Consider the following 60087-nt stretch of genomic DNA (forward strand, 5'->3'; position numbering starts at 1 on the left):
GATAAAAGTAAGAGAATTTCTTAATTCAGACAAGCTTGGAAGACAGATTGTTAAAAACTTCATTGAGAACAATGAAACATTTGCAACGCACGAAGAAATGAAAAAATTGTTCAGTTAAAAAATCCAGCTTTGACTATAAACTAGGTCACCTTTTCCTCTTTGAAAGGGTGATCTTTTTTTCTATATTTCGTCTTGAATATTCTCAGTATTTAGAATTATTTTCGAAAAGCTTGTTTTCGAGATTTTGTTGAGTTAAAGAGAAAAAATAAGCGCGTCAAATCAAGATTTTGTCAACGCACCCGAACGCATTGCAAGCGATGAGGCTCTTGATTACTGAATTAGGTCACAGGCATTAATGTTATTGTCTCTCGTTCTGCAACTCAAATGGAATGGCTTTCGATGTGATTTTATGTATTTTTTTCATAATCAAGCCAACTTTCTTTACTTTATTATAAAGTACCAGCAATGAGTTTTTAATCATTAAAACGTAGTATTGTTCTGTATGTGTACCGTAATCCGCATTCTTTTTGTACAAATGATGTAATGTTTTCAATAAAGTCATTTATTAAATCACATATTTAAGTATTCACATTTATTGTACCCACACTTATTCCACACTTTTTTGCCCAATAATTAGTGTGGTTTTCTACTTACAATTAACCACACTTAGGCCCTAAGTGGAGAGGCACACCTTCATTTGGGTTTGCCCCAAAGTGAACTAGTCCACTTATAAGTAGGTACCCACACTTTTTAGTGGGGACTTTCATTTCCACACTTGTAAGTGGAGTAAAATTTTTTCTGTGTGGAGAAAGGCTGTTTTCAAATAATCGCATAAAAACGGTGTGAAATGCCGTCTAGGAACATCCGCAACCTTCCAAGTTCAGGAAACTCCCTTGCGCCTTGTCTTGGGTATAACCAGTTACACAGTGAAAGGAAAACCCTGGAGCTATTATCCTCGGCTATTTGTAGAAACACTATTTTTACGGAACTTATGAATGGATTTACGTCATTTTAACCTGCGTTAGGAAATTTTCCGATCTTTATTCCTTTTCTCGGTTGGATACCTATCTATTAAAATATAAACTGAAATTCATGTAACGAAATGAAACATTTGCTGGCAATGGAAAAAGTTACAATTCAAAGATTTCGAACCATTTCAATGACCTTAAATAATGTTCTTTCACTCTGTCCCGCTTAACGTGGTGTTTCACAGTTCCTGGAAGAGTTTCTATGAACGCTTTTTTATGTATATTCCTTGATGATTTCTATAATTAATTGATTTGATGATTTCTTTAATTATAGGGAAAGAATTCCCCCCCCCCCTCGGCCCCTCCCCGTCTGCCAAGTAGAAAAAAAAAATGATGTAAACAGTGAAAGGCCACAAGTACGTAGTCCAGTGATGAACGTTTGACTGTGTAACATACGCCAACTGTTAAAATCTGTCAATATAATCAATAAAGTAGTTGAGGCACATTAGTCACTCTGATGGCTGTCAGTGTTGCAGGGAATAGTGTTCCCCATTCTTTGTTTTCCCAAGGTAGGGAGTAGAATCATTATTTTTTCTAGTAGACCTAGCCTAATATAGATTCATTCTTATTTCCAAGAGTGCATATGAAAGACAATTTTTTTTGTGAATGCCCCATTATGGTCTAGCGGCTCAGCAAACAAATCTGGTTGGATGACGGAAAAGGATTTCGTGTTGTTCTTAGAACACTTCGTCAAACATATTCGCCCATCTGTAGATAAACCGGTTTTGTGGACAACCATGGGTTCCATTTGTCCGTGGAAGGACTTAATTACGCCAAAAAAAAATGGCATTATAATGCTTTCCTTCTCATAGACTTCAACCACTGTATTTATCAGTTTATGGCCCACTGAAAAATTATGGAAACGGAGCTATAGGAGCCTGGCTGAAGAAACATCCAGGCCATGCGTCATGTTCCAGGAATTGTAAAGAAGGCTCTTCCACGTACTGGCACACCCAAAAACATTATGGCTGGATTCGAAAAAGCAGGTGTGACCCTTACAATCGAAATATTCTCACCGAAGAGGACTTTGTTCCGTCAATGGTAACATATCGACCAAACCAAAACCAGACAAAACAATTTTAACCTTTGCTTTTGCCTCCTACTACGCTTGAAGAAATCGATGTAATCCCAATTGAAGAGAAGTAGGTGATTTAATAAATTCCGTTTTGGTTGAGCAAGGATAATCATCTCGAAGTAGGCTTACATCCGTATCATCACAAGCAACAACGGACGGATCAGTGTAACAGCATCAGTGTTCACGCATCAAATCTGTAAAACGCAACAATTATAGGCGAATAAATATGACGATAGAATAATATGGAAAAAATGCGAAAAAATGACACCAAACGATACGCTCCTTTGGCCAAGATTTAACTTCCTTCGACATTTCTCAAACAAGTCAAGTGTCAAAATCAGCGATTCAATCAGCCATATTCACACCGAGAAATAAAAATATAACAAACTCGAGACAAATCGTGGCCTTGACAACTTGCAATCATGTCCCATGACCCAAATGTTCAATAATGACAATTATTTTAGCGCTGATGTTAATAGGGGGAGACAAGCAGCAATGGACGTGGGCGCATTGTATTGGATAGCGTATTCACACACCGAAAGTCGCTAGCGAGTTCATCTAAAAAATGTATTACTCAATGGGTTGTTTCACAAAACAATTGAATGAACTACAGCGATTATATAACATGTGACGGACATAATTCTTCTAAATGACTTTGCCCAACAATTATGACGTCATTTTCAAGCATGCGATTGAGCTATCACATCACTCATCTTCAAAATGCAACGCCTATAACACGCAATAAAATTTATCAATTTATTTAGCACCTTTCGCCTGAATCGCTGACCTCGAAGACATTTCAGACGTCAAAGAAATTCTAGAAATCGACGTTTAATCGAATCATTTCCGAACTTTTAGATTTCAAAGGAATTGAACAGGAGAAAACCTTAAATAACTGTGCTCTATCACAGATTTCAATCGTGAGACGTTCATACTTTTTTTTACTCCTACTTTATTTCACCATACTTGTTTTTTTGTGCATACTTATTTTTTTACCTACTTAAAATCTGCCTACTAATCTTAAGAAATGAAAGCACTAATAAAAAAATGATGTGAGTAATATACTATTTGTATTGAAGTCACAATTAATTGTCACAAAATGAAATAATACGGAACATGGGTTTATCTCCCACTCTTCATATCCTACCTCTGGAAGAGTGCAATTCGATAAGTCACAGCATGAACAATAAAATCGAAAGGCTTGTGTTAAGCTCAAACGAATAGCTTAACAACGAAGGGTAAAAATATGTAGTAAGCATTTATCACAATTACTAGCATTAGAAAAGAATCAGTTGATGTTCAACATGTTGGTTAACTGCATTGGGCACTAGGTCACCATTGTCATCTGCTTGCCATAAGAAGCTTGTGTTAAACTCAAATAAAAAGCTCGAGAGTATAGTCTAATTATAATATAGTAACTTATCACAATTAAAAAGACTATACTTATATTGAAAATATACAGCGTTCGGTTGCTGTTTTTTGCTTCCCCAACGGTAGGAATGGATGGGTGTATATAGCAGGACGCCAGCGTCCTTTCATCTATTGGCCTCATAAAACTCTGTGGAAAACCCATCAAAATAGTTGTAAAAAGATTTTTTCCCCAATTCTTTTTTTGTACACATTTTTATCTCTTCTGTTGTTGTTGTTCCCCCCTTTAGTCTATTTACTGTGTTGGCTGAGAAATAAAAGGCCAAACTTATTTGGACGTGGTTGACTGAATCACGCATCAGCGATCATGCGCAGCACGACGATCAGCGAGCATCAGCACGACCCAGGGAGATCATAAAAAAAACATTACGGAATTCTCCCCCCTTCATCTTAGAATACGTAAGAGAGAGAGAGGGGGGTTACCATTTATAAAGGAACGCGGCCACCGCATATGTACACATAAATCCCCTTTTATAGGGTTATCCTAACCCTAAAAGTTCCTTTTTTTATACAACTTTTTTGATGTGTTTGTTTGATTCCGCAAGAATATATCAGACTCCCCTCCGCAACGTAAAAATTTTGTTTGATGAATCGCCCAACAGAGAAAGAAAAAAAATAAAAGCTTAAAGATGACGTGGAAAATTCATATATTTATTCATTACACTTGGCATTCGACTAATTCCGTCAACAACAGACAACAGGCCAGCACGAAATTGGCGAAAAAATTGTCAAAAGTTCGAATTCGATTGCCTTAGAGAAACACCTGTTATTTATAGACAGCATTCTTGAGCAGCATTCGTGAGAACCAAAGAGTTTCCCTCCCCCCCCCCCCAAAAAAAAAAACAAAACAAAACAAAAACAAACAAACAAACAAACTAAACGTGAACGGCAACATGTTTTCGGTGTCCGTTCTGACTGCACACGCACAACAGAAAAAGGGGTTTGAAAGTGGAAAATGTCGTTTTGGAAAAATGCAACCAAAAACATGAATAAACTCTCAATCGTAAAACCAACCAAAAATGTTTTACAACGACCTGCTCGGCAGCTCATTTTCTTGGCCAGTTGCTGGACTACCATTTCGGGTGTGACTGGTGTAATAGGAGGTGGAATGCTGTCGACGCAGATGGGTGGCTGCCACCAAGCTGCAAACCGGCAGCAAGGCAGCTCTCCCCACCTGGAAAGTGTCGGCGTCACATCACTATTGTTGTTGTTGTCCTTATTCTTTTGAATGGGAATAGAGGCTCTAGCGCTCGTCAACATTTTCCATTTTCACTGGACTACTTTGATGTGCGACGATGAATGCGGCAGAGATGCAAATATGGCCGCCCGACATCTTCGTAAGTTACGAAATACAATTTTTTTTCTTTCTTTTTCATTGCGTAATCTTGTTAGATTTGTAAGGATAAAAACAAAAGACCTTAAAAAAGCTCTGGAAACTCCCCTTTTAAGTAAGGTATCTCACCCTTTCTTTCGTACAAATTTGAAAAATAAAAAGGGGAATTTTCCTTGCGCATTCCTTGGACTTTTTGTTTTCTTTTTCTATTTTTCTCTAATCGTTTTTTAAATATAGGAGTAACGGACCCGTCGTTCTAGCCCTCTATATTGTAAATAAATTTTAAGTTGATACTGAAATTAAACTGAATTTTTTAATCAAAAAAAGAATAAAACTGCATATCGGTGCAATAAACCAAGAAGTGCGGCATCAATCACAACGAATCTTGACAGGAAAGAATTGCGGTTCCTTAGTCAATTATTAGGCCTACATTGATAAGCGATAGTATAGTTATTAATTATCTACATCTCTTCATCGAAAACCACACTGACTCATTCTAGAATTAGACATTTAGTTGTCATTGATTTCTGATTCCTCTCGTCTTTATTTCTAATTAACAGCTACTCTCCTGCAGTTTTAGAACAGTATCATGAAGAAATTGATGCCATGAGACAATACTCCGAGACATACAAGAATATAAATACCTAAACATCCTAGCCACTTGTTGATTTTCAGAACGGTCTCAGCTTTTTATCGACTCTAGACTATATTTCACCCCCAAAACAAGGCCCAGAATGCCGCAAATTCCAATGAGGAGGTGACACAAAAGATTCCTGGGGCTGCCCGCTGCCTGATCGATGCCGTGAAACTGGACTTCGTTTAATTGATGCGATACCATCGTCAGCAAACGAATAACGTTACTCCATCAGACGCTACGTAAATACTTAACCAAGTGATTTGACTATGCCGATTTGAGGGCCTACATATTTATGCAAGAATAAATCTACTGGCAAATGATTGTATCAAGGAAAGAAATGTTCCTCCATCTGGCTGGCGGGCGAAGCTGACTGTGGTAAATACGACACCACATCTGGCTAACTAATCATCATACTGTTCCCATTGTGGCTTGCGTTTGACAGGAAAAACCATATCCATATATGTTCCATATCCTTTAGCATCTAATTATAGTGATGTAACTACTATAGTCTAAATTTCTGAATCGGAAGAAAAAACATCAGCTAAAACATATCAGCTAATTCTGAAAACCATTACTTTGGACTTTTTTTATCATTAAGTCTAGGGTCCTTTGCTAGAATTTTTTAAAAACAAATTTCTTTTCAAAAGCTTTTTTTCACCTGGAAACTCCCCTTTTATGTAACGTTTTTTTGCCTTCCTTTTATGCAAATAATAATAAAATAAAGATCCCCATGTCTACATTTCTTTTTCTCTCATTTTTGGTTTGTTTTTCTATTTTTCTCTAATCGTTTATTTTTCTTTTTTCATTTTGGGGGGTTAGCGGCGCTTAGCGCCCTACATATATTGTAAATAGATTAAAGTTAATACGCGGATAGCTTTCTAAATGAATGACATTTCACAACCATGTGAAGAGGGTTTATTTATTCTTAAGTAATAAATATAAAAACAATTTCACTCTCAAAAACTAGGTCTGTGGTTGGGTTAATCTCGGTTAATCTTTTAGTCGCGTTCCCATGTACTGCCATCGTCACCAGCCGATTCATTTTACACTGTTATTCAATTACAACAATTAATTTATCAGCAAACTGATTTGACTACAATGACTTGACATAGCTTTACAAACAAATACGGCCTACGGACAAATAAATGAAACAACGAAAGACATTTATGCCCACGGCGAGCGAGTTCAATCTAGTAATTAATTGGCAAATTTCAAAATACTTTGCAAAAACCCCAAAAATGTTATTGCGAATAATCCTGACGGCTTCTTCTTTGAATTATTTTATTATTTTACTTTGGGAGTATTGCACCCTTTGGCCTTGTCATTACAAATAAATTCAAGTTAATACCGGTACTCAAATTGGAACCAAATCGTTTTTTAAAAGAATATAAAAGTCGATACCTGTTTCGATGCAATAGGCAAACCAGGCAAACAACAACACCATCAATCATGATGAAGCCCAGACAGCTGCAAATCCCAATGAGGAGATTGCGCAAAAGATAGCTGTCGCTGCCTGACAAATGTGGCAGTTTTGGGAATTCAACGAATCCACCTCGAGGAATACCGGGACGTAATTTGAAGTCGGTAATGAGAGAATTACATCTGAGGAATCACTTTCTTCATTAGTTATTGGCATTTCTTTCTTCAAAGCTGCGGGTGTTAATTTATAGACGAATTTGTGAATTTTGCGTCACCTTTTCAATCTCTATTAAGTATTAAGTACCGTCACTGTCACAAATTAGGTTAGGTCTCTATATCTTTTCCCATGAATAATTCGTTTCATTTTTCATGTTGCACCGCCAGGACTGTTGATTTTCCGTTGCGTTCCGTTTGGGAAGGGCGACTTTTCACATGATGTGGGAGGTGAAAGCAAAGTGCGGTCACTTTAAGTCAACCACCCATGTACGGCCAGTGCCTTTGAGCTTTAAGCCTTTAATGAAAAGATGATCTGGGGCTCAACTGGTGGGTCTCTTGGTCCTTCTCCGACGTAAAGCTATTCGGTGCTGATAGGAAAACAGTTGGACGAGTCGATTTTGCTGACATTTTGGGTAATTGCAAAGGAAACGGATTTCGCCATCCGTGGAGACAACCATCTTAAACCAAAAACAAACAAAAAAAAAAGAATTTTCAAGATTGGAATGATTCTTTTGCGACCCAACCATTACGTACATTCTATTACGTACCAGTACTTAACCTCCTAGAACAGCTCCTCTGGTCTGATTGACCCATCACGGACACAAGGAATGTGACAACGACTCCAATTGCAATTGCGGCGGCCGCATTCCCATGTAATTGGTGTGACGCCATCGTCACCAGCCGATTCACTTGACACTAGTCTACTGAATTACCAATTATTCGACAAAGCTTGATAAGTATTCAGACAAATAAATGGATCAGCGAAAGAAATTGACCTCTGTCGTGGCGTGCCAGTTGACTATGGGAAATACTAAATCTTGCTGTTTTGTCTTCAGATTGTTGCATTTGCGGCTTGCATTTAACAGGAAATACGTGATACATCGGATTCTTATACCTTTTTAACATTGATAAGCAGCTACTTTTTAATAAGAAAAAAAAAACATTGGCCAATTCTGGAATTACTGGAATTACTGGAATCATTCATTTTGTTAACATCGATTTCTCGGGTCTATTATTACAACAATTTTATTAACTTCAAAATCCAAACATTATCAATAATCCTGATAGCTAAATTTCCTCCAAGCTGATTGCGGCTGATTGTTTAACAGCTTCTTCATCTTCACGTATAGGGCGACTCCTTTAAAAGTAGAATGGAAGTTACGTGAGACGTTGAACCGAATCATTGTCCCCACTCTTTTTGCTGTTTCTGCGTTCCAGCGATCGACTCCTCTAAGATGCAAATTACTGATCGTACATGTACAATTAAAAACAAAACTAGACAGTTTCACTGGTACAATCACACACGCTGGGGTTGTAAAAAAACGGCGCAATTATATCCGTGTGTCAGAGACAAATCGGGCCATTAAAAGAGCCGGCTCGCTGCGGGACCAAGACCATTTAGAAAATTAGTTTAATGACCCCTCCCTCTGTACTGTAAAGCCTTCTCTCTCTTTCTCTTTCTCTCTGTCTCTATTGTCTCTTTTCACTTTCAAGAGCGGACGATATATTACATCATTGTAACAAATCCGCCAGGGCCAGCGCCTATACAAGTGTGGGAGAATATTATGCGCGACGAATTCAAATTGCCGACGAAATTGACCAATGGGAAACCCGTCAAGACTCCGCCGAAATCGTCCGCTGCTCTCGGCAACGACGTCTACTCGTCGCCGTACGAAGTCCGCGTCCGCCCGCCCGCCTCCGACGTTCGTTGCTCCGCCGGCTACTCCATCCGCTGACAGCAACCAGCAGTCAGAGCCAAACGAACCTTCATCGGTTAATTCCGATAAAGATTCTTCATCTTCTAAAATGACAATCATCCGTTTCGTTCGTTCACTACCCAAAACGACGAATCAAAATGAACCGTTGCCGCTTCTCTCTGAACAGGACGCCGAGATGTTGAGTCGGTTGGTTGTCTAAATCGTTATATTCCGGTTCCAATCATTGTCAAATAATAATTTTTTTTTCTAAATATTTGCTTGAAAAAACTAATTATTGCAAAAAAACGACAACATTCTACGTTACTCTGGTTGATGAGTATCGTGGCAAATTATGTTGACATTGGTATCTAGTCAAATCTGTTTGAATTTTTGTTTTGTTACTTTTGTTTTCCTTTTGTTTCTTCTTTAATTATCAATGGTTTGGAATTGCATTGTGAACATTCCAGCTGTGTTTATTTTTACATAGACCTTGGACTTCCTGTAACATTTCATATCAATCCACTCCAGAGGCTTTTCATAATTATGTGTCCCCTATACAGTATGGTCCAAAAAAATCCGAACAACCTAAAAGCCACCTATCAGTCATGCGGGAACTATGTTAGGCTTTTTGGTCCTAATTTTGGGGGCTAAGAACAAAGCGAAAGGTGGGAAAGAAGAAAAAGGAGTAATAGGCTCATTTAGCCACCGGTCATGCCTTTCCCCCCAAAAAAAATCATGAATGAAACCAGACAGGCTGGCTCATGCAAGTCAATTTTGAGCGAACGTCGTGACGTCAATGAAATCATTCGCGATTATTAATCATTTCCTATTATTTTCCTATCATTTAATTAAAGAAGTAATGAAAAACGACAATTTGATTGTCAATTAAACAAGATTCCATTTTTTGGAGATGCCGTGATTTGAACTCGGGACCAAAGGTTCTTGTCTTCGCTTTGTTCCTAGCCCCCCAAAATTAGGACCAAAAGTGAAACATAGTTTCCCGCAATGTGGGTAGGTGGCTTTCAAAAAAAAATCGGTGTTCGGATTTTTTTGGACCATACTGTACATAATAACAGGCTATTACTCGTGTATGTAAACGAGACATTTTCATATTCGACGTTATTTTTGCGCTTTCGTTCTTCTGTGACTACAATGTTCAAGCTGTCGGTTAACTTCTGCATTTGGCACTAGATCACCATGGTCAACTGATATTCAAAAAACAAATTGTGTTAAGATCATATTAATAGCTCAAAGCAAATGATATGCCTAATTAATATATAGTAACTAGTCGTCACAATTACCATCACTGGGAAAATGAGGTGTGAGTTGGATCAACTGACTACCAGCATAATCCAGCTGCTTGTCAACTGCTTCCTTTAGCACAAAATTAGCACCATCATCACCTGTTACATATAAAAAGCTTATGTTAAATCAAAAAGCATAGGTTTTTTATAATAGTCAAAAATGAATACCATCAACAGTATGGTGTAGTTTACTTATGAGCTGACTGTGATGTTTTGGCTGCTTGTCAACATCGTCACCATTGATTCCTATTTTAGGAACAAATTTCAATTAACAGTTTTAGGTTTTGAAACAAACAGGATTTTTTAATTAATACTTACTTGAATCAAGAATTTTTGACCTTTCAGCAACTCTTGCTGCCTTGCTGCTGATTTTGTCCGTGCACTTTGGTTTCTTGTTGTATAAAGCTTGCTGTGCAATTGAATCTAAACATGAATAGACAAAATCAGTGCTGCCTTATTATGGAGATTCGTTAGTTGTTTCTGAGCAGCAATCATCATTCTTATTGTTTTTCGTTTCAGACTTCTAACTTTAACTACCTCATCCACAGTAAAATGAAATAATGAAATCAGCATCACTCGTTTCAGTTTATTCCAGCTTTACAAGAACATTTTGTTCAAGATCAAGAAATATTTCAGACGAATCCACATCAATTTCATAATTAAAACATCTTCTACGCGTGTGTTCAAATTACCACCGAGAGAAAAAATGGACTTGTCAGCAAACATTTCTTTGAACAACAGTTCTTTTAAAACTACCAGGTCAGGTATTAAAGGATTGTAAATGGGTAGTACAATTTTTTCTACATGGACAGGCTCTGTCAATGATTTGAATTTAATCAAGAGTTCTCTTGACCTTCTATGACTCTACAATATCTGACGTGCAGAGCGTTAAAGCAAGGTAAAATGATGAGAGGACAGTGACGCTGAAAATGAGAACAGATGGGTTATTTTGGTTTAGTGGTACAAATTCCCGTACGAAACGGCAAGATGATTTTTAGCTTAATTACAGCTATCCATTTAGGGGGGTAAAGCTAGCTGCTTCTAGGTTACAATTTTTAAAAAACAGCATGGAATTTCAGGGTTAGATTAAACTTAACATTAGCAGGGGAAAAAAGCTGGCCGTTTAGCAGCTATAGGACAGCTATGATTTATTAGCCTACTAAATACAAGCAAACCTTAAGCTAGTATATTCTTCCTATTTGATACTTAGAATTACCTAGTATATTCTTCCTATTGCATACCTATAATTAGTCACATACAAAAATGAGTTCAAATTTCTTTGTATTTGACGACGAGATTAAAATGCAAAGACTACGTTATACAGCATGACAAAAATGGAGTTTAACAGCAAACATATTGCTAAGTTGACGAGGGAAACAATAAGGCGCATAACTGGCAGTTTGTAGAGGGATGTAACAGCAAACATATTGCTAAGTTGGAGGGAAACAATAAGGCACATAACTGGCAGCTTGTAGAGGGGTGTAACAGCAAACATATTGCTAAGTTGATGAGGGAAACAATAAGGCACATTAAATGGCAGCTTGTAGAGGGACTCCATCCCTCCTTCTACAAGCTGCAAAAGGAATAAGTACGCGACATTTTTTATTTTGCTACTAGTTCATCCACAGCAGATCCGTCGTCGTTTAACGCTTTTTTCACAGAGCTGTGCTCGGTGAGTAATTTTTGACTTATTAGAGGGTTAACCGTGGTAGCCGGAATTCTCATGTTGTGCTTGCTCTCCCAAAATTTCATGGTGAATTCTGTAAATAGATAGGAAATAATGAGAGATGAAATCATGTCGAATTAATTAAGTTTGTCATACGTATGACTGCATTTCTTGCATCGGCTGGAATAGCCGGCTTTGCTGGCAAATTTTTTTTAATAGGGTCGTTCATATCGCTCGGTGCTTTGCGACCAGATAGGGAGTGTGAAGCCATGAACGCCTTATCCCACAAAGCCTCCATTATAGTCGCCACCATCTTTCCTATTTCCCTGAAAAAAAAATGGGAAAATGAGAAAATGGGCTGAGAGAAATTTGTTAAATTACGTTTGAAATTACTTGGTCGTAGTTCCTGATTTTCCGTATGACATAGCCAATCTGAGCGCGCTGGGATTAATCATTATGTTGAAATCTTCATGAAGTTTCACCATTGAACGCAAAGAAGCTGCACTATTAGCAGCGTTTACTGCTACAGACTGACGGCTATTTGATGGCAAATTAGCCAGAGCGGTGTCCAGCAACAACACAGATTCCCTTAGAGCTATTTAAAATATAAAATCAAATTAAAATTTACAACCTTGAATAGATGTCAGTCTTAACCCTACTTTGTGCTAGTACTAATGGGTTATCATCACGTAAACTCTTTATAAGTTCGTCCTTTTCATGTAGTTTCCTTTCGTATTCAGCTTTCAGATGTTCGTAATCAATCAAGCTTTGATTCAACTGTTCTTTGAAAAAAGAATTTTCTTCCTCAATGTCTTGAAGGGAATTTGACTGTCCAATGATCTGAGCCTCCTGACTGTTTTCGTCATTGCAAGCATCCAGATGAGATGCTTCATTATTCAAAGATTGCAAGTCTTTCGAAAACTCCTTCATAAAAAAATAGAAATTAATGAATAAGTTTTTTTTTAAACCACGCGTTTTGCATTTACTTCTCTACTTGTAGTTCGTAAAGATGATGGCGTGTTACACCGAGATACTGGAGGAGTCAGAATAACTTCATTGCGATGAACGGCCGAGTGAACAGCACCATTACTTGAGGCACTGCCACCAATACAGCGATCCTGTACATATATACAAATCTTTACTCATGCATGCCAGTGATTATAAACACAGATTTAATAATTACTACATCAGTCCGGGGGATTTTGTTGTGGGTACGAGGAGGAGGAGATGGAGCCAGCCAATCTACTTCTTCATTACCAGAGTCTGATTCTTCGCTTTCAGATGATGGTAGAGCACTAACACCCAAATCACTGACTTCATCAGCTGTTGGTTTGATTGCTTGATCTTTGCTTCTTGATGGATTTGTTTTCGTTGTTTTTCTCTTGTTGTTATCTATGGGTTCTATGAATAAAAGATTAAGTATAGCAAACACTTTGCGAAAATAGAAATATTAAAAGAAACCTGAATTTGAAGTATTCCCAACTGTTGGAGGCAAAGACTTCTTGGCATATGAAACAGAAGCAACAGGTTTGGGGGCCACTTGGGATTTTGGAGTTGAGTGCAAGATTTTGATGGAGCGTGCAGATTTTGGTTTAGATTTAATCATTGCATCACGAGTTATTTCCAACACCTCCATGTCTTCTGTTAAAATGAAAAAACATTGGTTAGAAAGAGCATGCGATATAACATCAAGTTCAACAATACAACCACTTGAGAATGTAATTACATGCCCAGCTCTCAGTTCCAAATGGATCGATGGGTCTTCACCTGAAGCACTGTGCTTGGAAACCTAAACAAACATGATTTAATACAACTTTACGACATTTAGTTTAAATGTACCATTACTTTAAAGCAACATCAGTCTTCCCAGAAATGAACTCTTTGAGCATGCGAATCTTGTCTTCAAGGTTTGGAAGCGACACGAATGTTTTGGGAAAGGCTATGGAATCCATAGGCCCAATACCTAGCTCTGTTTTACCTTTTTTAAAGGAAACGAGAACGTAAATTGTGGGGTTTCCCATTTTTCCAATATTGTTAGGAAAACGATTCCTGATAAGTAAAAACTATAAAATACTTCACACGTCGAAAAAGAAAACGCGTCATAGAGACGAAAGTGAACTAGAATAATGGCAGCTGGAAATACCTGAGCGCCAAAAATTGAAAGCGTTGCCAGATTGTGTTTTCGATTATTTTTTAAATACCAGCAATAAATGGAGTAAAAATGAAATTACCGGAAAAAAATTGCAAATTAAAAGAAAACAATGACAATTTTCATTTGGAGATTTTAAATTTACTGTATTCAATCTGTTTCAACTGAATTGGGTAGGGCAGGTACAACGTAAGTTTCAGTAAGGCAATTACGAAATCCAATTACAGCTTTTTTCATGATATCACTTGCACTGAATGCAACAAGAGTCGATGACAAGCCAACGCATTTTGTAGACTGTCCAGGTAAATTACAAAAATGTAGGGATTCTAAACATTTTGGAGCGGGAGAATACTTTTCTTTAGAGATGGACCCCATGATTCGACCGAGTAAGAAAACGTCTCCCGTAGCATCATGAGCTTCCAAATTGAAGGAAACAATTTCTTCGATGATAAAGAACACATCATTTTTCATGTAAGCGCAATAGTTAATCCGTTTTGGTGAACGAGTGTAACTCGTAGTTGTGAATATTGCTTTCTTTCCAAAAAGAAGTCTTTTGTAAGAGTAATAGCTTTTGATGTTTAAAGGCGCCAGCTCACGTACGGAAGAGAAATAATTTTGAATCGCGGATTGGCATTCTTTGCTTGCTAATTTTTTCTTCGGAACTCCAAGAACTTTCAAATTAAAGACGGACGAGTCAATATCTAATGAACTGAGTAAATCATGGTGAGAAATGTTGAGAAAGTCTTTAAGCAGTACTGATTTGTTTTGCGGCAAGTTGTACTTTAACATTAGAGTAATTGCATCCGAACGTAAAGCTTTTTTCATGAGAAGATTTTTCACCATTTGCTCTGGTACGCACTGTGTCCCATTAGTCGATGACACCAAAACGCCATTGAACCACTCTGGAATGAAGGTCGACCAGCTCCAAATGCATCCCCAATTTAGCGTAGCACGAGCTAAATGCGTTATCAAGTGGAAATTGAAACGCATGTTTTGATGTCCATATAAAACTTCAGCTTCACGAACGAAGTGTTGAAAAAGGAAATCCACTTCTTGAACGAGGTTAACTGTTACCTCCTCTTGTAACAAAACTTGAATTCCATATGTGAGGCACAGAAAGTGATCGAAATACACCTTCGGCAGGAGGTCTTCAAGCGCTAAGAAGTAGTACAAAGCAAAAGCTCTGAAGTTGGATGCTTTCCACTGACCTATATCAGACAATGAGCTGGACGTCCGTGTTATCTCATAAGGTGGCTTCATTTGCTTCAGACGAGCATCTAAATTTTTTTTTTTTTTTCATCCAAGTACCAAGGTTGTTTAAAATATTTGGTCAAAGTCCATAAGTCCACCAGAAATTTAATTCCTCCTTGGCAGACACAATGCAGATAATCCGGTACTTGCGCCTCGACGTAATCAAAATCCAAAAGAGCCAAAAATGGAGAAGGGCCTTTAATTCCGTGGAGGCGTTTCCCGTTACCCAGAACAGTCTGTATGAAAATACAAATTCGATATAGGAATGTACATCTTGTAAATAACAGTATTAAATTGAAATACCATCAGATCACGTTCGTGCTGTTCAATAGTTCTCGGTGCAAAAGTAGGATTTGAGGTCAGATCGGGGTATACTCTTGTACTTCCACGGCCAATTTTAACCATCTCTCCTGCAAAGGAAAATAATGAAACAATTTTAGAAGATTTCAATCACGCACATATGACTGAATTCTTACCAGGATGAAGACAAAAATCGCATCCACACTCTCCTCGGAAAGTGGAACCATTTAGAAAAACACTGCGTGCCATGGAATCTGTTGTGAGAATTAATGGCTTCACCAAATAAGTTCGTTGATTGAACTGCACTCCTTTGGTCCCAAGCTGCTGGAGTTCCGATATTGAGGCTTCAAGGAAAGGTCCACTTGGGGGCTTTTTGTTACCGTACCATAAGGCGAATAAGAGAATATTTGATCTTCTTAACCAGTAAGGGAGTTCGTTAGGTACTCCCATAAATGCCCAAAAAGTAAATTTGCTTGTTTTGTGACACTCAGCTCCGTCTGTGTTAAGTTGCAGAGTGATGTAACTGATGAGCTCATCAGTGATTCTAACTTTGTCTCGATACAAGTCTCCAGTTTGAATATCTCCTCTTGTTTTCCCGTCACAGTGGTTCTGCTTATCATCAACCCTTTTAGCTGCGCCACTCTCCAACAAATACTGAATTTGTTGCTCGATAGATAGCACTAAAAAATAGCAATTTTTTGTTTCCTTGCTAAAGCGATGGCCACATGGCTGTGAAGCTAAAGGTACACCATCGGCACCAGTTTTCAGTACAGTATCGCAGTTTTTTTCATTGCATACAAAGATCTTCTTAGTTGGTTGTATAACCTTATCATATTTTTCTGCACACTTGGCTGCACTTGTCATTTCTTCGACAGTTGATCCAGTAAACAATTTCAGAATTCTCAGATGATCCTTGAACGCAGCATTAGATAGTCTATGTTTCAGTTTATATGCCAAGCAAACTAAAGCAAGGTAATTGCCACGATCACAGTCTTTCAGGCCTTCCAATAACATTCAATTTTATGGTATTAGAATGTGAGATATCAACAAATAATAAACTAATAACACATTTTACCATAAAAATGTAATCATCCATATCTTCTTCTTCGTAAGTGTTGTTTCCAAATAACTCGTCATCAGCATTGGAAGCCTCAATGTCAATGTCAGTGTCTCCAGTATTTCCACACGTATCATAAGGCAAGTCAATTACCTTACAATTAAACAAAATAATTTCATTATAGCAAAATCTTGCAAATAATTGATGTTACCTCAGGCGGCCGACTTTCCAACGGACTTATCAATTGTTGTAGCTGTTGAACTTCGTTTTCTGCAACATCACTGATAGACAATTCTATTTGTTCCTTCATATGTAGCTGCAGATCCAAATATGCTTCTTCAACTCCCCATTTTCGTTTTAAGTATCGAGAAGGTTCTTTCTCTTTAGGTGGCATTTGGACACTTGGATTTTTCCAACGAAAATGACAACCAAAATAAAGTAAAATTAACAATAGCAGCCAGTGCTTATTCCACTCCAAAATTTTGCTTTAATTAGCCTCCAACGTTGACACGTTGTAAGATAGGTGGCCATCAATTATGGCCAAATTTTCTATATACATAAAAATGTATGTTTATTCAAACAGAGGGCTCTGACTAAAAATTTTATTCGGTACCCTACGACTAGCTAAAAATAGCTTCATGCACAAAGGCTGGTCGCTACTAGCTACCCTTAGCTAAAACTTACTGCTGCGCAAATTAGATAAATTTTATAAGTCGAACGACTAGCTCGAAATAGCTTAACGTACATAGGCTGGTCGTTACTACCTACACATGGTAAAATTACTGCTGAACGCAAGCAGTCTAGTATCAACAGGTTTAAGCTAGCTGGTAGAAACGAGGCTGCTCCCGTTCAGCTGTAATGTAACTTAAAGAAAGATAAGTATGACCAACCTACGTACGTAAAGCTATTTTTTAGCTAGTCGTTCAGAGACCCAGCTAAACAATTCGTACGGGTTTTCCCCCTCAACGCAGAACCAACGTTGTTGCCCTAAACCACTTTTACAACAGTTATTTTTTTACAACAGTTTCCGATGGTAAATGTTTTAGGTTTTGTTACCGACTAAACGTTTTTAAATTTTCCGTAGTAGTGTTAATATTACCAGCAGTTAGAAATTTTGATTCAAAGCTTATCATTACCGCTTCGTAGACCTCTTTAATAGTTTAATACTAATAAATTGCTGGAGGGAATCTAAAAATGGGATCACATAACCAGTTTCAAATAATACCTCGTCGATAACATCTCCAGCAATGCCAGGATGCCTGCACACAACGTGAAAAGGGGATACATGGCTGTTTTCATGCTTCATGTGCTGGTAGAATGCAGCGAGGCTGGGGTTATCTATCCTTATAAACAAATTACAAATCGAACACTGCATAGAATTTGACATAACGATGAATGAAGTCATCAAGTGAAGTGTGTAATCAATTGCTGGTGTGTACTGTGTAGTCTGCTAGTCTCGTAGTCTGCTTCCTAATCAAAACCAAATAATAATGAGTATTTTTTACCAAGTCCACAAATCAATTCTTAGCTTATCAATCGATAACGGGAAAAAGTAGTTTTTCAAATTTAAGTATGAATAATTTAAGTAGTTTAGTAGTCAAACTACTGAACTGCAATATAACAAATAAAATAAGTATGATTAATTTAAGTAGTTTAGAAGTGTTAACTACTGGATTGCTATAATACTAATAAAATATTTAAAAAAATGAAAATTTGAAATAAGTAGGCATTTCAGAACTACTAATTTTTCTAAGTACTTAAATTTGGGTAAACTACTTTGTTTTCAACTTCATGTTCAAATTTAAATATTTTAACAATAATAAGTAGAAAGAATCACCATTCAGTAGGCAATATCCGAGTTAAGTAGGATAAATCACACTTTTCCTAAACTACTTATTAATACAGCAGTTTTAAACTACTGAAAAGGGCCAAATTAAGTAGTTTGCCGCTGCTGTGAAGACTGTAGAGAAAATTAAAAAAAGTTGTTAGATCAACAAAAGAATTCTACCAAGAGAACTGTACCGAAGAAAGCAAAATGAAAAAAAATGGACTAAGACTATTGGGCCTAACGTAGAAGATCAGGAATATTGATGTTTAGTTTGTCAAGAGCCCTATTTAAAGAGCAATTCGCCTTTGATTCAAATATTCAATGCAAAAAGTCATATGAATGGGCTCATTAGGATTGCGTGGACGAAGATTCTATCAAAGAACAGTTGTTTGGTGCGAGAACCATGAAGTCAAGAAGGAGTACCACCGACTGCAATAGAGCTTCGGGGACGATTGGGGCTACCTCGTGAGATGGAGTTGCGGAACACTGTCCCAATAAAAAAAACACGTAAAGCATAGGGAAATGGGGAGAAATTTCTCTTTTTAATATAGAAACTCAAGGTTAAATCATAATTAAATACCAAATTCTACTAAGAAAACAATTATTCAAGTTTATCTTTTATTTTTAATTAACAAACACATTTACATCCTTATTAGTTTTTGTGAATACGTCCGAGAAACGGATTTCACATGTAGATTGGGGACTACAGCAAGAACAGTGGAATTTTTCACAACATCTAATTTTGAACACTTAGTTGGTCTGGCTATCAACGATGGATTATTGTATTTGTCTTCCATTCTGTTAAATCTCCGATTACTTTTTCCTCTTGTCTTTTGCTCAGAATTAGTGTTTTCGTCAATTATATCAACTTCGATCAGCTCGTTGCTTGACCGCCTATTTGAAATGTTTTTTTTACCAACTGCCATTTCTTCTTTTCTAACCAAAGATCAGTTTTAGTTTTAGCAACGGCTTTGAAGCGCATTAATAAGTAGTCTACTTCTAAAAATTCCCTGGGATATCTAGTTGACAAGGATGATATTGTAAAAGAACTTGCACTGCTATATGGAAGAAAGAAACTTTCTCTTAGTGGCCTAGGAGAAGTAGCAAAAACCTATAAAAAAGTTAGAGCACGTCATACCAACCTTTCCAATAACTATTCTTTAAAAAAATAATCCTCCTATACAAAGCAAGCATTTTCATCACTTCTCATTAAAAAAGGTTTTCTGTTCAATTTAGAAAAAGGAATGATAAACAAGGAATCAAGAGTAATAAAAATACATTGATAACCGGCCATTTGTTGTCAGTCTTTTTATTGGTAAGGGAAAGCCACCAATTCTCAAATATTATCTAAAACCATATCTAGAAGAACTGATAGCTTTACAGAGTGAATGCCTTCAATTCGAAGAAATTTGTTATTCAATTGTGGTATCTTCCTTCGTGTGTGATGCACCTGCTAGAGCATTTCTTAAAGTTATTACTGGTCATACTGGATATTTTCTGTGTGACCGATGCGATCAGAAAGGCGTTTACGACTAATTTATCCTTGCATATACATTTTTTAATTGACTGATTTTTTTTTTGAGAACTGACGCCTCCTTTCGAGCAAAGTTACACATGCGGATTTCAAAACTAAAAACTTGTAATTATATTTGACCAGAAAACTTAATCTATGCTGAGCCAATCTCATTGTTTCATTATTGAATTCATTTAGTAGCTCCACTGTTGGATGAGTGCCTATTATCCGTATTAAAATGACTTTTTAGTACCTCCTCTCATATTTCGCTTGGCAAAAAATAGAACTTCTCGTAAAAGAATCATTTTAATTATGCAGAGCTTTCGTCAGAGATATTCTTCCAAAAAGCAAAAAGTCAAACCAATGACAGTTGTCGAACCACTCAAATTTCCTAAAGTTATTTTTTTTCGTGTTTAAGAGACAATGTTTGTGGTTGTTATATGATTTTATTCCTCTTCTTTTCAGGTAGGTTAAAAAGTAAAACAAATAAAGCTAGTAGTACAGCAAGCAAGCCTTCTAGTGCCACAATTGGAAATAGTACAACGAAAGGTTAGACCTTGATATAATTTTTTAACAATTCACTTAATGTTTTACACATAAATGTATTACTTTCAGTTGTGCCTACTACTCAAACTAAATCCCAAAGTAATAAAGGGAAAAACGTTGTCAAAAACGCTGTCTGCTTTTCCCACAATCAATGGTGTGTGTGCGAAATAAGTGATCTATGAAACTGTATTGAAAATATAGTCTCTTATTAGACAACATTGCTGAGAACCATGAATGTTTCAAAATCGTCAAAGTCCAATGCTGAATATCGTCAATCGTCTTCCGAATCGATAGTGACAGAAAAAGTGGAAGAGAGGATATTAGAATTACTTCACACACACCACACACCACATTCACACCAGAATTCAGCCTTATATAAAAATTACAAGCAAATGAAGAAGTTGAAAACAAAGATAGAGATAAAGATAGAGATTTGAAAAAGAAATTCGCAGGAATGGGTTTCACTATGTGGAAGAGCCCTACTTGTCATCCTAACCTGATGGAATCTTTATTTCACCAACCATAGGAACTGGCACGATTGAGATCAAGTGCCCTTTCACTTATAGATGTATGGCAGGCAGATGTAAGGCAGGATATTGAATAACCTAACTCTCCCTTGCAATTTAGTGAAGAAAATAAGCCGTACTACATGAATAAGGGACACGATTATTTTTATGAGGTAAACTTGTGGCTGTGTACTACGAAATATTACATCAGTTTTCTCTACTCTTCATTATACAATAGTACAATACTTCAGGTACAATTGCAGATGTACACAACGGGATTTCGCTTTGTCTTTTTCGTCTTATACAAAACTATTGAATCTCGAAAACGTTTCAGTTCCATACGACATAGATTTCATGGAGGGTTTTGCAATCCGGAAGGTCAAAGAGTATTTCCTCAACATTATCATGCCTTAGATCCTCGCTGGGTATTTCTGTAAAAATCATTATTATAAACTGCCCAAATTATTTCTGCAAACAATCCTGACATACCCTGTTATTGTCAAACACAAGAACCTATTATTGTTTCTGTTGTTTCATGTTCGAATTCAAATTGTAAGCGAAAAATATTTCATGTGAAATGCATGCGTGATCATTTTCCATCTTTAACCAAAATAACCAAATTATCGAGCTGTGATGCTTGTAAAAAGGAGGCTGGTTTTACACGAGCTTAGGAGAAGAGAAATAGAGAGAAGCGAGAGAAAGAGAACCAGGAAAATGCAGATTCTCGTCGAGCTACCCGAAGCCGAAGCCCCATTCGTGATATTTCTAATAATTGTTGCTGCATCTTATGTTACTCAAGAAAACTGTTTCACGTGAATTAACATACTAATTCATTCTTGTTTCCTGCTGTAAAAGAAACCAATACAATAAAGAAAAATAAGAGCAACGGTGCTGTTTATTTACTTTAAGGTGAAATTATTTTAGGCCAATTGGTAAATGGGACAGTAGATGGGCATGAGATGTACAATGCGCACGGAACCAAAACTATTTTATGAGCCACAGATTCACTGAAATTGACACAATCCGTCCATTCATCAATTAACAGGCATTGGTAATTCAATGGACTTTAAAGAATATAATAGCTTTGAGAAACAGCATCAATAACCCTCTCTACATGAACCCGCACTCTAGCTAGTTCTCTGAACCCCTTTACTTCAATGAAAATCAATTGATTAAGTTTTCCGAGAAATGAAGAAATTCCAAGTTCGGCATTCTGAAATCCAACAGCTTCGTGAACTGAAAAACCATGGTCAGCCAGTATCAATTGTCCCCAAAGTCAAGGTTCTCAAGTCATCCCGAATCTTCTACTATAAATTTATCACTTGACCTTCCACCATAACCTCTTGATATAAAAGAAATGTATCCTTGCGGAGCCATTCCTATCAAATACTTGGAAGTATTGTGGGACTTATAAATTGAATATCTGGATGTCTATTCTTTGACTTTCGTTGTTTTTCTTTTTTTTTAGTTTTTTTCAAGCATAAAAATTCATACAAGTCGTCGGTGATGAGCCGGCAACAAAAACATGTCGCGTCATTTGAAACACACGGTTCGTTGATACCAGGCGCTGGATACAGGAAACGAAGAGCGTATTGGATCTTTGCTGGAACTTGCACCCGATGATAAATCTTTTCAATATCTCCGTTAATGGGCAGCGAGAATTGGCGGAAGCGGAGAAGAACGGCTACCTGACTTCTTAATAAATCCAACATACGGACGATTTCACGACAGAGTTTAAAATTTTCTTGCACTTAACCAGAGGCACTAGATTTCAACCAATTAATAATAGGACGTAGTTGGCTTTCCAATTGTTGTTGGAACGCCAATTCAGTAATATTCATTCCCGGCGGCAGTAGATATGCTGTCAACAACACAATCTCCATGACCGATCTTGGAACCACTGGGCCCAATACAGGATTCATCAGGGTTGCGCCAAACTATCTACAACTTTGACGTGCCGGATTTCGAAATCAAATTCTTACAGGGCAAAAATCCATCTGGTAAACTTTCCACTGACTTCTTTTTTACCACAACCACCGAACAGTTGAGCTGTCCGTTTACACTGAGAACCGGCGACCATACTCGTAAGATTAAATTTCTTACGTCCATTTAGATGACAGCTACATGGGCTTAGTTATAGAGATGGTTCCTAAGGCTCGTTTTGGCGTCGACCTGGTTGAGTTAAACTCAACCATAAGGTTGACACCAAAATGGATTTTAGCTCAACTCAGTTGGTCGAAGTTGGACTAACCAAGTCCAGATTTTAGTTAACGCAAAAATTAATGTTGAGATGTAAGCCACGCCCTCCACTTCATCAATTTGGTAAAACGCATTTTTCCTTAAATCTGACAGCGATACTCTCTCAATTCGTTTGGTGTGTGCTGTCAATCTGATTTCTTTTTACGCTGCATGGAGATCTTAGTTTTATTCAATATTTGCTTTATTTAATATTTATTGCATCAGGTTAGTTTCTTTTGTCACTTATTTTCTTTTCTTAAAACTAATTTTTTTCCAATTTTTCTTATTCGCAAGTCATTCTGCGATTTTCTCTGGTTTTTCTTTGAGGGTTTGTGCGTATTGTTAATTGGATTGTTGGATCCTTCCTATAAGTGGTTGGTTTTACTGTAATATGTACACTAATCCTGTAATTGTTCCCTTCGTCATAGACTCTGTTGAAATTGTGTAGTTTTCAGTTCTATGATTCATACTACGTTCTTTGTTCTCGATCAGCCTTGCTTCTTAAGGTAGTTTCACCTAGTTTCAATTTCTATTTTGCTGTATCCTTATCATTCTTTTATCTTTATGTATTACACCTGAGGCGATATCTCCAAAGTGAAATGGATGCAAACAAATTGTTAGTTAATGCCTGTGTGTCTAAAATGTTAACGGAAAGTAGGCAAAGTTCTTCATCAGAAGAGTCCGCGAAGAGGAGGAAAACATTAAGAGAGCTGCATTAGGAAGCATTTTTCAAGAAACACACCCCAGACAAACTGGATACCTAAGATTTATTATGGAATACTCCAGTTGTGACTTTTGGAGACCTTTTAGAGTTAGTCGATACGTTTCATTACCTGTTAAGGTTTATGGAGCAAAATAATTTCAGATCAGAAACAACCTATTATGGAGGTTATGAACCTATGTCGAACCCAGAAGTTTCGTTAATCACACTGCAGTATCTCGGGAATCAAGGCGCGATTCGGTTGCTGGCTGACAAATTTGACAAAACCAAGTCCTCCATATGGAATGCAAAAGCGTGGGTATGCCAGTTTATTTTTGAATGTCAATCAAGTTTAACCAAATGGCCTATTGAAAGTGAAATGGCATATATTGCATCAAAGTTAAGGGGAAATGTGGCTTCCCTGGAGTAGTTGGGGCAATTGACAGTTGCCATATTCCTTTAAATCCTCCTTTGGCAGACCAAAAACCATATAGAAACTACAAAAAGTTCCATAGTTTTGTCATCATGGCTGTTTTTCTGTATGACGGAAACTTTTCCTACGTTTTTAGTGGATTTCCTGGCAGTTCCCACGATTGCTATGTATTTCATCGCAGTTCTCTTTAAAATAAGTTATCAAATCGTTGTTCTTCAATGTCCAATCCACATCAGCGATTCCATATCATTGTGGATTGGGCTTTTATAATCGAGCAGTGGTGTCTATCTCCGTATAAGAAAGGTCCTAATGGACTGACTCGCTCTCAAAGAACTTTCAATTTCAAATTGTCAGCTTCCGGAATGGTCGTGGAGCATTCGTGTGGGGAATTAAAAAATAGATTCAGAAGATGTCAAAATGTCGATACCAAAAAGAAAAAGCTGTAAATATTGTTGTAGCATCATGTGTATTGTATAACATCTGCATTCAGAAAGGCGACATTAATCGTGAAAGTTACGATCACATTCCCCTTCATTGCAATATAAATCCCAACCAATATGAGCAACGAGAAAACCACGATTCATCAACATTATTGGGCAAACAAAAACGTGAAAGAATCCGAAATTCATTGAATGCCGGAAATGTTACTGCATTTTCTCGTCGCCGAGTTAATTGATTTGTATACATTCATTGGCTGTCAACAATAAAATGGTCATAAACAAAAAGACTGAAACGGATTAATTTGTATTTCAGGTGTCCACACCTTTCACAAAAGCACTTTAAATCAATGAAGTAATGGAACGAGAATCTTTGTTAGGTGTTACATCACGTATTGTTATAACACAGATAATTTGAGCATAATTATGCTTTGCATTAAAAAGAGATGACGAGAAGGCAGTAAGGATTGTGCACCATTACGATCCTTCTCCAGCAGTTATTTTTAAATGACACTATCTTTTTCTTCCTTAGAAGATTCAGTGGTAGTTTTATCGCCTAAATCTTGCTAGGGAAGATGCTTTGTGTTATTCTTCTTTTTCTTCAAGTTTGTCTTACTTTCCTTCGTATGTTTTATATATCCATTGGAATCCTTGTTTTCCCTATAGTAATGAAATGGATTTTAATGTAATAACATTGTTTTTAAATTTATCACACTTCCATTTGTTAATTACTTGTTTCTCTTCATTTTAGGTTGTGTCACAGCCATTCGTAAAATTTCGAGAAGGTCCTTTGTTTGATCTATATTCTGTTCGTGACGTTTCTGTTTTAGAGTCTCATTTGTTGTCTTTCTGCCTTTCGTTTCTTCTCCATGTCTGTCAACAAATGAATCATTTTGTCGACATTTGACGCTTTAGGGTTTCTTTTTCGCTTTTAGGATCTTGGATCCACATGATTTTCATCGTAATCCTCCTCGTCACACTCATCATCAGAGAAATGGGTTCTATCAACAGACTCGCTGTCACTGTGATGAGATGTGGATGAGACAGTTTCTGATTTTCTACAATAAATGAATAGATTATCAATGCTTGCTCAAGAATTTTTTAGGATTAGAATTATAATACCCAATTTTTTAAGCTTTTTGCAATTGCTTTCAATGTCCATGCGTTTGGGATTTTGAGTATCCATTGTTGAATCGCCCACATATTGTGGGTGTACATTCTGAGCGGTACCTGTAATTGCAGTAAATGATGTCAGAATATTTACATTTATATTACATATAAACAACAATTTACATTTACATTATTATTGCAATGAAACTACTAAAAAAGTGATACCGGTCAGTCTTGTCTGCTCCTTCTTGCATGCCACTCGTCCTCTCCTGGCTGCGTCTTAGCTAGGCTTTGGGAAGACCGACCCACTAGCGGTGATCCCAACGCTGAGGCGTTACCATCAAAATCCCTCGCTGCTAAGGCTTTTTCTGCCTTCCTGACTGAAGTATGGAACAAGGAGTGGACCTCCTCTCCCAATGGCGCTACTACTCGACTGTTTTTCCCAGAAGTCACCTCCGCTGCCTTGCTCCTGCGCCATCGCTCCAATGCAGTGACGTTTCAGCTACTGTCCGGTCACTGCGCTCTCAACTCCCATCAGCATCGCTTTGGCTTCTCTGCCTCCCCTGCCTGTGCGTGCGGCCATTCTTTCGAATCCATCTCTCATTTTTTATTTGACTGTCCAAATTTCTCCCAGTTGCGTCAATCCCTATTTCTCACAACCTCTGCAAACGATCCCCGCTGGCCCCCAACGCTACGTTACGTTACGTCTACGTTTCCCACATGTATTCCTCTCTGGCATGCCCTGGTCGTTTTCATCACAAAATCCAAACGGCTCGTTTTAAAACAGGCCTAGAGTCTTTTAGCCATTATTCCGGGTCTTGTTTTACTTAAGGTGCTGCTGCCTGGCCACGATATCCATGATATCGTTCTGGCCCCAGGCTATCGGCTGCACTGTCATGACTAGGCGCCTGGCCTACCCTCTCCCCAAACGAGTCTGTCGTTTCTGGATGAGGCCGCTCGCTATCGCGTCTGTCGTCTTTTTTGTTTTGGTTTGGCAACCCTGCTGTGGTTAGGCTTTTTTCTCTTTCCGTTTCGTTTTATTTTCTTTCTCTTCGCCCATGCCCCCCCCCCCTCCCACTAACTTGTCCAATAGGCCGCACTCTAGGAACTGCCAAGAGGGCTCCTGTGTCTGTCAGTAGCTACACCGGCGGTCGCCAGCTGGCGGCCAGCAGGTTCAACCAAGCCGGGCAGGTCTCATCAAATGGCGACACAGGGTCCCCCCTCGAGGCCCGCACTAGAGCTGGCGGTAGGCCCAGTTTCCCCACGGTTATTTTTTGTCTGTTTTTATTCGCTTGTACACATAACCTTTCACTTGTAAATACTGTATATCTCCATCGGCGTGCAATACACTGGGCTACACTCGGAATCCGAGGTGCGCCCAATTTATAAAAAAAAAATACCTAAAATCTCCTGAATTTCATAAAAAATTTTGGGTTTCAAATCTAAGACATCTGCCCCTGATCCACTTTTTTCGACAAGTAGTGTACATCTTCAACATATTGCTCTATTTCTGTGAGCAAATGATACCGGGCTTATTGTCTGCTCGGCTTATCGTCTGCTCTTGTTTTATAACCATTTGTGTTCATTTCCTCCCCGATATTTTCCCAGATCACATTTTTTTTGCAAGTGCCATCACTTAGTTTATTCCATTTTCCTCTGACCAGTGCTGTAATGAAAGAAGTAACTAAAATAAGGGAAATAAATGAAATTATTTAAAAAAGGAACATTACTTAAGAAAAATCTGTTGGCTTCATCGTAATTTTTTGTGTGATTCGGTGATTGTGAAAAAAATTGATTCTGAGCCCGGTTGTGCACACATATTTGGCTTGATCATTACACTACCTGAAAAATCCTTTGCCATCTTGGCACGTACAAAAGAGAGTGATTCGGTTGGTCTAATTTTTGAATGAACCGCCTTTACTTTTTTTCTTCTGAAGCGCCTTCCCGGTTGAGTTCTTTTTTCAGGGATTAAATTAGCTCATCTAAAATAAACAATAAAAAATTGTGGTTAGAGTAGAAATAAGTTGAGCATGCGATCTGAATCCGAGGAATGTTCTACCAACATCTGATAATTTCCATATTTATCAAGCAGCCTTAAAATGGGCATCGTAGGAGATTCGACAGCCATAGGTGGTGGGACTTGAACTCGTGTCGCTACCACAAGCGTTTCAAGACAACGTTCTAAAAAAATTTTAAATGACGAATAAGAAAACTGTAATTGAAATTAGGCATCTTTACCAAGTAGGCGTCGGTAAGGGTCTATTAATATTTTAGTTTGAGTACGTTATAGTGATGCATATTCTGACGAACCACGTTTCATAGCAGCTAAACGACCATAAAAAGAGTTCTCGTTGGAACCACGCACCGAACGCTCCCAACATCCGCTAGAAAAGAAAACGAACCTAACCAAAGCTCATTTTAAGAATGAAACAGAAAAATGGTACGGTTAAATTTGTGCTGTAGGTTGAGTAATTCCTGTTAACACATATCCTGAAGAACCAAGTTTGATAGCATCAGTAGAAGATATAGTTTTATGGGAAGGGGCCTCATCTAAACTCTGAAATAAACGATTGGCAGTAGGCATATCGTCAAATCCTATAGTTAAAAAACTGAGCCACAAAAAGTAATAAATGGAATTGTCAAATTATTTCTAATTTAAGAAAACATGAGATGTCCTTACGATTAAAAAGTGGGTGCTAAAACGGTGGACAACTTCTGCTTTTGGTTGAGCAACTGTAGATGAGGCAATCATCGATAGATCATGCTTACTACCGTTAGTAATAATTTTGTTTGATGGACATCAGCCTTTTCTGAACCTTCCATTGAACGACTTAAAGTAGCTTTAGATCCACTATAAAATAGTGGGCCTACAAAAATCAACAAAATTAAACGATGGACGATTGAAAGTATCATCACATCAGCCAGAAAAAAATGGCAGAATCAAGAGAGGAAAATTAAATTACTTAATTATGAATTATAAAACAACTTCAAAACAAAGAAATAATACTAAGTGGAAGTTCATTGGGGCGTTCAATAGTAGAAATTATTGCCATCTGAGAAAGTTGACGACCAGCAATCAAGTGGCCATCAGAAACGTTGCGAGAAGCCATAGCATTATCGTACACGCAGCAGCTTAGAGAGAAATTGCACATTCAACGAAAAAGTTTCCTGTAATCTGTCACCTTTTTCGTTCGGTAATAAAATCAAAACATAAAATCTGAAAACAATTTGCGTATGTCTGTCAAAATTTCATCGAAATTTTTCCCATTTCCCTGAAGCTGTTCTGGAAATTGTACCCACCTTTACGTAATGAATTTTGAGAATATAATCAATGTCCAACAGCCGACGAATCGGATCAACCAAAAAACTCGATTTCCGCGACATTTGAACGACTATTGTATTAGTGGCCCCAAATAGTTAGCCTCCTGTGCCGCTTTTTACCCAGCAACAGTTGGCCATTGTTCATTACTTCTCATTTTCTCCGTTCGTTCAACCGTGAAGTGAAAGACAGGAGAAACAACGTCGGCTTGAGAGTTTGATATCATGCTGAAGCCTGGCTGGAACTAATCCGCTTAGCGGCGCTCTGCGGTGGTAGGGCAGTTTTATTTTTGTGTTTTCAACATTAGCAGAAGTGAGCTACTGTGGCAAAGTGTTATTGTATTTTCAACATCGGCTGAAGTGAATTTCTTTATGGGCCGAACGTGTTTCATTCCAAATTGTCGTACAGGATACAAGTCTCGTAAAGATGAAATAATTTTAGAAAAGTATTCATTGTTTTCAGTGCCAAAAGATGACAATTTGTTCAATATGTGGAAGACGGCCATTCCACGTTCAGATAGACCATTAGATAACAAGAGTTATGTTTGTGAAAGACACTTTCTTCCTCACGAAATACTTGATTATTGTGAAACATTTGTAGGTGTTGTAAAGAGATGTTGAAGAGATGTAAAGAAGTTACTCACTGAAGCGATTCCAAGTCAGTGGCCAGGTAATGTGTTTATTGTTGTTAGTGCGATTGTCTCATTTTCATGCTTTTACTTTTATCTAGAAGGTGAACTTGCACAGAAATTCACAGTGAACGCCACACCTGTTCCACCAATAACAAAAGGCACAAAGAGGAAAGGGAGGTCGACTCTCGTCAGAGGAAAGAAGTGCAAGATACATTTGGATTCTTTTCCCATCAAAGAAGATGAAAATGACACACAGCCACCTTTGCTTGAGCTAATTGAGGCTTAATCGTCACCTTATTCACTTCAATCTGACGACGATGACGAACCACCACCGTTTCTTGAGCTAGACAAAGTAGCATCGTCACCTAATTTATCAGTTTATTCGGACGGCGATTCCGCGACGCAACTTTCGCTTAGTGAGCTAATCGAGTCTTCATCGCCACCTAATTCTCTTCACGCTGACTACGATGACGCACAACCATCTTTGCCTGCTAAATTAAACGAAGCTTCACCAACACCCACTTCTTTTCATTCGGACGGCGTTGACGGGCCGTCACTTGCCATAGACCTGGACCATTCGTCTTTGTCATCTACGTCGTGTAGTGACGACAACCGTGTAGCCGAAGATGACGTCTCGCAAAGGGTGCAAATGGAAAACGATTCCGGTTCATGTTGTGCTGAGTGCATATCTGACTCTCCTTTTGTTGAGCCTTTGCCCGAGTGGATTGAGTTTCTTGACGCTTCGCGAAATCGTCCACACAGAGACAAACAAATCCTGTGTAAATTGGTGATGTTGGACGCTGTGCCAGTAGTTACTAAGTCGGTATCAATCGACTTTGACAGTCAAACATTTACTCGTTATTTCATGTCCAACATGTATGTTGGTGGAAACAACCCGTCTACTTTCAGTAACAAAGTGCAGTTACTCCAACTTTATTCTGAGTTCGAAAACCAAAGGCAGTGCCCCGGATTGCCTGATTTGAAGTATAGACAAGTTGGCGCTATGAAAACCGGAATCTTTAGTGATGGAACATGGCGTTCTAAAAAGTAATTTCTGTTATAAGTTAGGCCTTTATGAAGTTTTATAATTTTCAATCTTTACTTTATTACAGGTGCCTTTATCTGGAGGACAACAAAGAAGCCTGTAGATCTTGCAATGACTTCCGGAAAACCTTAAACCAACGAATTAGAAGAGAAGCCCTAAGAGCCAAACAAATGAAGAATAATTCGAAGAAAGTTTCAAAGGAGAACTACTGCTATCTATCACCGACGGAAATCAAGTTGAAACTTAAGAGACAACGCCAACAAATGTTTCTTCAAAAACAAAAAATTTCTCGACAGCGATTAAAGTTACAGGTATTTTTTTTATGTGACGTGAATGTATGACCAAAGATTATCGTTTTCTTTTTTTAAAGAATACGCTGAAAAAGTTAAGTTTCGCAGAGAGAAAGTCGCCATGATAGAGCAGCAGGCCATTCGAAACTATCTTAATAAGCTTAGCCCTGAGGTACATGCAAATCTTATTGACTCAAGTAATTCGCACATAGGATTTGAAAAAGTAATTGTTTTCTCTTTACAAACTAAAAGACCACACCCCCGACTATTCTAAAAATTTATTCGTGAATATTTAACAAAAAGTATTGTAGAGCGCACTATTTAATCACAAATACAGTAGTGTTTGCACCGATACCCACGTATTATTGTATTACGCCTTTTACCCTATAATAACAACACATCTTTATTACAGGCAAGGATGACCGTTAACACCATTATGGCCAAGGCCAAAGTAAAAAATAAGAAGTCGATGCGTTACGAAGAAAATTGGTTACTGGAATGCTTAACTCTTAGAATCGAAAGCTCTAAAGTTTACGACCATCTTTCCAGAAGTGGTATCCTGCCCTTACCTCATCCGAATACTCTGCGTTCTCTTCTAGGTGGAATGTCCAGTGGATTTGGGTTTAATAAGCAAGCTCTTGAAGCCATTAGGAAAATTCTTCGTGGGAAATCTCAGGCTCAAAAACTGGGAATTCTCTGTTTTGACGAACTCTCTATCAAAAAAGACTTAACTTTTAACACTTCAACTTTCCAATTTGAAGGGTTTGTTAATCTAGGGAGTAGTATCGACGAGGCAACTAAAAAACTTGCTAACCACGGCCTTGTTTTCATGTTCCGCCTCTTATTAGACTCTTCGGTACAACCGATTGCTGTATTCGCTTCGTGCAATGCGGCATCAGGGGAGGATTTAAACAGATTGCTGCTCAAAGCAATCGTCTTACTCGAAACTTACGGGGCTCGTGTTTTATCAGTGGTGTGTGACGTGGCTCAAAGCAACAAGTCGTTATGGAAAACGCTAGGGGTTAGCGTAAAAAAAGATGGTATCGTCAATCACATTCCACACCCTACTGTACTTGATGCCAAAATTTATTTTGTATTGGATCCCCCACACGCATTTAAATGTGTTCGGAATCAGATTTATAATCTGAATCTAGTTCAAGCCGGCGGCATGTGTTTGTCGTTTGAGGGCATCAAGCTTCTCTTCCAGGCCGACGAGCGTATGGGGCATTTGAAGGTTTGCCCTAGATTAACGTACACACACGTTTACCCAACCAATTTCCAAAAAATGATTGTCAAACTTGCAGTCCAAGTTATGTCTGATTCTGTTGCCGATGGATTTTGTTTTTATCGGGACACGATGAAGAATGAAGCATTTCAACATACACAAAACATTGAAGACTTGTTTTGTCTTTTGAACAAGTCATTTGATATATTAAATGCGCGCCACAGATTCGCTCCAGCTATTAGGCTTGATAACTGGGAAGGAAACAAAGAGGTGCGGTTTAATTGTATTTTTTATTTTTTCAATGTAATTCAAGCGCATTCTATACACTATTTTACTCCTGATAATCTTGCAGATTCTCTTGCACCTTGATGCAGTACTAGTACAGTCAGCGGCAGCTGAAAGTGATATTTCTGTCCGCCCATCATTACCTGCTGCATTTGTCTCTCAAACCACGCTTCAGGCCTTGAGAATAACCATCAAGAGCACTGTAGACATGGTTGAATTTCTTCTCGCTATGGATGAATTTGACTTTGTATTGACCGGAAAATTAAATCAAGATTGTTTAGAAGTAAAGTATTATTTTTTTAAGTGAATGAAGTCCTGTAAACTAATTTTCTTTTCTTTCTGCCAGTGATTCTTTGGTGTAATTAGGGCGTCCAATGGAGGTGAAGATAAACCTACATGCTCTTCGTTTCTTCAACTTTTCCGAATGATCAGCCTCTACTACGCAACCACAACCTTTGTGCGCATCAAGGGGTCTAATGTGGACAGTGAAGAACGCTTAAGAGTCCTCACAACTTTTAGAGATTGGCTGAAAAACGGATACACGAAGAAGAAGAAAGAAAACGCTGAGTTCAAAAAGTTCGTCAAAGACATTCTTTTCAAAGAAATGATAACCTCCATTGAAGCAACAAATAATTTCGAAAACTGATTGGCAAGTGACAACATAGTATACCATATCGGTGGTTACCTCATCAAAAAATTCAAGAAAAAATCATCATGTGCGATCTGTCTTACCTCACTCGAATGCACTGATGTCCGCAATCTACCCCAAGGATTTAATGCTCATCATCTCACTGATGGGAAAAATCGTGGAAGGCTGCAGATGTCATCACACAAACTATTTCAGTTGTGGCGAGCATAGAGACTGTTATTCTCGACTATTGCTCAAATGGAGACATCATGAAAACCGATTCTTTTCTCGACATTTTGTATTCCTTGTGCCTGGAAGAGCTCCCTCAAGTCGGCTGTGATGACCACCGCCAAGAAGTTATGGTAAATCTCATCTATGATTTTATGGTCACTCGTTTCAAGTACGTATCTCGCAACTCTAAGCACGAGTCTTTAGAGAAAAAAAGAGCTGCTAGTCATTCAAAGAAAAAACAAAGCAAGCTCTAACCATGTAATTTAAGTACCAAACTAATCTTAAGAAACTAAATTCCCTAAGTCACAAACTTTTATTATGTTGACATCTGTTTATTACGAAGATTGACAAAGGATTTTTTAAAAGAAATACAGCAAATAATTTATGTTCTCGAAATGCGTATTTGAATCTTTGTGTCCCTTCCCAGTTGACTGCTTTGCAAAACTGCCCTACCACCGCACAGCGCCGCCAAGCGGTTTAGTTCCAGCCAGGTTTCAGCATATTATCACATTTTGGTCTGTTAGCCCATACCGTTGTTTCTCCTGTCATTCTTCTTCATGGTTCAACGTTAAATATTTAAAGGGGTGGAAGTCTGTTTTTTGTTACGATCCTGTTACGATAGACAGGGGTGAGGCAAAAACCCTAAAATCCTATTTTATGAACGTCTCCAACGTAACGTTTCTTCTTTTCCAGGAATAAGCATTATTAGAAAGTATTATTTGGCTTATTTTCAGTTTTTTTTGTTTAGCAACTCAAAATTTGGGTGTACGGGGATTCAGAATTTCAAATATTACAGAGATTCTACGAGGTTTCTACTTTCTACGAAATTCTGAATCAATTTTTCCCCCCAAATTCCGCTAGGAGCACTACTAGTACTTGGTCTAGTTTCTGTACAACAGTACTTTGTGATGTGGTGGGCGTGGCTTCATTTCGGCACGCTCTAAACAGTATGCCAGTTTTGTTCAAAATCAGTTTCAAAAACTATTAAATATAAATCATTCTTGATTTTAATCACAAAAAAAATCAAATTAAAGTTTAGCACAACCCATTTTTCGACATTATTAAGTATTTCTAGTGCATTTTTACAACAATTTGAGTTTTAGATCAAATTCACTAAAAACCAGGAATTTTTGACAGTTTTGGGGAAGTTTAACGAGGTAGCACACAGATCTGTTACAGATTCTTGTAATGGGTCCGATTTACATACCTGTAAAACAGATCTGTATCAGGTCTGATACAGTTCTGTTTCTCAGGAAATTTGTCTGGATTTAATCTGTTTCACATATTTTGGTAAAAATATGTTTGACCGAATTGGAACCGATCTGTTTTATCTCTGTAAAACAAAATTCTGATTTCTAACTGTATTACATAGCTGTTCCAGACATGTTTTCACAATATGTTCGTTGAAATCGTTCTTTAGACAATGTTATTCCTCCAACGCTATTCTTTCATTATTTCCTATATGGACAACTGGTAAAAAAACTGGCAGTTTTTCAAGTGTGAACTTGAGAATTAGCTGAAAAATTTTGATGTGATAGATCTAAATTAAGAATACAGTTATGAATTACCTACCAGAACTATGCACAGATAAGTCCAACAAACGAGCAACAAATTACTCATGCTTGGATTTACGTTAAATAATTTCCTAAAATGAAGATAGGTTTTAAAAAATCCATACTTCAACTGTAGAAAAACAATTACTAGTTTATTCACTCACCAGTTCAGTCCATATCTCCTTTCCACTATGTAAAATCAAATCTTTGTAGTCCTACTAGCCAATTAAATACAGGAAGTTTAAAAGGCCCACAATAAGGAATTGGGAGGATGATTCATGTTCAGACTATTTTCTTACTTGACAATCTCTTGGTTTGGTATTTGTACAGGCTCTCCTTCACCAGCTCCGGACAATCCAATAAATTGATAAGGATTAAGCGTCCTAAAAGATAAAAGAGATATATATTTTTTAATTTTTATAATTATATTACAAAAAAATTACCTCTTCAGTTATTGAACAATAAGCGCATCACAATTGCAGTTCACCGGCTCTTCCCATAAATTATAGTTTTTATTGCTGGGATAATTTACCCATTTTAACAAGTATTAAAATTTTCCAGCTGCGTTATTTAAAAAATATATTTAAAATAATAATCAAAGCCTTCTTTATCTGATAATAAACGAATACCAACAAGAGCAAGTCACTTATTTTATGCTAATTGTTTGTTATTGTTTTCACCACGCCCAAAAAATACTCGAAATGCTAATTGCTTAATCTGATATTTGATATTTCGGTTTGCATTTATTTTATTGAACACGAAAAATTTCGTTCACAAAAGAATAGGGGAGACCGGGGCGAAATGGAACAGGGGGTTAAGTTGAACAGAGGGCTTTTATAGTGAAAAAATCGTTAAAAAAATTTAATTTCTTTAGGGTATATGGGAAATGGTGTTTTTTAACCTGGGGATAAATTTTATTGGAGTAGTTGAAATAATTGGTAAGTTATTGTCGAAAAGGTAAAATCACTGGTGTGGATGATTAGGATAACTTTTTAATTTTTCTAGTTTCTAAGCATGGTTTTTCAATTAAAACTAAAGTAAGATAGCCATTTTAAAGATTTTTCTTTTTCTATTTTATGGCGTAAAAAAAAAATTAATTGCTCACTTGTACACCGAGAAAATGTTACTTTTTATGTAACAACTTTTACGGGGTTAAAGTGAACACATTTTTTGGGGTTAAATGGTTTGAAATTGAAATTGAAAAAAATATTGAAATTTAAGCCCTCCTTCTTTCTTGAACATAAGGGGCGGAACAGTGGCAAAAACAAATGACTAGCGGGATTAGGTGGGGTTAAGTAAGAACAACCAGAAAATAGCAAAAAAAAATTGAAGAAAAAATAGTCCCACTTTTAAACAATAATTACTCAAGAATAATTTACTTTTTTTTACAAAAATTGTAACAATCTTGAAGATAAATGAATATTCTATTTTTCCATGGTTTTTGCATTAAATTTTATTCAGCCGTTGCTGAGAAAAATGGCGTTCCATTTTACCCCGGGGTTTGTTCCGTTTTACCCCGTCTTTTTTCGATCGAGTTCAGACCGAGTGAAAAAAAAACTTACTTTTGTTTCTTCAATATCTCGTTTATTTTTCAATTTCAACATACAAAAAAAAATATGTGGGTAGCCAAGATGTAACTTAACAATACAGAACAAGCAGAAATTTTAAAATGCATCTATTTTGTCAGATATCTTAACAAAGACGGCAGACAAAAAAAGTTATTCCATTTCGCCCCGGTCTCCCCTACACATCAATCGTTGGCTTCGCTTCGTGAAAGTGAGCCCCAAGGTGACGCCACTCTTCGCTTCGACGGCCGAGCCCATACACTGTTTTTATGGTAAATTCTATCGGCCCTTCAATAGTCGCACGAACATAATCAAAATTGCAGTTCACATGCCCGAAAAATGGCCTGTGAACAATGTGCAAGCATGCTGCACATCTGGATTTTTTCCACTTGCCGCGTTGGATATAGAGTTGGCCAAGTCATACCAACTGTTGCGTCATAGGAATAATCGTCGCGACTACACCATCTCTGTTCGTGACGATCCTATGACGCAGCAGCAGCAGAAACAACCAAACCAAAACCCTACCTCAAGTTCAGACAGTTTTTCGGAACACATCTCTGCTGAAGATGTGCAATATCATGCAGCATTCTTGCACCAGCCTTATCAAACTATCCAGGATCCCTTTATCTAAGCCCTTTCTTTTTGTTTAGTTTTTTCATCTATCGTTTTGATTGTCTGATATTTTTTTCCAATTAACAGAGTTTCGGCAGCGAAGCATTCTTGAATCCTTGCAGTAAGCAGGCCAGCAGTAGATTTTTATTTAGTACCACATTGCTTGCCCGCCAGTGCGGCTTCCGTCAATTACTCTCCAGACCAGCAGCAGATGCTTCAGCAGTCCATGTATCAGACACAATCTTCTGCTGCATCAGTCTACCCACCTGTAGCTTCCGTAAAATCTCTGCTGCAGCCAACAGCAGCAACCATAACCACATCCAATGCCGGAAATTTTCTTACAGTTATCAGAACATGTACCAGTCTTTTTTTTAATATTTTCTTATAATAGAATTGATGACCTTTTTCACGTCAAGTTAACTGACATGGCATTATCCCGAGATTTCTTTCCTAATAACTACCATTGCATAACGAGAATCGACCGATAAAGTGGATGGCAATGGAGTCTCTTACTCGCTCAATATTTATTTGACGCCTTCCATGTCTATCTTCAAGGTATTCAAAATTAATTGTTAATCCTTCTTGTTTTCTTCTTCTTTCATGTTCTTGTTCTTGTTCTTCTTGTTTCTCTTTTTCTTCTTCAAAATTGGAATGGGGCAATTTTCAATTGTGTGTCCCCTTTTGTTGCAATTTTTATTTTTTCATCGCCCACGGCTTTTTTTCCCCTTTGACTACTTCATTTTCTGCAGAATTAACCTGAGGATTCATCGTTGCTAAGATCTCTACCATTGTGTTTCGAACCCTTAACGGATAAGCCCCTTCATACTTGGTCGACCGATTAAGTAAACGAATTCAGAGCCACCCGGGTCTACGTCGGCGTCAAGAATATGCCCTTGCTTTAAAAATGCCCCTGGCTCGTCATGCTCGTTACGGTGATTGAGCCTTTTCGGTAGCAGGACCTAGAATTGGGAATTCTTTACCCGACAACGTGAAATGTTCATCCTATCTGGGTGATTTCAAGTCACGACTTAAGACCTATCTATTCTCGCGTGTGTACTCTGTGAATAATGCCAAATAACTGTAAAAAGCCTTTTCGGTAGCAGGACCTAGAATTGGGAATTCTTTACCCGATAACGTGAAATGTTCATCCTATCTGGGTGATTTCAAGTCGCGACTTAAGACCTATCTATTCTCGCGTGTGTACTCTGTGAATAATGCCAAATAACTGTAAATGATTTCTTTTGTTGACTGACTGTACATCCTTCCTTGAGATTTATCTCGTCTGGCGCGACACTTGATCTAATAGGAAAGTGCGCGTAACAAATGCAAAATAATAAATAATAAGAGGATCTTCGGCTCCCTGAGTGGCAACATCTTCTTGAATTTCATCATCTACCATAGTTGCAGCATCGGATGGTGTTTCTGCAGGTAAAAATAGCTGATTTTGCATTTGTTCCTCATTTGCCTCTTCTGTATCTGAAGACTCAGACAAGTGAAGATCCCAAGTGTCACTCTCGTTGTGGTTTAGTGTAGATGTGGATTCAGTCTCCATTGTAGGCTCGTCTTCACTTTACGAATCATCGACAGGATGTGTGATGATCAAGTCAACTGGAACATGATTGGTTTTGCTGTAGCTGTAATAGAAACAAGATTATTAATAAGCTTCTGTATACATTTTAAAATTGCTACTTACCCTTCCAAAAATTTGCGAATTATATCTGGACATCCATCATAATCTTTGAAGAAATTTCAAGTTGGTTCATGGTAACCTAGTCATTTGACTAGATAACAAATTTTCTCCATTTGGAAAAGTTCTACATGATAAAAAATTTTATTGCATTAATATTAATTATAAGAAACAGAATTACCCTATATCCAAAATTTTTTCATTCATTTTTTTTAAACGTGATAATTCAAAAATGTCAACAACATACTAATTTTTGTCTGCACTGAAAATTAAATATTTTATCGCTAGATGGCCAATGAGACGAAGATCAGACATGAATCACAAGATTGACGGCAAAGAAAGACCTTCCAGATGGTTTCGATCTGTTGGCATCGCAACTCGTCACGTCCCTTAATAAAGTCGAAGGAAAGACTCAAAGTATTTGGGCAGACTACATCAGAAACGTGTGCTCATTTAGGGCATACACTAGAATGGAGAAAGAAAGGAAAAGGAACAAGTTTTCAAAGAGTTCAATCGATCGCTTGTTTAAAGTCGTTTCTTTCCAAAAGAAAAACATCTGAAAATCGCCTTCCGCCAACTCGATCAACACCTTCATCAACACGAAAAAATGAAAAGATTCGATTCTGTCCAATCGACGGTCGCCCAAAAACAGAACAACCCTTGGAATAACCCACGGGAAGGCAGCAAACAAAACAAAATGAGGGCAAACGAGACAAGAGACAAAAAGCTTAACAGTAAATTGTGTTTGCTGTGTTTGTGTTTTCCGTTTTGAATGATATGCTGCGTATTTCGTATCTTCAGTGATTATCAATTAACTACATCTGCTGGACCACAGCGCATATTTGGGAAAATACACAACTCGAAAGTAGCAAGGCCACAAAAAATAATAGATGGTCATATTCGATAATGAAATCAAATACAAAATCCAACTTTCGACAACACATTTCAACCTGATCACAGTTCCTTAACGAGGCCTAATTTCAATTGTCAAGAAATCTTCTGTCTGAATTATATTTACGTTCACTTTTCAAGAGTCGAATCGTTGCGCCCGTGTCGCCCAACTTTCCAAAACAACTGAACAACAAGACAAAACGCTTCCGCTCACGTTTTCCGTGTCTAAAAAAATTTTGAGAATTCGAACGATCAAAATGAAATATTCAAACGATCGAAAACTGATGAATGTTCGGTTGTTCCATCCATCTGCCGTTGGCATCACCAATCACGCTGCCATGGAAATGGGCAAAAACACAATTGAGACTTACGGGGGTTTGAATTAAGCTATTAACAGTAGTTCAACGCAAACTATTGGTAATTCCTACTCAGTTTTCCAATTACTAATGCACTTATTAAAACTTCGTGGTAAGATTTCTCCTCGACTATAAATCCAATCAGTACTTGCCAAAATGGAATCCACTAAAATCAAGGTTACTAAGCAAAAATCGATTATTGTCATCTTATAAAAATAATAAAGGAATCAAATTACCAACCATACAGACGGGCACAACAAAAACCACATCCAAACGACACGGATTCAAAATTTCAACAACACGTTTTAACACGTAAATGGAACAATGGCAATGCCTTAATTCAATTAAAAATATCGACATCACATCAGAAGGCTGTAAATCACAGACTGTAACAGACTACAGCTCAGGTTGAGAACGAACCGTTGCGTCAGCGACACCCAACTGAGAAAACTGAACAAAATGGCAAAAGGCAAAATAGGTATTCATAACCGGCCCAATCAAGGGCAAAATGTTGAAACGCCCCTTCCATTACCCCATATTTTCGTGTTTAACTTCAAATTCTCTTTCAAATTCAAATCTTCTTATTTAACCCTACCACTCCTCTAACCCCGTAAATTCAAACACACAAGGGAGAAAGAATTAAGTCAATGCCACATACCGGTAATGAGCTGCTGATTCTGTACAGAAACTGGACGGGTTTCCTCTCCATCAACAATTAACTCCTCATCGTCTAATTGGCAAGCACCGATTGACTGACAACGTCGTGAAGGGATTGAAGGAATTTTTCGGACTTAGAAATTTGTTCCAACTTTTTTTTCTTTTCTCGCTATTTTTCATCCGCTTTCATTCATCCAAGTCCCGGCTACAGCGTCACTACCCCGCACCCACGGGTGTGTTTGATGAACACAACACGCAGCCGAAATTGTTTTCTCATTTTTTTCTGTTTCTGTGTGTTTGTTTGTTTGTTTAGCTTTAAATTTAATTGGTTTTTCAATTTTCGATTAGGCAGTTGCGTCATTATCCAGCAATGTTGTTCAATTTCCCACACCGCTGATTGTCTAGTGTGACACTTCAATGGCCGACATCACTTCTTACATTTTTTCACCTCACCATATTTTATTTAAGTTTTGCGTAAGTTAAACAAAATATTTTTTCTCTGATTATGTTCACACCCTATCTTTTTGTTGCTCTTGACAGAGAAACTACCCCGGGATTCAGTGAATATAACATGTAGGTTTTTTATTTTTTGCTGACTCCCTTTGCACGATTTTGCTACTTAGCTTTTTCCCTGACATATAAAAAACAACTTTACTTAACTGTTTTGCCTAGTGGTGCAGGGTTTTCTTTTAGACCTTTCTTTTAACTTGGAAATGTGGTGACCAATAACATTTCATTGGTTGGCTTGGCATTGGGACGCTAGCTGAGCAATTTATTATAAATAAAAACTAAAACACAACGTTATAAATTAATAATTTTATTTTATAACTTCAGTTGGACGCAAATTTTTTTATCGAAAAGAAGAGCGAGATGGAGATTCCGAAAACCATAAGGCTGCACCCTCCTTTGATTCATGTTCCCATTACGATCATGGAATGTGAGTATAGTGAGCTTATGAGTGAAGAAAAATTACTTTAAATCGAAATTGTAGCTTATGAAGAAGCTAAGAAACAGCCACAGGTATGTATAATGATTTGAAATGTTGATTTATGTATACGACAATTAATGTTCCCGTTACGATTTAGCTGTAATGTCACGGAAAAGATTTTTATCTAGATGACAAAATCACCTTTGATGTACATGACGACTTTAAAATATTTATCCGAATTAAAAAAAGAATATTTGAAGGATTGATGTGATGAAAATATGGAAATATTAGGGAAACTCCCAAGAAATGTATTTATTTAGTACAAATGTTTCTTCAATTTTTTTTTTAATTTATGTGTTTTTATTATTTCTTATATTGTGAATCTATTCAAAGAAATATTCGAAATAGATTATAACATTCATATTTGTAGACAATATTTATTTTCAGTACATCATTTAACCCCGTTTTGGTGTTTTTGTAATGGAATTAAATCTTTCTGGTGAAAGCGATGCTAATGAAAACGATGTCGACAACAGGAAATTTTGTGATTACATAGCGGTAGGTAATGAATTTTTTGTTAGGTTGAATTTTTTTAGAATTTTTTTTATATCATAGAGTTTGGATGTCAAAGTTTGAACTTGTCAACTTGTCAACGTCAAGATTTTATCGGTATTAATCAAAATTATTATAGGCTAAGTATTAGGCTATAATTTTTTTTTAATTTCCGTTTATTTGTAGATGAATTAAAATTACCTGATTTTTGCCAAACCTGTGATTTTCCTTTTCTTGTGTCTAAAATATCAAAATTGGACTCAAAAGTTAAGAAAATCAACAATTTGTACTTCTGTCAGTACTGCATCTATATTTGTGTGAATTCCGGCAGTTTATCAAGACACTACAGGATTCACAAATGCTTGGAATATAAAAAGGAAATAAAACTACATATTGATGAAGTTTTTTAAAAAAACGGTGAGATTTAATAATTTTTTCTTTATAATTTATATTTTTTTTGTTGATTTTATATTATAATTTTTTTCTTAGGCACAGAATTATTGTGATGATAATGTCATTTTTGTTCACGAAGTAAAATCTTATTGTGCCCACAAAAAATTGCCTTCTTCAGATTCCGTCTCCATCCATTCTTCTAAGACAGCATTGGGGCCAGCCGATTGCCAGCCATATTCTAAGATTGTTGTGAATGTCAATGATGAAGAAAGCCACGATTCAACAGCTGTTGAAACGCTTCCGGCTGCCACCGAGGAAATGATTTTGCTGTCGGACTTTGTGTCTGTTGATACTTTTGATGTTCATTCTTATTCTGTAGTTGTATCTTGGAGGTATTGGAGGTCGTAAGCTATCTTGTCTTTCTGTGTTCTTCTTGTCTTTCTGTGTCGAAGTTGAATTGATTGGAGACTAATAAAGAGTGCTGAGCGAAAAGAGAGTCGCAACATTCTTCTTTCTCCCGTTACCACTGCCACCATTAACAATAACTTTACTATCGTTTCTAACGTGTCCAAAGTTTCGAACGTTGAGGAAAAAGTCTCTGTCGACTCGATTCTGTCTGGAGCGAAAACTCCATCAGAGACAGGCTGTGTATCTGGTTATTCGGTCCCTTCGTCGTTGAGGTCGCGTAAAATCATTTCGTTTGAAGAGGAAACCAAAGTGGAATTGGTCGAAAAGGGACGTTTATCCCTCGAGGAGATGGAACGCTATTCCGAACGCGATCGCCTAAGAGCTGAGCAGGGTCGTCTTCTTGAACAGAAGCGACAAAGACAGGAAAGGCTTGAGAAAAATTTGGCCGACGAAGAATTTGACTGGATGGCGATACAAGTTCTTCAAGCCGAAGAGGAATGCTTTCAAAAGTATATTTCTAAAATATCAAAATGTATTTTTTTCAATTTCTTGTTTTTAATACCATTTCTCTTCTTCCAGAGCCAATGAGGAATTGTAGCGCCGTAAAGAGGAAAAGCGATTTGATCACAAAGACCTAGATCTCATTGCAATTAGAGCATGTTTAAAGCAGAAGGTATTTAAAATAATTTGTATCCATACATTTTCCAAATCTGATTAATTTTTTTTGTAGGCAATAAAACAAAAAGGCCTCAATTCCCATGTTACAACGGATGTAATTCCTCATTCGACTACTGGTGGATCTCGTTTTGCCTCTGCATCTCCCGGTGTTGTCATTCAGCCATCCTTAGCCAACCGAGAAAATATATCTTTCGGAGCTTTACCAAAACGAGGACTTGCTATTCAAAGTGATTGAGCTGTTCCTTCACAAGACCAAGTATGTAATGGTCAATTACTGTCTTGCCCATTTGGGATTAAAGATTGTTTTGGATTTACAAATCTAACCACATCAAAACTTCAAGAACTCGGTTTGTCCTTTGGAACATATCAACGCATTTTGGATCAAATTGCTGGAAACAAACAATTGAGAATAAAATATTACATCGATGGAAATAATAATGTTTTTTCTGCAATTGTTTGTCACGTTCAGTCGGTTGCAAAAACGGTCTGAGTTCTTCTGAAAGCATGTCCGAAAGTAAGTTATTTCATTTAGTTAACATCCACAGCATAACAGTTGCTTCAGTGTCGAGGCAAAAAGCCACAATCGAGAGATTCTACACCTGGAGTTACTTTTGTCGGACTATTGATCAACGGGATTCATGGGTTCAGCCATACTTGGGAGGGTATCAAGAACCGACCCCAGAACTTTTTCGATTGAATCACATGGATGACTCATCGACTCATACCCTGGTTAAACCGTGAGTTGTTAGTTTTACCAGTAAAAAACGATGATCAGTTGCCGAATTTGTTGGAGAAAATCATGAAAATGATTACTTAATACCAAATCTGTAGTCAAAATTTCCGTGAAGGCATTCTATGTGAGATTGGTGGAAACAAAGATCACTTCATTCACGAAAAACATTGATGAATTACATGGAAGGAAGTTAGGTGGAGCTATGGCCAACTACTTGGCAGAGACTCACACGGATGCATTTCTGCAAACAATGGTAAAAAAAGAAGTGGATGGCATAATGGAATCACTAAATGAATCCGATCAACGTTTTGGCGAAACAGCAATCTGGTCAGAGTTCTTCCGAAAGTAAGTTATATAATTTGTTTACTATTTAACAGTGACGAAGACAAATTGGATGCTGAATACGGTGAAGCTTGGAACATTGTTAAAGAGGAAATCAAGACCACCTTGAAGAAGCACGTAAACCGCGACGAATATTGCAATGTGGTGAGTGAGACCATAAAAAAATGTCGGTGATTTCATAAAAAGAAAAGTAAAGGAAAACACCGATATGGAATTTATGAAAGAAGTATTAGGAGGGAAATTACGCGTGGAATATGGGATAATCTCGCCCGTCGGCCATTGTATAAGCAAAGTCTAAGCAACTCCATGGTTTCTCGTTTTGAATTAGCCCGTCAAGTCAATGGGGATTGGACGAAGTATAAATTTTTATTATTGATTTCATTGAGATGTCGTTGATGTTTATTTTAAAAAAATTGTATTCCCGATAATTGCGCGGACATTTTCTAAATAATACATCAACAACAATGAGTTCATCTTAATTGTGATGAATAGACCAATTCTCGCCATGCTTCTTGTGACAAATCTCTAGTCTCCATTAACATCTAAAACTCCAGCGTCGTGCAATTGGTTCGTCGCATATTGTTTTACTATTCATTACTATTATTTTCATATTTATTTAAAAGTAGAAACACGCTGATAAAACCTTTCCCCATTGAAGCAATTCGTTGGTCGCGCCACCACTATGGGGTTTTACCGGGCAAAATTTAAATAAGATTTCAATTTTTGCCGCTAGATGTACACGCTTATTTAACTTTCATTTAACTGCCATAACTGGCCTGCCGCGATTTTTATGCAGGATACTGTACCACTACGAGATATAGGCTTATCTTCTCGTTTTAAACCCGGCTAGATTATAACAATCTAACCGTTTTTTTTCATTCTTATTTGTTCTTGCAATGAGCTCCAATGGCCGCTGCCACAACCACAACATCTACCAGAAAAGCCGTCTTGCTGCTAACACTGTAGACAATCATACAAATAACGAGCGCTACTACGAGCGCTGCTGAGCCTAGGGTCGTCGGGAAGAACCCTACCACCAAATTAACGAACCCAACAGCCACCTATCAATATTGTACGAAACTGTTTGGCTTTTAGCCCAAATTTAGGGCAAGGATGAAAGTGAAATGTGGAAAGAAAGAGACCCCCACCCTCCAAAATAAAAAATTGTGATATGGAGCCAAACACAGTTCCCCGCAATATTGATAGGTGGCTGTTTGAAAAGAAATCGCCGTTCGGATTTTTTTGCAGGATACTGTTCCATTAACAGATTAGTACACTTCTGTGCAGAAGGATAAATCTCGTATGTGTGATCATAGAAGTAGGCACTCCATCACGATAAGCCTTGGTTTAAGGGCCTTGTAGCCTAATTTGCACATTGTTTTAACGGCAACGTTATATATAAACACTACAAATAAAATTTTGATAAGTTACATAACAACTTACCGCCCACGGAAGGCGAGGGAATCTCCTGTTGAAAATTGGAGAAATTTCTTTCTCTCGTTGCTGTCATAAGTTAAAACGATCTCTGCCATAACTTGAGCTGGTCTTGGAGAGGGACTCGAGTCCCAGCTATCGACTACATTTTAAATCTCACAATCTTTGTCAATCTTAGGAAAGAACTAAAATCAATCCAGAAATTTGAAAATTGCTTAATTATCTAGTTTTCTTTTTAAATATTAACCTCAGACGCCCCACAGAAAAGGAGCTCAAGTTCGTCAGATAAAAATAGTTTTAAAGTTTCGTATGGGTAAAAAATCTTTAAAAACTGCTTTCAAAGCATGCATTGGGTTTTCACTCCTCCGACCAATATCCAGTAGGAAAACAACTTGATTAAGTTAGGCTAATAAATTATGAATTTAAATCGTATTAATAACACAACAAGAGACAATCTTACCTCTAAATAGTTATCCAAATTGTGAAGGGAGACGGGTTCTGTCGTTCCGTTGTTTTTTAGTTCCACGACTACCAAACCGGATAAGGTAAAATCATGGTAGACTGCCTCAACTACTTCCGTTAAGCCACGTAATATTCTTTCTCGGGAGACCGATGTCACAGTAGATGCATTGGCAAAACGGTCTCTTTCGTTTAAATGTGCATTGAATTCAAATTGCCTTGCCAACTCAGTTTACATTAATCCTAATGTCGGGGAAAGTACTTGGGGCAGCAAAGAAAAGTTGTCGGTGTGTGGACTGTGGACCCCTTTTTGCTATAAGCCTTTTTCACTCGCAGTGAAAATAATGCAGTAAAAACTTCTACAACTAACTTAAGGTTAAGGTTTGTGTCAAAATAGTTGCTGAATTTACTTGGTAAACTTGCAGTATAACAGAATAGATAAGTGCAATGTATAGCAAAAGTGATATGGTAAAGTCTTGAAGAACCTCGAATTGATGTTTAGCTAGCCTTTATGAATGTCCAATTCCTAAAACAAAATCAACAGTTGCAGTAAATTAGCACTAATAATTCTCATAAAGCAACTGTATAGGTGAGAAGCTGAAATCCCCCAAGGAGAATTGTGTAGTCCTGGGATCGATTTTCGTTGCAAGAGGACGTCAGGTCGTTGTTTCCACTCTCTATCGGCAACTCTCACAGATTTGCAAGTATTTTCTATCGTTATTAGCAAGGAAGAAGATAACACTGACTCGAACTTGACTCACTTTAATTCGAAGGACGTCGGTTCAAGGTCACAAATTTTTCGAACAATATGACATTGGCTTTTCCTACCTTTGCAGGCTAAACGGGCTAAACACGGCAGAAGCTGATTCTGAGAGACAAGCGAAATTTCAACAACATCCTCGACGATGCGGAGTAACGTCCACTTCCGGGCTTGCGGGCTAGACATCCTTCCCTGCAAATTAATAAAAAAATGAAATTTGTTGGTTGATTTGATAGACCTGTACTTGAAGATGGAACATTAAGATAAAGTTAAAAAGATATTGATGTAAGACAAAACTTGGAAATACCTATATGAATGCCTAGCAACCGGTTCAATTCTGGGAGGATGACAAAGCCATAAATTTGAATCGCTTGATGCATTTGAGCCACTTGTTGCTGACGTGGTTCATGGCAATAAGTGAAAATATAAGGCAGGTAAATGAACGTGTCAATTAAAGTTAAAATGAGAAATAAAAACGCAACCAAAACCCGGAAGAGAGTTGAATCGATTAGTTTTTCACGTCCAGTTTACGTGCTTTGACACAGAATATCTTAAGAATTGGAACCCGAGATGTACGACAGCAACTTCAATAACCCCAGATCCGGCTGTTGGTACCCGTGGTCATACGGGCAGAGATCGCCCCTCGGGTATTCACGACGTTCTCGGGAATAAGCGCACTGATACACCTCGAGAGGGATGAGAGGGAAGGAATTGGCTGGTGCAGGGGCTACGACAGGGGGTAAAACGGGAGCCAAGACAGGGGGACGAGAAGACGGACGTCTCGATGGTAACGGTGATCGACTGCGATCGTTTCTTCTGTTGCTCGATTCGATCGTTGCATGATTCCGGGACCTACGGGCGGTCCTGATCACGATTCGGACTGCGTGAACTGGAACGGCACGTTGGACTCAGTGACCAACTTTCGGTCGTATTCGATGTTGTGTTGGCTCTGGGATCGATCGAAGGAGCCGATACAGCCAGAATAGAAAGCGGCTGCATCGAGACCGTAGTAACTGGATTTGAAGCCGGATGAACAATGACACGTTCTGTGTTGTTTGGACGAGGCTTGCGCTCTTTAAAATCCTCTTCTGCCTTCAACATGGCCTCTTCAGCTGGTTGATCGTAGAATGTATCCTTGGGTGGGCGCCATGCACCAGTTATGTCCATCAAATCGGAATGTTTTGAAGTAACAACTACCGAAAAGTCTTTGAAGTTGATCTTGGTGATGCAACAATATAAAACTTAATATAGATATAACTTAATTTTTCGCAACTCTTTAAGCTGCATATCTTTCACATCTCGCCATCGACCAAGTTTTTTCCTTTCAATGATGGGTAGAATATGAACAAATAGTAATAAAAAATTTTAACACAACAACTTAAATACGGAGAACTATCCATACTACTACTGATATAACTAAAACATTTCCCATACGGTTCATTTGTATCAAAGTATCGCCTTCGCCCAAAAAATTCTCTCATTCCAATCCACTCATGTAGCGACGGCTTGTTATTTGAAATCGAATGTGCGCCAATAATAATGAAAAGAATTTCATCCGAAAGTTGACAAAAATGCATCACGATTCACGATCTATGCGTCGCTGTTGTCTTTGACCCGCTTAACTCCTATACGTCATATAACACTTGTTTTTTTGCACGGGGTAGGGCTATGATTTAGCAAAAGAATCAGTTTCGTCGAAGTTAAATTTTCCATTTCAGACAGATGAACACTATTGGTGATCACTTGAAATTGCCACAGGTGATTTGAGCAAAGACGTACCCACTTTCTCGACTGCCTTGCACCAGGATTTTGCTTTTTTTAAATACACCAATTCACTTTCGCTATCACAAGAGTTCTTAATTTTACGACAATCGCAAAAATTATTAAAAATTAATTAATACCAAAATACTAGAGTAAATCATCTCTAAATAAATGAAGGATTATTGTAAATAATCTTGAAATTACACTAACCTTCATAAGTGTAATCGATTAAAAATTAAATTCACTTCTTAAATGAATCTGTTGATGTTAATTGCGTGCGCAATTACTATCCCGATTAATACTCAATCGAACACGGTTGCGCAGACAATCACTCCCATAACATGAAGATTAATCGGCGCATAAAGTAAAGAAAAAATAAATAAAATTTATCAAGAGGCTTAATAGTTAAAATACCTTATATAATTTATAAAAATAAAGAAATTATCTACGTTACGCAACCGGCGTTTGGCAAACGAAAAAAAACTCAACTGAATGGAATATTACGAATACTGGTTATTTAATAGATCCTGTCAAAAATCACTTTCTAATTTAAAAACTGAACACTGCATGTATAAACGCTGGCCTTCTTTAGAATGACAAAGATGTACATTAGCAGCCTAACTTTCAAATTTCTACCTACTTCACCTTAACACGATAGGGCGGAGATCCTCGAATTATTATGGAAAACGACCAGCATTGACGATAGCTCGCATTTGGGAATAACCAATAATCTTTTGTTTCAAAAACTCTGGGTACCGTACCTCTTCTCAAGAATTCCAGTCCAGACCAGTTATTCACGGTAGAGAAGGAATACATAAAGAGTGTCCAAAAAGAAAGAATATTAAAATATAGAAGACATTGCAGTAAAAAAGTAGAATTGTAAAGGTATACAGCTGCTCGTATCTGCATATTAAACGACTACGTCGTACATCATGACAATGAAATTGAGTGACAAAATTCTTCTGTAAACGCTGCTGTTTGTTTGGATTGGCCTCATACGTCATTCTCATCGAGTCTATAAGTCAAAACGTCAACGTCTCCCGATAAAGAATAACAAAGAATATCTTGCAGCTTGTTAGATTGACGTTTCGAACTACGCTCTGACGATAACGTGATCGATCGTAACACAGATTCGCAATATTTGCAAGTTACAAAAACCCACATAACGGAAATTCACATCAAATGTTGCGTAAGATAACATTGACTCGCACTCGACTTGACCTTGCCTCGCACCAGTTCCAAGGACGACGTATAGATATGCTACCATTTAAAGCGATGTGTTTGTGTCACAAAGCCACCCGGCACTTCTTCTCGAATGCGTAGACACTAAGGATGTTTCAGCTTTAATTCGGAATTTAACCAATCGTAGATGACTGATCTTGGGAAAGGTGAATTCCACGAAAGGTCTAGAGAAGCCAACCGAAGCCGCTCTTCAGTCCCAGTCAGCGAGCTAGAAAGCAAGCAAGCTAAAAGCCCGGATGAATGAAAGTGGAACACAAATGGGACAGTCAAGCCAGAGCAACAGCCGAAGCTGTAAAAAACTCCAGTTAACCTAGATTAGCACCGCACTTGAAAATAAACGGGCCTCCGAACAAGATAGTCAACGAAAAAAAAAAGACTCGGGAAAAAACAACAACACGAATGAACCTTTTTTTAAGGTTTAGGTGTGTGTCTTAATAGTTGCTGAACTTACTTGGTAAACTTGCAGTGAAGCAGAATAGATGAGTGCAGTGTAGCAAAAGTGATGAGGGGAAGTATTGGAGAATCTCGAACTGATGTTACCCAACCTTGATGAATGTCCAATTCCTTAAAGAAAGTCAACAGTAACATTAAAGTAGCACTGAGAATTATCAAAAAGTAACAGCTGTTGCATTTGATTCATGAAAAGCTAAAAACCTATGGTCAAGCTGTAGATGGGAGAACCTGAAATATTCCTAGGAGAAGTTTGTGGTCTTGGAATCAAGTTTCGTTGCACGAGGACGTCACGTATTTTTCCCCTTTCTCCGAAAATTCTCACATATTTGAAAGTCTTTGGATGCTTCACGAAATGGATATTCACTTCAAATGTTTTTAAGAACTTGGCTGGCTAATTGCTTAATTATCTAGATCCCTTTAAAAAATATTTACGTCGGACGCCCCACAGAAAATGAGCTATTGCTCGTCAGAGAAAAAGAATTTTAAGTTTTGTATGGGGAACACACTTTCGAAACCTGCTTCCAAAGCATGCATAGCGACATTTACTCCGCCGACCAATATCAAGAAAGAAAACAACTAGATAAAGTAAAGAAATTATGTAATATCAACAAAACAAGAAGTAATGTTAACTCTAAATAGTTACACAAATTACTGAGAGAAACTGGTTCTGTCGTTCCGTTGTTTTCAGTCCTAGGACTAACGAACGGGGCAAGATAAAATCAAGGTCAAGATCTTCAACTTCTTCCCTTAAGCCACGGAATATATTCTCTCTGGGGACTGATAAAATAAGAGTAGAATCCTGGGCAATAGGTCTCTTTCGTTTAAAATGTGCAATAAAGAATGGAATGATCTTTCCATGACCGGGTCTAACTGCTTTATGTTTCTATAAGAGAGATATTGCTCTTCTCCAACTATCAAATGGAAAAACAAAGGGTTGAAAAGATATCCAACTTAAAAAAGAATGACAAAATTAGTGTTGAACTTACGTAGAATCGTATAATTATTATAACAATCCTGTCTTGAATCCATAACACATTTGGCAAGCACTTTGTCTAAAAGATGGAAGTAATCGAACCAGTTCTTCCACTTCTAGGGATATTTCCCTTTTTAGGGGGATTTTGGACCTTTTTTCAATCTAGGGGGGAAATTCTAGAATCTAGGGTCTAGGGTTTGTCTAGGGTGATTTAAAAAATACTATGGATTTAAAAATTTTCGCCTTAGTTAATTAGTCGTTAATGATTTTATGGTTAGTTAGTGATAGATATGGCACCACTGGTGCCAAATTGCTATTCCCGCTTTTTTTTTGTTTTTAAGACATGTTATGAGAGCCAACAAGTGGTTATCAAATCGCGGTCAAAAAAATACATCTAAATTGAATTGGTCAACTCAAGTTAAAGTAGCTAGGAGGCTACAGCCAAGACCCAAGAGGCAACAGGCCTTAACATTCAGTTTCAGTATTAAGGTTAGTTTTAGTCTTTTAGTTACGAGTTAATGACGATTGAATTGACGATCGAAGATTTCAGACGAAGAGTGAGTTGAGTGTCGAGAATCAATTTTTGCATTTTGAACGTTAAAAATGTTAGAAAGCAAATAGTATGAATACATTTTGTTAATATGTTTTGTTGTTTTTAACATTAACGGAATTTTTATCTTGTTTAAAGAATGAGGACATTTTTATTACTTGGATTGACTCCAAAGATGTGTGTGAAATGGAGGTTTGCAAACAGAAATGCCAAAATTGCCAATTGTGCAAAATATTGACGCCAGCCTTTCACACAGAAACGTAAATTTATTTATTCTGTTTAGTCTTACATTCATTAGTTATGTATTTAATTCCTGTATCTCTGTGTAGGGACATGAGAAATCAAGTAGATGTTCCAAGCAAATAAAAGTTACTTCCTTTTTTACGGAGAAACAGATCAACAATCAGAATGATCCTTCAATTGAAAGAGACAATTTATCTGGTGAGGCTGGTGCCCATCACTGTGAACCTCTATCAGTTCACTCTTCTTCACAACAACAAATAAATAACACTGATATGGCAAAACCAGCAATAGCAATACTCCCTGTCCCTGATGAGATGTCACCATCATACGAATTCAGATGTTTCAGTTGAGATGTTAGAGAGAAAAAGTGAAGTAATATTACTAATATATTTATGGGTTTTATACCATTTCATTTTTAAAATATAGTGAGAATTGTCAATTTTTGAAGCAGCCATGGAGCAGAGTCTAGAAAACAAATGGTTCTGAGACTTTTCTGCATTGCAGCTTACAGCAACACAGTCTTCATTAAAGCAAAAGTGTGTTATCATGAAATGCTTATGTTTTTTTATTTGAATCGACTGTTACATTCTTCTTTTCTTAGGTTCCAGCATCTTAAACAGCTGAGTGTTACATATTATCCTTGGGTCACTTGTGCTAAAGATGGCATGGTGCAGTTTGCCCATTGTACATGTACTGAAGGATAAAAGTCCACCTAATGTTCATCTTTTAATAGATTCTAAATATTAAATAGTACGATGTAAAATATGATTTAGTCTAGGTGAAATGCATGTGTACGCATCTAGCCACACTTTTGCATGCATTAATTTCAGCCAATACAAACAAAAGGTGCACTGAGAAAAAATGTGGTTGCATTGAAAACACTTGAGAAGATGAGGAAAAGAAAACGAGTCAGTAGCACGTAATGCCTTTTTTAAATTTCTCATTGAAGAAGCAACTATTCTAACTTTCAGTATTCCGATTACGATTAATATTTGTGTAACGTCATTGTTCAAATGTAACGTTTAAATTTAATTTTTAGTCTAAGACAAAAATGTAAAATTGAATGGATTACCTCTAAAAGAGAGTGGGAATTACGGCACGATCGATAATGAGATTGTAGAAAATACAAATGTCTACCGTCAGCCACACGGAATTTACTGCACAAATCCCGCACACCAAGGATCAGTTTGTAACGTCAAAATGGATGTCTTGATTTGTGAGATTTGCCCTAAAACTGGTGCCCCAATAGTATCAATGAAAAAAAAGATGCAGTTTTTCCGAATTTGACGCCGCTCCTAACCTCTTATCCGGTGTTCTTCGTTGTTCTAGTTTCCAGATCATCAAATGGTTCGTGATTCCAAAAAGTGTTTTTGATTCACTGCGAGAAACATTTATACGCAACAAAAAGTAAGTTTGAGAACGTAACCTCTCTTTTCACTCTCATGTTTCATCTCGCTCTTCTTTTGCAATTTTTATTATACTGGTGGAACTTATGAGTTGACAATAACTTTAAACAAAAAACCTGTAAATTATTCTCCAATTCTATAACAACGTGGTTTGCTTTGTTCGAACAAAAATGGCGTAACATATTAGGAGACGATCACGATTAGTCTTAGTTCTAACTATAACTTATGTTTCTCGTTAATAAATGGCCCAATTATTGACCAATTGTAGAGGGACTAGTCACACAATCTTCCACGTATGACCATTTGCTACTAGAATTCCTTTCTTTTTTTAATATTGACCAGCTACCCAACGTGAACCAATAACTGATTCATCGAGCGTAACAGTCAACTGACTGTTTGTAAAACTTTATTGTACAAGGCAATATTCTATTTTCTCTCCCCACAGAGATAGACAGAAGAGTCCGTTCGGTATGAAATTGTTTGGAGTCAGTCTCGTTACGCCATTTAGCAACGAATTATTAATTAATTTAAGCTCGCAATGTCATGTCATTCAATGTGACAATTCAATGTGACACCGAATTACAAATGTCATGTCATGTCATTCTAATGGAAAATGCTACATTTTTTTGAAAATCTTGGGCTTTTAAAGCCAAGACCAAAATTGATTATGAGATACATGTCATCGAAGAAATTGGTCATTACGGCCCTATTCTTTCTTTACTGTCTGATTGTGATAAACACGCCAGAGCAGAGGAAGGGATGGTCACCAAACGGACGGGTGATTGTTTGTGGCAAGGATAAATTTGTCATTGAAATTAAATGCCCTTATGCCCTGGTACAACAAGCTACAATAATTGATTATAATTTCCCACTTTGCAAAAGTGAATTAAATGGTGAACTATTTGTTAAAAATATCATCAGTACTATTTCTAAATGCAGTTGCAAATATTTGTTGTCGGTGCAAATGTTTCTGGTAATTTACACTTTAAAAGATCTTTTCAAAATTATGGTTCTCTTTTCCAGTTCGTTCATGGAAAATTGCATTTTGCTAGCCAGATTATTCTGGGAACAGTGCATCTTACCAGAGTTTTTTTCATGCTGCTTGACTAACAAGAATTGTGTAGTATTTTAAATTACATGAAGCTGAAAATAATTAATAAATTGTGGGAGTGTGATATGTGTACTGCGGTCCAAAAAAATCAGAAGAGAAGAGAGCACTTCAAAGAAGAAATTGTAATAATTAAAATTTTAACTCACATCTTCGTCCTTTAAATATATGCTACAAATACAGAAGTTAATCTCTAGGCATAATACTAAAATTTCAATAATTTAATACACACGCTACTTTCACAATTTTATCCACCAAAGAAATTTCTTCGTCGTCGGTGAACATCAAATCATGGTGCAATGGTCCACTAAGAACTGAAAAGCACTGTTTTAATGTTCCAATTACTCTTTCCGCCTCTGTCAGTGCTGAGTACGAGGTCACCTTCTTTGAGATTTTCAATATATCCGGAATCCTCAACTATAAATATATCACTACAACGAACACCATATCCAAGTGATATAAGCGAAACATTTCCTTGGCTGGTGATTGAAATTAAAAATTTGATTGTGTTGTGGTTTTTGTATTACGAAAAAGTTGAAGCGCCTTCTCTAAAGTTGGTAGGTCGATGAAAAAAATCTCAAAACAAAACATAATTGATTACAATCGTTGGAAATGTTCCCAAAAAATCATTGGAAGAGTTGCTGTTATTTCTTTTTCACCAGGCCATTAAATAAACGCGTGAAAAAATACCTGGTGCATCCCTGATACCCAAGTGTGCATATATTTAGATGCAGTTTAATTAGAAATTTTTAAAAGATCAGCTAGATCTTGAAGGCGAAAATTTAATCTTAATTTAACTAGTGTTAAAAAAATTGTTGAAAATGCTTCAACACTTGCAATGAGTGGGGTTTCGGCGCAAAAGCGCAACTTCCTTGATGAAATCGAAAAAAACAACGAGTTTTTCATAGGAATCGATACCAGCGTAAAATTTACAACGTACATCGTTACTTATTATGAATTTGCGTATGTCCTGTTGTTCAATTTCTACCTGCAAATTTCGATTGGTCATCTCCAAGTTTTCTACTTTCTGTAGTAAGACTACATTTTCGTTTTACGACTTCTCAAGTTGATCCAACAGTGCTATTTTGTTTTCAAATTTTCACACTCATTTTTAAAAATAGTTTATAATTCATATTGTGATGTTAATTATGAAAAATTTTGAAAAGAATTCCTTCTTGAACTTCATTAAGTTACATTCCAAATTACTTTCTTTGACATTTAAGGGATCAGAAGAATGAACACTTTGATCTAAAAATAGTACGAAAATTTCCATTACCACTGTGATGGTAGTTGACTGTTTAAAATAAATAGATTTTTTTACCCATATTACTCATGTTTCTTTCCGAATTATGCAGGTTACATTCTACAATGTTTACATCAGATTCCGGATAAGCATTATTGATCAACAATGAAGTAACCCAGTCTACTATCTTCTATCTTTACAATTGTCTGATGTTGTACCAAATAAATAATAAATGTTAGGATGGATTTCCCTAAGCATGCTTTTATGGTAGCTTTACCATAAAGCTACCAAAAGCATACTTAGGAACATTTTTTCTCAGGTAACCAAAAGCATGCTTAGGAAAATTTTGTCTCAGGTAAAGCCTTTACCCGAGACAAAATGTTTCGAACAAACTAAATTCTCACATGATAAATCAAGTCTGTTTGAAGGGTCGATAACTGCAAGCCACTTATTTCGTTTTTCCTGTGTTTTGACAGCAGCTAAAGAATTCGCTTTAGAGCGAACATTAACTTTCGGAATAGAAAAAATCCCAATTTTGATTCTTTCACTTCTTTACTGGGACAATTTTCCACGCAGCAAAGCGTACTCATTGTAATATACTGGGAAAATATACTGTAGAATATTGGGAAAAAATAACAATTGGAATTTTGACAGCTTCCCTTTATTTCATAAACCTATAAAATCTTTTCAGTTGTGGCTGCATTACGGGTCCAGAAATAACGTGCCAAGAAGGCAACCTCGAACCCCCCCCCCCCTATAGATGAAAACCATAAAAGCTGCTGCTATAAAATTGACCGGGGTTGAAATCTAGATTTATATCTGTCGGTTTGTCACGAGAAAAACCTGAGTTTGGTCGTCGCGTTAACATGTAAGATGACAAATATTCTTTGTTGACATTGTCATTGGTTTCCTTGGGCTCTTCTGCTGTGACTTCTGTATTGCGGCCGCTGAACTCCACATGTTCTTTCTGAATGGCTCCGTGTCCGTTGGCATCAATTTTTTTCGGAACGCTCTGTCTCTTTTTGCTTTCATATGCTTTTCGTATTTTTCGTTCGTCCCTCTTTTCTCATTTTCCACTAAGGCTCAATATTGAAGTTCGGCCTCTTCGTGTTTCTCTTGTCTTCGCCATCTGCTCAGCTTATTGTTGCATTTTTTGTTAAAGCTCAGCGTTACGTTCAATTTTTCCGAAATTTTCGCGGAATTGATGGTCATTTCCGTCTTAGTTGCCGCCGCTTTTGATAGTTGTTCCTCGACGTTTCTTCTCAACTGAATTTCTTGGCGTAGACGCTGCTGAATCTCGTTCATGATGACGGCGGATTTGGGAACTTGGCTTCTTGATTTCGAAACTGATGTGCCAACGATCGAGTGAACGTTGTCGGGCTGGCCTCTTGACGTGTTGTTAAGAGTGGCGTCGACAACGACTGAGTGGACGGAGAATCATGGTGTGCGGATATATCTGTCAATATGCTCATATACTTCCATCGTTATCACTTCCAACCTTTTAATCAATTCATCGGGAATTTCGTATTCTTCTGCGTTAAAATCTTGTGCATTCCCAAATCACTTGTTAGCCGCTATTATGCAGTCTTCTAATTGGTTGGCCAGTGACGCGCGATGAACAGCTAGCTCTTGTTTACTGCCAAAATTAGCGATGTGTTGATTAATCAACTTATTTTGCCTGTTCTTATCGCACGTGCGCTCCCTCGCTTCAAATGCTTGGCACTGGTGAGCGGTGGAAATTCACAGTTGTCGGAGGTTTGGCAGAATTTGTCGAGTGGGCCCGGCTGATTTTCGAAATTTATGGCCATCTTCTATTTTGAGACGCAGAAAGTTTGTTTGAACCGTGAATGGAGCTGTGATGAAGACGATGATGAAAGAATTATGATTATGAGATGATGACGATGATGAGATGAACGACGTTTGGCTTTACTGCACTCCCACTCGCATGACAGCCAGCTGGTCTTGCGTGGGATACAGTAAAAGTAAAGTAAAATTGGTGCGGGATACAGTAAATATTGAGACGGATTGCGGAATTTGTTCCAATCGATTGCGGAAGGTGGAGTCAAATGCAGAATTTGGAGGCGGATGTTCGGAGGTGGATGCGGAGTTTGATGTTCGGAGTCGGAACGCGGAATTTCCGGAGTCGGTTTTTGGATGCGCAGTGCGGATAAGTCGGCGTCGGATGTTCGGATTCCGATTTTGCATCAGCTCAACTGGCCGAGGCCTAGGACTGGGTGAAATCGGGCCAAGTTAACAACAGCCCATCCGACCGAAGCCTAAGACTAGATGTTATCGGACGGATATCAACAGCCCAACCAGCCGAAGCTTAAGACTAATTGATATCGACGGAATTTCCGGTTGGTTCGATCGCCAGCTGCGGGATATATTCTTGCTCTTCTTGCTCTTCGATTCGATTTCGGATTTCAGCACTCTATGTTTGTTTTTGTTGGCTAGTAAATTTTTTTCAATTTTTGATTAATCGCTGAGCCTAACGCGTTCGTTCTTCATCGTTCATCAGCCGCATTTTTTCCACTTCTCTTCGCCTCTCAATCAGCAGCGATCTTGTCGCCTGCCGTTCACGCTCCCGTTGCTCACCTTTTTAAACTCGGCGTTGTGAGTAACGGACAGCTTGTCTGGCCCTGCTGGTAACACTGTAGTTACGGCAAGGTGCTTTCGAGCCAAGTGGCCACGTTACGAAGATGAAAGGAGGGTTGTGGGGGGGGGATATTTCCACTTAACTGACGGAAAAAAATTTCTGATTGCTTGGCACAAAACTTGGAGCATTCGGAGCTCAGAATTTGATAGAGAACACAACACAAAAAATTTTACCAAATAAGGTTCAATGTCGGAGATAAAGTCAGATACGACACTGGCTGATCAGTTTGACGGCAACAAATTCATCTCGCATCGGTCGATGCACCAAATTGTTACGGGTGAAATGACGGTTTGAGAAAACGACGGATCAGAGTGTGAGAAGATAAACTAGCACTTTGTATTAACACGATTTTAACTGTGCAAACGAGAATTCGTTAAAAGTGATATTTCAACTTATCTTAAAGGCTAGGATCAAGATATAAGATCTCTAATAGTAAAATAAGAATACAGGCTTACACAATTTTACGGCTGCTTTGGACGAAATTCTACCTACAAGCAAATATCCAAGACTATTTCCATGCATTCCAGAAGGACTTGTTCTTAAACTACAATCTGAACGGCTGCACGTATGCAGTTTATTCAAGCGTCACTTCATAGTTTTTTTTTTTTGTTTGGAAAGTGTCCTTCTGAGTGAGCAGATCCCTACGACATTGTAATTTTCTTCAATTTCGACGGATGGCAAATCCGATTTACAGGCTAAACTCAACAAAAAAGAAAGGAGTTTCCTTGGAAAGAAATCAGCTTAAGACCGTGCTGATGAAGTTGGAAGATTTGTTACAGGAGAGTAATATTTGCTTCTGTATTTTGTAATCCTGCTACACGTCACTCAGAGACACCTTTGAGTTAGAGATATACCTTCACCAGGAAGAGACGAGGAAACTGAACGATTGCCTAGGTGACCACAGACTAATAGTGGCTTA

At 37.6% G+C, this 60087-nt stretch overlaps 3 protein-coding genes across 3 annotated transcripts; 1 reads left to right on the forward strand and 2 right to left on the reverse strand.

Annotated features, from left to right (window-relative positions):
• Nucleotides 1-14083: 14083 nt before the first annotated feature.
• LOC124190247 lies at nt 14084-15564 on the reverse strand. The gene is made up of 2 exons (XM_046582843.1): nt 15507-15564; nt 14084-15439 (listed from the first exon to the last, which is right to left on the reverse strand). The coding sequence occupies exon 2, from the start codon at nt 15210-15212 to the stop codon at nt 14103-14105; it is 1110 nt and encodes a 369-aa protein (XP_046438799.1). The 5' UTR covers nt 15213-15439; nt 15507-15564; the 3' UTR covers nt 14084-14102.
• On the reverse strand, nt 15230-17431 carry LOC124189940. The gene is made up of 4 exons (XM_046582450.1): nt 16772-17431; nt 15680-16713; nt 15507-15613; nt 15230-15439 (listed from the first exon to the last, which is right to left on the reverse strand). The coding sequence occupies exons 2-4, from the start codon at nt 16515-16517 to the stop codon at nt 15230-15232; spliced, it is 1155 nt and encodes a 384-aa protein (XP_046438406.1). The 5' UTR covers nt 16518-16713; nt 16772-17431.
• Nucleotides 17432-29895: 12464 nt separating this feature from the next.
• Nucleotides 29896-31508, forward strand: LOC124190232. Its single transcript, XM_046582811.1, has 3 exons — nt 29896-30868; nt 30934-31177; nt 31236-31508. The coding sequence occupies exons 1-3, from the start codon at nt 30471-30473 to the stop codon at nt 31428-31430; spliced, it is 837 nt and encodes a 278-aa protein (XP_046438767.1). The 5' UTR covers nt 29896-30470; the 3' UTR covers nt 31431-31508.
• Nucleotides 31509-60087: the final 28579 nt, after the last annotated feature.

Source organism: Daphnia pulex, chromosome 3, assembly GCF_021134715.1.
Source record: "Daphnia pulex isolate KAP4 chromosome 3, ASM2113471v1".
Taxonomy (NCBI): domain Eukaryota; kingdom Metazoa; phylum Arthropoda; class Branchiopoda; order Diplostraca; family Daphniidae; genus Daphnia; species Daphnia pulex.

Coding starts and splice junctions, on each gene's coding strand:
- LOC124190247 (XM_046582843.1), bottom strand. CDS start 15,212: ATGAAGCCACCTTATGAGATAACACGGACGTCCAGCTCATTGTCTGAT.
- LOC124189940 (XM_046582450.1), bottom strand. CDS start 16,517: ATGTTATTGGAAGGCCTGAAAGACTGTGATCGTGGCAATTACCTTGCT. Junction 15,614..15,679: donor CGATTTTTGTCTTCATCCTG/GTAAGAATTCAG, acceptor TTTCCTTTGCAG/GAGAGATGGTTAAAATTGGC. Junction 15,440..15,506: donor AGCACGAACGTGATCTGATG/GTATTTCAATTT, acceptor ATTTTCATACAG/ACTGTTCTGGGTAACGGGAA.
- LOC124190232 (XM_046582811.1), top strand. CDS start 30,471: ATGGAAAACGATTCCGGTTCATGTTGTGCTGAGTGCATATCTGACTCT. Junction 30,869..30,933: donor GGAACATGGCGTTCTAAAAA/GTAATTTCTGTT, acceptor ACTTTATTACAG/GTGCCTTTATCTGGAGGACA. Junction 31,178..31,235: donor GACAGCGATTAAAGTTACAG/GTATTTTTTTTA, acceptor TCTTTTTTTAAA/GAATACGCTGAAAAAGTTAA.